The sequence below is a fragment of the Salmo trutta genome, chromosome 9 (genome assembly GCF_901001165.1).
Source record: "Salmo trutta chromosome 9, fSalTru1.1, whole genome shotgun sequence".
In the NCBI taxonomy this organism is placed as follows: Eukaryota; Metazoa; Chordata; class Actinopteri; order Salmoniformes; family Salmonidae; genus Salmo; species Salmo trutta.
This window is the reverse complement of record NC_042965.1, coordinates 1,269,608-1,341,696: the sequence shown is the minus strand read 5'-3', so window position 1 is coordinate 1,341,696 and position 72,089 is coordinate 1,269,608. Positions and strand designations below refer to the sequence as shown.

At 42.3% G+C, this 72,089-nt stretch overlaps 1 protein-coding gene across 1 annotated transcript; it reads left to right on the top strand.

Annotated features, from left to right (window-relative positions):
* The first annotated feature begins 23,308 nt into the window (after nt 1-23,308).
* On the top strand, nt 23,309-56,287 carry LOC115199714 (ras and EF-hand domain-containing protein homolog). The gene is made up of 17 exons (XM_029762060.1): nt 23,309-24,017; nt 31,942-32,088; nt 32,999-33,089; nt 35,299-35,394; nt 36,374-36,451; nt 40,161-40,276; nt 42,579-42,647; nt 42,999-43,077; nt 43,524-43,603; nt 47,929-48,250; nt 48,540-48,674; nt 49,091-49,241; nt 49,543-49,624; nt 49,951-50,065; nt 52,216-52,335; nt 52,526-52,602; nt 55,068-56,287. Exons 1-17 carry the CDS (start codon nt 23,686-23,688, stop codon nt 55,171-55,173), a joined length of 2,196 nt encoding a protein of 731 aa, XP_029617920.1. The 5' UTR covers nt 23,309-23,685; the 3' UTR covers nt 55,174-56,287.
* The last annotated feature ends 15,802 nt before the right edge of the window (nt 56,288-72,089 follow it).

The following is a 72,089-nucleotide window of genomic DNA, read 5'->3' as shown; positions in this document are numbered from 1 at the left end:
TGATTGGCTTGTTCTGTCCCTTTTAATGTTGCTGTAGCAATATAACTCCAAGTCCGACTGGGCTTGTGTCACTAATCACTACTGTTGGTACATCTAGTTTGAAGTATGCTAGACATGGTTCCCTAGTCAGGGCTCTTTTCATTTCTCTAGATGATTTATCTGTTTCGGATGTCCATTCCCACTCTTGTTATTTTCTGATCAGTTTCCGTAGTGGTTCTGAGAGGTTTGCGTAGTTTGATATGAATTTCATGAGAAATGCACATGTCCACAGGAATGATTGTAGTTCAACTTTTTGTGAGTCTGGTTTTATCCCTTCTGCCATGACAACATGTCCAAGGATTTCAATCTGCTTTAGTCCAAAGATGTATTTTTCCTTGTTAAGTGTCAGTCCTCTCTTGGAATCCTTGGAAGACTTTCCTCAGTCTCTGTTCCAGTTCACTAGACAACAACATTGTCCATGTAGCAAACTACACCTTGTAATCCACATAGCATAACGTCCATGGCTTTCTGGTAGGCCTCAGGTGCGATTGATAATCTGAAAGGAACTTTCTTGAATCTGTAGCATCCTCTGTGTGTGATGAATGTTGTTAGGTTTCTTGATTCTAGTTCAACTTGCCAAAATCCTTTTCTCGCGTCCAGTTTTGCAAACACTTTTGCTCCTTGCATTGCTTGCAGCATACTGTCTACTGTGGGAACTGGGTGTCGTTCTCGTATGACAGCTTTGTTCGGTTCTCATAAGTCAGCACAAACTCTGACTTCTTTCGTGTCTTTCTTTGGAATGAGGAGAATATTGGAAATCCATTCTGATGATTCATTCACTTCTTCGATGATATCATCATCTAACAACTTGTCTAGTTCTTGATTGACAGCTTCCAGCATTGGATAAGGAACACATCTCAGGCCTTGAGCTACAAGGGCTATTTGCTTATTCACTGTAACTTTGTGACTGTATCCATTGATATGTCCAAGTCCTTGGAAAAGGGACTCATATTCCTGTGCTACGTAGCTGCATTAATCTGCCTGGTGATTGCTCTACTGAATTGACATTATGTCATTATCTCTTGTGCTAAGTCAAAACATGTTTTCCTTTACTAGTGTTAGGTTATTGTTTTTCAGAGTAAATAACTCACGGACACTAGAGAAGCTTTAACCAAGTTTAATTCTTCCCAAAGGATCTGTACAGCTGTAATTCAGACAACCCAACATTTCTCCCATCACAGGCATATATATTCCCCTTAAGACACTCCTCCGTCTCTCCAATCCTTACATGTTATGGTTCCACAGAAAAACCTTTATTACTCCCTTCAGGGGATCTGACCTTACCTCCTGACCTCAACCCCTCCTTCACCTAGTCCACAGATGTCCATCTGTCTCCCCAATAGCAATCCTTTGACCTCCTCCCGTCCACCCAGCCCATTCCACAGCCACTCTGTCTTTCTACAGATCTCACTCCTTAATATACTATGTAGCTATTCTTACCGCGTCTGATCTATCATGTCTTTAATATCTCAATGTTCAAAATTTCCAACAGTAGCAATGCCTCTACATTTTCTCTGATCACAAAGATCTGGCCTTTTGTTTCTCTTTTATTCCACACTAGCTCTGCATCGAAGTAACCTACACACTGTGGTGGCGTAGTCTGAGCATAAGCATAACTTTTTCTTAGTCTCTTTAACTTCCATTCCTGTGTGGCAAACGTTCTCTTGAACAGGGCTTCTCCGATTAAATTTCTTCCACTGCTTGTATCAATGCTCATGTTCAGCTTTTGTCAATTGACTTTCACTGTTTCTTTCCCCTCATGACCGATTGAATACACAAACTTGTCAGATTCAGGTTTATTCACAGCTCTAACTGGTTTGTCAGTTTTAGCTTTGTCTCTGTCTTTGTTTGTCACCTTGCTTTTGATCTATTTCTTTTTTCTACAGACGCTGGCATATTTGTCTGTTTTCTTACAGACAAGCATTTAGCTGCATTAGCTCCACATTCATCTGCTTTGTGTGTTGTCAGTCCACATCTGAAACATTTTGTGCCACTATTGCATTCCTCTGTATGAGTGCTTTTGTTTCCATTTCGTGCTCTACCTCTCTGTTTATTAGCATTTGCACATCCTCCAATAAAATAAACGTGACTGTCTTTAGCCTTGCCAAAATTATTAGAAGGCACTTTTGATTCTGCCTGTGCTGCTTCAAATATTCTAGCAACGGTGAGAGCTCTTTGTAGTGCTAACCCTTCTTCCTGCAGCAATTTATATGCACATTTGTCTTTTGTATGCACATTTTTCCACTAGCTGATCCCTCAACATGTCTGTCTCCAGTACATCAAACTCACATGATTTAGCCAGTTCTCTTAATGCATTCACATAAGCATCAATAGTTTTGTCTTGAGCTTGTGCTCTTTGTCTGAACTTGTGCCTTTCCAACACCACATTTCTCTGTGGTGTAAAGTAGGCATCAAGCACAGCTACAGTCTGTGCAAATGTACCTTTTCCCTGGTAGATTGGCGAAGATTCGCTGCACTGGTGCTCCAATACAACGTAGCAATGTAGCTTGTCTTACCGCGTTCGTGGCTCCTCCGGTTCCACTGGCAATTTCAGAGAAGTAAGATTCCATCCATATTTTATATTCCATGTACAAGTCTGCTGCTCCGAGATTCAATGGAATTGGCGGGTCTAACAGAGCATAAGCCAGAACAGGCGGCTGCGGTACCGGCGCTGGTGGTGCTTGTTGTTCCATGCTAACCGTTTCTTTAGGGGGGGCGGGGGGGGGCATTTGAATGTGTTATCACAAGCCCGTCCTCCCCAATTAAGGTACCACCAACCTCCTGTGCTACACATAGCAAAACATTTTTGCAAAAGAAAACATTTTGCAGTGAAAACTGGCATTTCTTATTGAGTTCAGTTTAGTCCCTGCCTGTTTTGGCCCATTTGATTCCTAGTGAATATACCACTGGCCTGACCTCTAGAGATACTGTAGACAGACATATTTTCTCCTTTGGCTGCCAGCTCCCCACTCAGCAGGTGTAGTGTCTAAACGGAAGTCCCTACCTGAACATTCCTGCTGTAGACGTAGACCACCCTCAGCATAGCTCCCTCTGGGTGAGCAGAGAACAACTCCTACACTAGATTATTGATGCAAATTAAATTGTATGTGGAACCTGTGAGATGGATTGTCACGAATTGTGACTTGGTATGATTTGTTGGTGGCTACTTGTGATTTTAAGAATATATCTTAACGGTAATACTTTACATGAAGTTATATTTTATAAAGAGTTTATAAATGGTTTATAAGACATTTTTTGTAGAATAAATAGTAGTTAGTTTAGTTTATAGATACTTTATTAATCAGTAGTAAATAGATGACTCACAAGTTAAATAATCACTGATTCATAAACAATCAATAAACTAGTTCTAAACACTTTATGAAGTATAGAGTGTAAAGTTTCTAGCACAGTAATTCATTAACAAGTTAAATAAACCACTCTTGTTATAACTTTAAGTGAAAGTCACCAGTCAATTCAGAACCCAGTTTCTTAGATTGTAAAGTTATACAAGAATCATGCACAAAAAGTCATGCAGTGCAAAAAAGGTTGAAGAACTCAAATAATACATGTTATGTTTTTGGGAAAGCCTAAGATCTTGGTTTGAAATTAATTTCGACCCTCACAACCGAGTCATAAGACTCTTCCCGGATTAAGACAGAAAGAGATCCCTCTTGCGCCCTCCCACACACAAACACACTGTAACGTCTGCTTCCAACTCACACTCTCAAACACGTAAATCCCCTGAACGCAGCTCACTTTCCAGCTCACACTCTCAAACACATAGATCCCCTGAACGCAGCTCACTCTCCAGATCCGAATCACCTGAATTCTGATCACCTGTTCACACACCTGTATGTCATTATCACACACTATTTAGTTCAGTTATTTGCACCCCATCATTGTGAGGTATTGTTTGTTTTGTGACACACTTCTATTTGGAGTGCTGGTTTTCCTGTAATTTAATCCTCCCGTGTATGATAGTTTTTGCTTGCCTCACTAACGACGCCTTTGCCTATTCCCTGCCTGTACTTTAGGGTATTGGATTTCCTGTTATCAACCTATTGCCTGATCTCCAGGACGACGTTACTAGCCTTTTCCCTGCCTGTACTGTTGCCTTTTTGGACACCCTGTGTACGACCTTCTGCCTGCCCCTAGACCCAGCTACCTGCCTCCTCCTGTGATCCTTTACAAATAAACACCCGCTGCACCCTGCACTTGAAACCAGCTCTCTGTCTCCCATTGTGTTCATTACACACACACGCAGTTTTTTGTAAAAAATTAAGCAGAAATGATACAATGATGGTAAAGCTTTGATATTTTGTATCTCTATCACTCATGTCTAATGTAAAGAATTTTGTTTATCTTTAGGCACTGCGGTGAATACCAATACAAACAATATTCCTGTGCCGGCGGCTCTCAAAGTGCATTTTTATTCTTCAGAGTACCATATTTCATTTCTGACCATTATACAGTCAAACAGCGGAGCAATGGTTGTGTATGTCTGTATTGTGATAGTTGAGTGTGGTGCACTGACTGGTGCGCGCTTTGAATAATTAGTAGTGTCCACTCTCTCCCCCTAGCCTGTAGGGAGCAGTGTACAGTGGCTGTCTCTTCCTGATGAGGTATTGGTGTCCATACTGTCACTCCTGCCACACCGAGAACTGTCTACAGTGGTCCAGGTCTGCCTCCACCTGCTCCGACTGGTCAATGACCACACACTCTGTAAGTCTCTGAGGAAGTGTGTGTGCGTGCGTATGTGTGTCTTCCTCTGTCCTCAGCCACATGGTGTGTTCTCATGATCTAAGAGCTCCTGGTACCACTCTCTGGACAAAAAAAAGATAACCAGAGCTGCAACATCACATTCTCTTATACACACACACACACACACACACACACACACACACACACACACACACACACACACACACACACACACACACACACACACACACACACACACACACACACACACACACACACAGCATGCACTCACACACAAATACACGGATGTCAGAGGAGGTTGGTGGGAGGAGCTATAGATTGGTTGGTTGTTTACAGTAGCAACACAACTAACGTGTGCAACTATGGGGCAAAACAGACAGGGTTGGCTTAAATTGTTGATAACATGTAAACTACATTTCGCCTCCAATGTTTAAAGTTGCACAATGAGCACTTATTGTCTGTCAAATACATTGTTACAGTTGTTGGTTAGCTAGCTAGCACATTTTTAGACATATTAGCATAGACGTGACATCATTAAAAACACCTCAAATCAAAACATGGTATCAAGAACAAGCTCAAACGAGATGAAACAGTTTCTTGTCATTGTTACTAGCTATCTGGCCATCCAGAACCATAACAACAAACAGCCTTCTGCCCCTTTGAAGCACGTGCATTGTTTTCGTGACGTTATCAGCAAACCCGTCTATAGGAGGAAGGCTCATTGTAATGGCTGGAACAGAATAAATGGAACAATGTCAAACACATGGAAACCACATTTGACTTTGTTCCATTAATTCCATTACAATGAGCCCGTACTCCTATAGCTCCTCCCACCAGCCTCCTCTGACACCCACACAACTACAGTATACCCATCAGCTGAAATGAAAGTCCTTAATTCTTTCAAACTGTATTTCACCTTAGGGCAAGTTGTTATTGTGAAGAACAGCTCATCTCTAACTGACCAATTGCCAAGCACTGTGGGCAGGCATCATCCTCCAAGCCTGACTATTTTTATTTATTTATTTAACAAGGCAAGTCAGTTAAGAACAAATTCTTATTTACAATGACAGCCTAACGCAGCCAAACCCAGACGACACTGGGCCAATTGTGCGCCGCCCTACGGGACTCCCAATCACAGCCAGTTGTGATACAGCCTGGAATCAAACCAGGGTCTGTAGTGACACCTCTAGCACTGAGATGCAGTGCCTTAGATCGCTGTGCCACTCAGGAGGCACACTATCTACAGGTGTTGCGGACTGTCAATCACTTCAGGTGGGCTAGAGTAGGTTTTCAATGTCAAGCCTCTCTGGAGGTGGAGTTAACCCGTCATCCACTATACCAACTTATTGCACTCAAGATCAGTTACAGAAAGAGATCTATAAATGTAAATGTAATAATGTGAAGGAATTTTGTACATGTACATGCATGTACACCACCGGTCAAAGGTTTAGAACATCTACTCACTCAAGGGCTTTTTCTTTATTTTTACTATTTTCTACATTGTAGAATAATAGTGAAGACATCAAAACTATGAAATAACACACATGGACTCATGTATATTTTATATTTCAGATTCTTCAAATAGCCACCCTTTGCCTTGATGACAGCTTTGCACATTCTTTGCATTCTCTCAACCAGCTTCATGAGGTAGTCACCTGGAATGCATTTCAATTAAAAGGTGTGCCTTGCTAAAAGTGAATTTGTGGAATTTCTTTCCTTCTTAATGCGTTTGAGCCAATCAATTGTGTTGTGACAAGGTAGGGGGGTATACAGAAGATAGCCCTATTTGGTAAAAGACCAAGTCCATATTATGGCAAGAACAGCTAAAATAAGCAAAAAGAAATTACAGTCCATCATTACTTTAAGACATGAAGGTCAGTAAATACGGAAAAAGTCAAGAACATTGAAAGTTTCTTCAAGTGCAGTCGCAAAAACCATCAAGTGATATAATGAAACTATCTCTCATGAGGACTGCCACAGAAATGGAAGACCCAGAGTTACCTCTGCTGAAGAGGATAAGTTCATTAGAGTTACCAGCCTCAAAAATTGCAGCCCAAATAAATGCTTCACAGAGTTCAAGTAACAGACACATCTCAACATCAACTGTTCAGAGGAGACTGTGTGAATCAGGTCTTCATGGTCGAATTGCTGCAAAGATACCACTACTAAAGGACACCAATAAGAAGAGACTTGCTTGGGCTAAGAAACACGAGCAATGGACATTAGACCGGTGGAAATCCAAATTGGAGATGTTTGGTTCCAACCACTGTGTCTTTGTGGGACGAGGTGTGGGTGAATGGATGATCTCTGCACGTGTGGCTCCCACTGTAAAGCATGGAGGAGGAGGTGTTATGGTGCACACTTCACCAGCATGCCTACCTCAGCATTCTGCAGCAATACGCCATCCCATCTGGTTTGGGCTTAGTGGGACTATAATTTGTTTTTCAACAGGACAATGACCCAACACACCTCCAGGCTGTTTAAGGGCTATTTTACTAAGACGGAGAGTGATGGAGTGCTGCATCAGATGATCTGGCCTCCACAATCCCCCGACCTCAACCAAAGATGGTGCTCAGCATATGTGGGAACTCCTTCAAGACTGTTGGAAAAGAATTCAAGGTGAAGCTGGTTGAGAGAATGCAAAGCGTGTGCAAAGCCCTCATCAAGGTAAAGGGTGGCTGTTTGAAGAATCTCAAACATAAAATATATTTTGATTTGTTTACCACTTTTTTGGTTACTACATGATTCCATATGTGTTATTTAATAGTTTTGATGTCTTCACTATTATTCTACAATGTGGAAAATAGTCAAAATAAAGTTAACCCTTGAATGAGTAGGTGTTCTAAAATTTTTGACTGGTGGTGTACGTACATTTGCATATTTCAGAAATGCTAGCCGAGTCTACACTCTCAGAAACAAAGGCTTAGATTTGTTCCTAAAGGGCTACAACTGCTTGTCACTGGGGTGGTACCCTGTAAGGTCCTCCTTTGTACTTAGTTACAGGTACTGTACATAATTGTACCCCAGATAGTACGTTTTTCCATAGGTACAAAAGCATGCTTTTTGCCTTTATATTGTACCATGACAGTGACAAAGACATTTGTTAATTATAAGAGGCAAAAATGTACCTCTACCATAGACCACTTAAACTGGTACAACACATCCACTCACAAGTGGCCAAAAAATAACTAACTAACTATCTTAAAGCCATGCCTCCAATAAGCCATGTCTCCAATATAATTTCCCAGTGTACCTTGCCTTTTCGAGTGAATTGTAGAGTTACCACCTATGACTATATTTATTAGTGGAAGATACTGCACATGGTTGTTGAATTCATTCATTTTCAGTCTTGTGGCCTTTACCAAGTGAGTTTCTAAGCTTATATTATCATTATCATTCAAATTGAACTCTTTCTGACATTACGTATCTCATAAGGCCTTATTTTGTGGCCTAGTTTTTCCCTAATACATTGGCCTGAAACAGGCCACTTTAGACTTGAAAAATTCCGGTAACTAAACCAAAATTCCAGAATTTCAAAAAATCCTGGTTGAAGGGCAATTTCGTTGCAGATTTGAATTAGGGCCTCTAGCAGGTTATCTGTGTTGTTGGGTGGTTCTTGGCTTGTTCACAGGTCTTGGTGTGCCTCCCCACTGACTTCCTGGTGCCCCCTACTGACTTGGTGATGGAATGGGGGATGCTGGGAGGGGTGAAAGTGGTTCGAAGGGTCTGGGTGGGTCTGGACTGAGGCTGACTGGTTTTCTGCTGTGAGGGATCAGGGGCAGGAAGGGCTAAGGGTCGTGAATCTGGATCGATATAGAGCAGGGGGAGGACCCCCATAGCAAAGGGTCTGAATACTTATGTAAATAAGGTATTTTTTTGAAAAAACAAAATACAAACATTTTTTATTTAATCCAATTTTGAATAAGACTGTAACATAACAAAATGTGGAAAAAGGGAAGGGGTTTGAATACTTTCTGAATGCACTGTATATACATACATTTATAAATATTTATCTAATTAGTCAAACCATTAATCAACCATTAACAAATGCCTCATAAATAGTCTTATAAGTTGACAATAAATTATTTTACAACTGGTTTATAAGTACATTAGTCGTACATTATTAATAATTTACAAATTGTGAACATACTATGATCAAACACCTTATTAATGATCTTAAATCATTCATAAATAATTGTAAATAATGTTTATAAATGAGTGAAGGACTATCTAGAGTTTGCTTATTAACATTCAGAAATGTTTAAAGTTTTATATTCACGAGCACAAGTACAAAGAAATGCCTTTCATGCAAGTTATTTCCCAACAGTGCCGTAATCAATATCCATAGTACTATAAAACAAAGTAAAGTAGAACAAAAACACGTAAGAAATAGAAATAAGAAGAACATGAGAAAGTAAGTAAGCTATACACAGGGTCAGTTCCACAGTCTTAGAAAAAAAAAGGTGCAAGGGTTCTTCAGTTTGTCCGCATAGGGCAACCCTTTTTGGTGCTGGGTAGAACCCCCTGTATATGGTTCTGCCTAGAACCCTCTATGAAGGGTTAAACCCTTCATGGACCGTCAATGAAGGGTTCCACCAGCCTTATTAGCCTTTAAAATGTAATTATGTATGATAATACATTACATATGTCATATGGCCTTTCTTTGAGGGCCTAACCCTGGTTTACAGGCCACATCAACCCTTGCAGGCCTGAAAACCTTGGGTTTCAGGCCACTGTATTATTTATTTATTTCACCTTTATTTAACCAGGTAGGCTAGTTGAGAACAAGTTCTCATTTGCAACTGCGACCTGGCCAAAATAAAGCGTAGCAATTCGACACATACAACAACACAGAATTACACATGGAATAAACAAAACATACAGTCAATAATACAGTGGAACAAAAGAAAACAAAAAGTCTTTATACAGTGAGTGCAAATGAGGTAAGTTAAGGCAATAAATAGGCCATGGTGGCGAAGTAATTAGAATATGGCAATTAAACACTGGAATGGTAGATGTGCAGAAGATGAATGTGCAAGTAGAGATACTGGGGTGCAAAGGAGCATGATGAATAAATAAATACAGTATGGGGATGAGGTAGGTAGATAGATGGGCTATGTACAGGTGCAGTGATCTGTGAGCTGCTCTGACAGCTGGTGCTTAAAGCTAGTGAGGGAGAGAAGAGTCTCCAGCTTCAGAGATTTTTGCAGTTCGTTCCAGTCATTGGCAGCAGAGAACTGGAAGGAAAGGCGGCCAAAAGAGGAATTGGCTTTGGGGGTGACGAGTGAGATATACCTGCTGGAGTGCATGCTACGAGTGGGTGCTGCTATGGTGACCAGTGAGCAGAAATAAGGCGGGGCTTTACCTAGCAGAGACTTGTAGATGACCTGTAGCCAGTGGGTTTGGCGACGAGTATGAAGCGAGGGCCAACCAACGAGAGCATACAGGTCGCAATGGTGGGTAGTGTATGGGGCTTTGGTGACAAAACGGATGGCACTGTGATAGACTGCATCCAGTTTGTTGAGTAGAGTGTTGGAGGCTATTTTATAGATGACATCACCGAAGTCGAGGATTGGTAGGATGGTCAGTTTTACGAGGGTGTGTTTGGCAGCATAAGTGAAGGATGCTTTGTTGCAATATAGGAAGCCGATTCTCGATTCAATTTTGGATTGGAGATGCTTAATGTGAGTCTGGAAGGAGAGTTTACCATCTAACCAGACACCCAGGTATTTGTAGTTGTCCAAGTATTCTAAGTCAGAGCCGTCCAGAGTAATGATGCTGGACGGGCGAGCAGGTGCGGGCAGTGATCGATTGAATAGCATGCATTTAGTTTTACCTGCGTTTAAGAGCAGTTGGAGGCCACAGAAGGAGAGTTGTATGGCATTGAAGCTCATCTGGAGGTTAGTTAACACAGTGTCCAAAGAGGGGCCAGAAGTATACAGAATGATGTCGTCTGCGTAGAGGTGGATCAGAGAATCACCAGCAGCAAGAGCAACATCATTGATGTAAACAAAGAAGAGAGTCGCCCCGAGAATTGAACCTTGTGGGACACCCATAGAGACTACCAGAAGTCCGGACAACAGGCCCTCCGATTTGACACACTGAACTCTATCAGAGAAGTAGTTGGTAAAGCAGGCGAGGCAATCATTTGAGAAACCAAGGCTGTCGAGTCTGCCAATATAAGAATGTGGTGATTGACAGAGTCGAAAGCCTTGGCCAGGTCGATGAATACGGCTGCACAGTAATGTCTCTTATCGATGGTGGTTATGATGTCGTTTAGGACCCTGAGCATGGCTGAGGTGCACCCATGACCAGCTCTGAAACCAGATTGCATAGCAGAGAAGGTACGGTGGGATTCGAAATGGTCGGTAATCTGTTTGTTAACTACGGCTTTCGAAGACCTTAGAAAGACAGGGTAGGATAGATATACTGTAGGTCTGTAGCAGTTTGGGTCTAGAGTGTCACCCCCTTTGAAGAGGGGGATGCCCGCGGCAGCTTTCCAATCTTTGGGAATCTCAGACGATACGAAAGAGAGGTTGAACAGGCTAGTAATAGGGGTTGCAACAATTTCGGCAGATAATTTTAGAAAGAGAGGGTCCAGATTGTCTAGCCCGGCTGATTTGTATCGGTCCAGATTTTGCAGCTCTTTCAGAATCAGCTATCTGGATTTGGGTAAAGGAGAAATGGTGGGGGCTTTGGCGGGTTGCTGTGGAGGGTGCCGGTGTCACAAAAAATGTCGTACTCATCACGGAAAATGTCGTACTGGAGAGATGAGGACCAAGGCGCAGCGAGAATGTGAATACTCATGGTTTACATTTTTTTTTAAAAGGAGTAAAGTATCCACTGACAAAACAATAAAGGTGACAACAGCAACAGTTTTACAGGCTCTACAAACGCAGTGCAAAAACAACTACCCACAACCCCAAAGAAAAACACACACACCTATATAGGACTTCCAATCAAAGGCAACTCAACACACCTGCCTTCAATTGGAAGTCCCAATCACCAACAAACATTCACACACACAAAACTGCCACGTCCTGACCCCAAAACTAATACAATAGCTCCATCTGCTGGTCAGGACGTGACAGCCGGGCAGTTGACCGGGGTAGGGGTAGCCAGGTGGAAAGCATGGCCAGCCGTAGAGAAATGCTTATTGAAATTCTCAATTATAGTGGATTTATCAGTGGTAACAGTGTTTCCTAGCCTCAGAGCAGTGGGCAGCTGGGAGGAGGTGCTCTTATTCTCCATGGACTTTACAGTGTCCCAGAACTTTTTTGAGATAGTACTACAGGATGCAAATTTCTGTTTGAAAAAGATAGCCTTAGCTTTTCTAACTGCCTGTGTATATTTGTTCCTAACTTCCCTGAAAAGTTGCATATCACAGGGGCTATTCGATGCTAATGCAAAACGCCACAGGATGTTTTTGTGCTGGTCAAGGGCAGACAGGTCTGGAGTGAACCAAGGACTATATCTATTCCTAGTTCTAAATCTTTTGAGTGGGGCATGCTTATTTAAGATGGTGAGGAAGGCAGTTTTAAAGAATAGCCTGGCATCATCTACTGACGGGATGAGGTCAATGTCATTACAGGATACCCTGGCCAGGTCGATTAGAAAGGCCTGCTCGCAGAAGTGTTTTAGGGAGCGTTTGACAGTGATGAGGGGTGGTCGTTTGGTCGCAGACCCATTACGAATGCAGGCCATGAGGCAGTGATCGCTGAGATCTTGATTGAAAACAGCAGAGGTGTATTTGGAGGGTGAGTTAGTTAGGATGACATCTATGAGGGTGCCCGTGTTTACGGATTTGGGGTTGTACCTGGTAGGTTCATTGATCATTTGTGTGAGATTGAGGACATCAAGCTTAGATTGTAGGATGGCCGGGGTGTTAAGCATGTCCCAGTTTAGGTCACCTAGTAGCATGAGCTCAGAAGATAGATAGGAAGCAATCAATTCACATATGGTATCAAGGGCACAGCTGGGGCAGAGGGAGGTCTATAGCAAGCGCCAACAGTGAGAGACTTGTTTCTGGAAAGGTGAATTTTTAGAAATAGAAGCTCGAATTGTTTGGGTACAGACTTGGATAGTAATACAGAACTCTGCAGGCTATCTTTGCAGTAGATTGCAACACCGCCCCCTTTGGCAGATCTATCTTGGCGGAAAATGTTATAGTTAGCGATGGAGATTTCAGACATGGCTAAGACATCCGGGTTGGCAGAGTGTGCTAAAGCAGTGAGTAAAACAAACTTAGGGAGTAGGCTTCTAATGTTAACGTGCATGAAACCAAGGCCTTTACGGTTACAGAAGTCAACAAATGAGAGCACCTGGGGAGTGGGAGTGGAGCTTGGCACTGCAGGACCTGGATTAACCTCCACATCACCCAGAGGAACAGAGGAGAAGTAGGATAAGGGTACGGCTAAAGGCTATACGAACTGGCCGTCTAGCACATTTGGAACAGAGAGTAAAAGGAGCAGGTTTCTGGGCACGATAGCATAGATTCAAGGCATAGTGTACAGACAAAGGTAAGGTAGAATGTGAATACATTGGAGGTAAACCTAGGCATTGAGTAATGATGAGAGAGATATAGTCTCTAGAGACGTTTTAAACCAGGTGATGTCATCGCATATGTAAGAGGTGGAACAACATGGTTGGTTAAGGCATATTGAGCAGGGCTAGAAGCCCTACAGTGAAATAAGACAGTAATCACTAACCAGGACAGTAATGGACGAGACATATTGATATTAGAGAGAGGCATGCGTAGCCAAGTGAACATATGGGTCCAGTGATTGGTTGTGCTGACTGGGGACACGGCGATTCAGACAGTTAGCAGGCCGATGCTAACCAGCTAACAGTTAGTAGGCCGGGGCTAAACAAGCTAGCAGTTAGCAGACCGGGTTAGCAAGCAAGCAGTTGGCAGACCGGGGCTAGCAGTTAGCAGACCGGGGCAGGCAAGCTAGCAGACCGGGGCTAGCAAGTTAGCCTTTAGGGGACGTCACGATGGGGGTAAGTCTGTTTTTGCCTCTTCGTGCGGTGACGTCAATAGACCAGTCGTGGAATTAGTAGCTCTAGAAAGCTAGCAGGCGGTTAGCAGAATGGGCCTTCAGCGGACGTCGTGCCTGAGGGGCCTGTTGGAATTCTCGGGCAGATTATGTCGGTATTCCAGTCGTAGAGGGTCGGCGGGGTTCCGTGCCCCGTATCGGCAGTAGAAGGGGTCCAGATATTGTAGCCCAGGAGTGGGCTTTGGTGGTAGCACAGGAGCCCTGGCCGAGCTAGCTTTAGGCTAATTGGTGCTTGCTCCGGGATGGAAACGCCAGCCAGTAGTCACCCGGGATTGCGGTTAGCTAGTTGCGAAGATCCAGATGAAATGTTCAGAGTTTGCGATAGGAATCCGGGGATATGGGGAAAAAAATATATAAAATATTAATAGGTCCGTTATGCTCTGGTTTGAGTCACGTTGTTCGAACTGGCGAGAGCTTTCCGAGCTAAAGGTTAGCTGATGACCGCTAGCAATGGTTTGCTGACTGATAGCTGGTAGGTAGTTAGCTGGCTAGCTTCAGTTGAGGGATTCCAGATCTGAAGTAAATAGACATACTTAAAAAAAAACACTAAAAAAAACAGATCCACGCCACATTGGGTGAGGCGGGTTGCAGGAGAGTATTTAGAAGTTGAGGTTTAGAAAAATATTTTAAAAAGATATGCGAAGAAAAAGATGTAAAAATATATATACAAGGGACACAACAGGACAAAGACGTCTGACTGCTACGATGGCATAAAACTCTTAAAATAAACTTGTTGTATTGTGTTGAAGAATTTAATTTTAATGATAGTGTTTGGCTAGGATCTCACTTGAAATGAAAATTCATGAATGCAACAGCCATGTCTCTGTCACTAACAAATACAGTACAGTTTAGTTCAGTAGAATACATTAGAGCCAAGTAGGGCACAATAAAGTTTGTTAACTGTATTATAACACATCATTGTTGAATACTCGTTTCTGATTGGCTAGAAGGGTAATCTAGTATGGTCATAAAACTCACTTAGATAATACCTTTGATGATACAATAGAAGCAATAAATGGTTATAACATCTATAGAAAAGACAGAAATGCCCATAGGGGTGGTGCTGCGGTTCAAATGGTGCTGCGGTTTAAAAACCTCTACGCAGATGACACCATTATGTATACTTCTGGCCCTTCTTTGGACACTGTGTTAACTAACCTCCAGACGAGCTTCAATGCCATACAACTCTCCTTCCGTGGCCTCCAACTGCTTTTAAATGCAAGTAAAACTAAATGCATGCTATTCAACCGATCACTGCCCACACCTGCCCGCCTGTCCAGCATCACTACTCTGGACGGTTCTGACTTAGAATATGTGAACAACTACAAATACCTAAGTATCTGGCTAGACTGTAAACTCTCCTTCCAGACTCACAATAAGCATCTCCAATCCAAAATTAAATCTAGAATCGGCTTCCTATTTCGCAACAAAGCATCCTTCACTCATGCTGCCAAACAAACCCTTGTAAAACTGACCATCCTACCGATCCTCGACTTCGGCATCTATAAAATAGCCTCCAACACTCTACTTAAAAAATTGGATGCAGTCTATCACAGTGCCATCCGTTTTGTCACCAAAGCCCCATATATTACCCACCACTGCGACCTGTACGGTCTCGTTGGCTGGCCATCGCTTCATACTCGTCGCCAAACCCACTGGCTACAGGTCATCTACAAGTCTCTGCTAGGTAAAGCCCCGCCTTATTTCAGCTCTCTGGTCACCATAGCAGCACCCACTCGTAGCATGCGCTCCAGCAGGTATATCTCACTGGTCACCCCCAAAGCCAATTCCTCCTTTGGCCGCCTTTCCTTCCAGTTCTCTGCTGCCAATGACTGGAACGAACTGCAAAAATCTCTGAAGCTGAAGACTCTTCTCTCCCTCACTAGCTTTAAGCACCAGCTGTCAGAGCAGCTCACAGATCACTGCACCTGTACATAGCCCATCTGTAAACAGCCCATCCAACTACCTCATCCCCATACTGTATTTATTTATTTATCTTGCTCCTTTGCACCCCAGTATCTCTACTTGCACATTCATCTTCTGCACATCTACCATTCCAGTGTTTAATTGCTATATTGTAATTACTTCGCCACCATGGCCTATTTATTACCTTACCTCCCTTATCATACCTCATTTCCACTCACTTTATATCGATTTTTCCTTTTTCTACTGTATTATTGACTGTATGTTTGTTTATTCCATGTGTAAACTCTGTGTTGTTGTATGTGTCGAACTGCTGTGCTTTATCTTGGCCAGGTTGCAGTTGTAAATGAGAACTTGTTCTCATCTAGCCTACCTGGTTAAATAAAGGTGAAATAAAAAAATAATTAAACAATTAAGTCAGAGTCATATTCCTGTAAAGCTTAGAGAGGATCTCATGTCAAATGCTGTTGAAGTAATATAGCTACAGGATCACTTGCCTCACTTAAAGCCCATTCTTATGGGAAGCTGCTATAGAAAACCAAGTGCTAACAGTCAATAGCTGGATAATATGCGTGAAATTCTTGATAATGTATGTGATATCAACAGAGGTATATTTTCTGGGAGACCTAAATATTGACTGGCTTTCATCAAGCTGCCCACTTAAGAAAAAGTTTCAAACTGTAACCAGTGCCTGCACACCTGGTTCAGGTTATCAGTCAACCTACCAGGGTAGTTACAAACAGCACAGGAAAGAAATCATCCACATGTATTGATCACATCTTTACTAATTCTGCAGAAATCTGCTCTGAAGAAGAATCCACATCCATCAGATGTAGTGATCATAATATAGTAGCCACATCTAGGAACACCAAAGTTCCAAAGGCTGGGCCTAATATAGTGTATAAGAGGTCAAACAATACGTTTTGTAGTGATTCCTATGTTGAAGATATAAAGAATATTTGCTGGTCTGTGGTCTGTAATGAGGAACAACCAGTCAAGGCACTTGACACATTTATGAAATTGCTTATTCCAGTTACTAATAAGCATGCACCCATTAAGACAATGACAGTAAAAATGGTTAAATCCCTATTGATTGATGAGGAATTGAAACATTTTATGTTTGAGAGGGATGAGGCAAAAGGAATGGCAAATAAATCTGGCAGCACAGCCGATTGGCAAACATACTGTGAATTGAGATATCATGTGTCTAAATTGAACAAAAATAATAAGAAAATGTACTATGAAAGTAAGATAAATTATATAAAGATAGTAAAAAGCTTTGGTGCACCTTAAATTACATTTTGGGCAAAAAGGTGAACTCGGCTCCATCATTCATTGAATCAGGTGGCTCATTCGTCACAAAACCTACTGATATTACCAACTACTTTAATTATTTTTTCATTGGCAAGATTAGCAAATTTAGGCATTACATGTCAACAACAAATTCTGAACCTACACATCCATGCATAACTGACCAAATTATTAAAGGCAAGAATTGTCATTTTGAATTCCGTATAAGTGAGTGTGAAAGAGGTTAAATAATTATTGATATCTATCAACAATTACAAGACACCTAAGTCTGACAACTTGGATGGAAAATGTATGAGAATGATAGCGGACAATATTGCCACCTCCTCAATCTATGCTTACAGGAAATGGTGTGCCCTCAGGCCTGGAGGGAAACAAAAGTCATTCTGCAAAAAAATAATAGCAATGCACCCTTTACTGGCTCAAACAGTGTTCTTTATTGGAAGCCTTTCCAACATAATACAGGTAGTCAGGCATTCCCCAGGGCAGCTGTATAGGCACCTTACTTTTTTCACTCTTTACTAATGACCTGCCACTGGCTTTGAGTAAATCAAGTGTGTCTATGTATGTTGATGACTCAACACTATACATGTCAGCTACCACAGCAAGTTAAATCACTGTGACACTTAACAAAGTGCTGCAGTCAGTTTCAGAATGGGTGGCAAGAAATAAGTTATATTTCTTAAACTAACAACATTGTATTTGGGACAAATCATTCACTAAACCTTAAACCTCAACTAAATATTGTAATGAATAATGTGGAAATTGATCAAGTTGAGGAGACTAAACTGCTTGGTGTAACCCTTGTAAACTGTCATGGTCAAAACATATTGATGCAAAGGTAGCAAAGATGGGGATAGGTCTTTCCATAATAAAGCACTGCTCTGATTTCTTGATACCGCTATCAATGCAACAAGTCCTATAGGCACTAGTTTTGTTGCACCTGGACTACTATTCAGTCATATGGTCAAGTGACACTTTTTTTTTGGTGTGCCAGGACCATTCCAACATTTTCAGACCACTAAACAACTATTGATTTAGAAACACAGAGTTACTGCAAGTCGCAAAGAAAACAGGAGCTGCCTCCACTATTCCAGCACCATTTCATTTTCAGTATTTCAACATCATCAAATCACCTCTGCTTAGTCTAATACAGTGACAACTAAAAGATACCAAAAACAATTTAGTCCAATCATCGTAAGCTAAATATGATGTGGCTGCGGTTCGTGTGTGTGTGTGTGTGTTTGTGCAAGTAGAAAAATATGATGACTCACCCTACTTGTAGAAAAACTCCAATGCCATCCTTCTCTCTTTCATGCTGACGAAACGGTTTATCGCTCTGTTATACAGTACACACTTTTATTTTTTGTTGTCCTAGGCTACCTGGCTAAATGCTTGCTCGCTAGCCTAACTTCCATTCATGGGCAATGTTAGCTAGTTAGCATTAGCTTTCTACCTCTAGCTACATATTGAACTTCTATCCTCTCAAAAATGAACAGACCTATACTTGACACTTCTTTACTGTACACTACTATGCTCTACTGTATTGTACTGTACTCTACTCCACTGTACTATACTCTTGTTTACTGTACTTTAATGTACTGTACGCTGCTGTCCTCTACTGTGCTGTCCAAACTTGTGAAAAGATGTCCATGATTAGGCCAAATCAAGGCTGGCCTGGACCAGAAAAAATCTGAACCAATTATAGATGTCTATATTTGGGACAAATATAGGTCGGTCCGTACCGGACATCTGTGGACATTGAAATCAAGGCCGGTCGAGACCAAATCTGACGTCTATAATTGGACCAAATCAAGGCCGGTCCAGACGTCTATGATTGGTTCAGATTTGGTCTGGACAGGACCAAAACTCTATGTCCGTGGACGTTGAAATCAAGGCCAGTCTGGACCACACCAAAAAAATACCAAAAAAAGACAGCCCATCCGTCGGCCCGTGCTTAGTGGGCAGAGGCATGTGAACACACAAAGTGATCAGCGGATAGATTAAGAGGAACAATCAATAACCATTTGAAAAAAAAGCTGCTGCATCTCTACATCTGTGCCTACATAGAGAGAGATCAGAGACATTAACCCCACTGTTAGACTACCCACTGACTTAACACCCATACAGGGTGGGTGGGTGTACATGCATGTGTGCAATAAAAAAATGCTGGGTTGTTTGGTTGACAACCCAGCATTGTTGGGTTGCAGGTGTTGGGTCACTTAGTTGGGTTGTTTTCTTTAAAAAGAGCAAGGTTGGGTTGCTGATTCTGGGTTATTGAGATATGACCCAGCGGGTCAGATCAGAAGACTGGAGGTGTAGTTTATTAGGGGCGTGGCTTTCAGATAGTTATTTTTTTGCCACCCATGAGAGGAAATGTAATTCCTGTTAATCTAATCAGTAGTTATGCGTGATATAAATAAGTGGGAAGAGTCTCCAGCACAACAGTGTCTTAAGCAGTGGCGTGTATTCATGGGTGCCAAGGGAAGCCAAAACTTTTACCAAGAAAAAAATACAAAAACAATTCATCTTTCATCTCTGTGCTTTATAATTTTCCTTCAATTAGCAAGAGGCTGAATGTATCTCACCAGAGAAAGCATCCGAGAGATCGAAACAGCGCCCCTCTGTCTCTCTATGTGTAGGCCATCTATCTGATGCTGTCTGGTCCAAATGAGTATGATGTTGTTGCCGCCCGTAGCATTGAATGGAATGCAAGGGAATCCAGACAGCATTTGGCCTCCCTTGATAAAAAAAAATATTAAAAAATGAGTCAAGTGTTGAGCTAAACTGAGCGAGCTCAATTGTGAATGGTCCTGGTGCACCAAAAAAAAGTGTTAGCTTGGATTTAGGGTCAAATCACATTGAGAGCAAACGTCAATGACAGAAACAACTTGAATTGTTGCATCTCGTTGTGTTCTTGTCCTCCGGTGGCTAGCTAGCTAGCTAAAGTTGTCCCTTTCCTAAATTAGCCATGGATGGAGATAGGGATTTGGACTTCTGGTTTTACTTAATTGACCTCTGACCTGGCCAATGATTATAACAGCAATTCTGATCCAACCATTAATGAATACATTGTTGGCATACCGAGTGGCGCAGTGGTCTAAGGCACTGCATCGCAGTGCTTGAGGCGTCACTACAGACCCGGGATCAATCCCAGACTCTGTCATTGGCCAGCCGTGACCAGGAGACCTATGAGGCGGTGCACACCTGGCCCAGCGTCGTCCGGGTTAGGTTAGGGGAGGGTTTGGCCGGCCGGGATTTCCTTGTCCTATCGTGCTCTTGTGTCGGGTCGGGCGCCTGCAAGCTGACTTCGGTCGCTAGATGGAAGATGTTTCCTCTGACACATTGGTGCGGCTGGCTTCCGGGTTAAGCGAGCAGTTCGGCATGATAGGGTTGTTTTTCGGAGGAGGTATGGCTCTCCACCTTTGTCTCCCCCAAGTCCATAGTGGAAATGCAACGATGGGACAAGACTGTAACTGCCAATTGGATATCACATAAAAGTACAAAAACTAGCATACATTGTTGTGTTTCGTCAACATGAAAGAGGGGAGGATGGCATTCGAGTTTCTCTACAAGTAGAGTGAGTCAACATATTTTTCTACTTGCACGAACTCACAACCACACACACACACACACACACGCACTAAGAAATCCGAACCGCAGCCACATCATATTTAGCTCACAATTGATTGGACTAAATTGGTTTTGGTATATTTTAGTTGTCACTGTATTAGACTAAGCAGAGGTGATTTGAAGATGTTGAAATGTTGAATATGAAATGGTGCTGGAATAGTGGAGGCAGCTCCTGTTTTCTTTGCGACTTGCAGTAACTCTGTGCTTCTAAATCAATAGTTGTTTAGTGGTCTGAAAATGTTGGCAAAACATTAACTTGCTGGACCATGCTGTAGGTCATGTAACTAACTGTCTGTTACATGCAATTTGCTTCGTGGACTAAACCGGACAGAGCTTGCTATCCGGTTTTGTGATAAAACAAAGGTGTGGTTGAATTTATTCTGCCACTGTGTCTTCTTATTGTCTCTGGCTTTAGGCCTATATATCAGGGTCAAAAGGCATGTGAATTAACAGGTTATAGAGCAAAAAACACAACTATCACAACACATAGGTTGTAATATGGCTTTTTTTCATTTTTTTTTTTTTTTTTACCTCTACTGGTGTCAAGGTGATGTGATAGTCAGGCAAGCTTTATCAGTGGCGACCCATCAATCAGGACAGGACCCCACCTATTTTGAGACCCACATTTTTAGCAAAAACATTATAATAAAAAAATGAAAAATAAATATATATATATATATATATTTTGGGGGGGCTTGGCTGTTTTGCATGTTATTTTGGCATTAACATGTGTCACATATCAGTTTGCAAACAATGTAAAAAAAATATATCATTCAGTTAATAAAGCTGCATACACACATGGTCTCTTTTTAGTTTTCTTGAGTAAAGCAGCTCCAAAATACAGGTGTTTCAGCATAGCTCAGTGCTTTCTGTGGTGGTGGGGAGAGCCAGCAGAAAATAGGAGCATAGCGCCGTGATTTGCTCAGTGTTCTTTGGGTCCTGCCATAGAGTTATATTACAAGTGACCTTCCAAGAAGGCTCAAGGTCATTGGCCATTGGTAAAATTACGTCAAATCACGTTATGTACAGTAGCTTTGATTGAACTGATCATGTCAACATCTTACTTTCAAAGTCTTAGCTAGCAGTCATCATCATGAATCAAGTTGTCAATCTACTGGCAAATCATTTTTTATCCTTGTCATATGAAGAGAAATAATGAAGAGAAATGATTGATAAAACGTATCTGTGCTCATCCGCCATTGGACATAAAGATTACACAACAAGTTGGAAATCGCAAATTCAACAATGAGTCATTTGGAAGGAATCAGTGGCTAACTGCAAGCATTGCAAAGCAACCCCTAACGTTAGTCTGTTTGATGACAAAATTTGCCCACAAAGGACCACAGCACCACCTTTACAAGGTGAGTCCAAAAATGCCTTGTATGCTGCTGCATAAAAGATTAATATGCAAGGGAGATATGTATACTCTAGCTAAGAAAGCAATACTAAGTGTATGTTGTGTAGTAAGTAGCCCATGTGCCTCACCCTAATAATTTGGTCTATTTTCACCAATGCGGTATTGTAAACACATCGTTCGTGGCCCGGTGTGTGCTTGTTTGCAAACTTTTTTTGTACAGCTTTGACAGTGCTACTGATGGTAGTGGTGGCGCTTGGCTTGCACGTGCAAATTCAGCACACACAACATTCTATAATAGAATTGTGTTATTTGACGTGTTAAATTAAAATCTTATTTAACGCATCAAATAGTGTTATATGACGTATATCTTTTTTGACACGCAAAGACCCAAACAGCGTTCAATGTGCCTCACCCTAATCATTTGGTCTATTTTCACCTCTTAATTTCGCCTACTGTTCTAACTTGGTAGTGCACATGTAGCCTATAACCTGGTTTAGAGAAATGCAATCATTGAATATTGTAAGAGCTTTCATTGTCTGTTTTATATGCCCCCTTTATTTATCCTACGGTTCTGACTTGTTGTACAGGGAGTACACTGTAAGAACTGCCCATGTTCTCAATTCAGTCGCTGTACATTTCAAAAGTGCTGAACAAATAGTTATATTGACGACGTCCGTCGTCCTCGCTCTGTCTTAATCGAAATTACGGATTGCCTCTTATCCGCTTGTCGTCCCCTTATGCCATAGTTTGTACATCTCAATTGTCAGTAGAAACCACATTTGTTTAAGCAAGTCAACCATATCAGCTATGTTTTTTTTAAAGGCAGTAAATGAGGCTGAATGAACTGTTTCAGCGCTGAACGTTGTAGCAGTGGTAAGGTGTTGGGACTCTGCTGTTGGGACAGCTTTATGTAGGCCCTAACAATTTGTGGGCACCGTTTGTCACCGTTAAAGTGCAATCACACATCTTTTGTTTGTTTGCCCCACCAACATGTACATGCTAAAATCGCCACTGAGCTTTATCCAATTGGTCATCCATCTATTTATTTACTCAAATTATCATACACGTTTTTTTACATGCTGCTTGTTACTGAAAGTTTCCCATATTCTCTGGCAGCCAATCTCCATGGAAACGGCTTTTTTAACATTGTTTAGATGTGTTTAGTTAATTCAACGGATTACAGGTAATTCTGTACCTGGTTGGCCGGACGCCCGGACCTTGTTTGTTTTGTGCCTGTTCCTCTGGAAGTCGAGAGGCCGACACAAGAGTGTTCTGAAGTAGTAAAGGTGAGCCGCTTCAACAGCCGCTCGCACCCAGCCTCTCTCCACCCGTCCATCTGGCAAGAGACCCGGAAAGAAGACTTGACAAAACGACTCTATAGGACGACACATTAATACTGTTAGCCCAAGGCGGTCGAAGTCATCCAGGAGAGAATGGATAACAACTTCATTTTTTGTTTACCTTTTTTTGTAACTCGATAAGGTGTTTGACAGTGTAGAAAGACTTGGCTAAAACGTCAGACTTGAAGGAAGTTCGGAAGATCGTGGTGAAAGGAATTGAATTGGTCAAAAACGTTCGGTTATAATTGGTCATAGTGGTCTTTCCCCGGGTAGTTGTTTGGTGGGGCTTTCCACTCCAGACTAAACCATGTCGTTACCAGCCATGGGTACGGACCGGGAGAGTCTCTGCTCGCTCTTTCACGCTTGTGATGTGGATAATTCTGGACGGATTGAAAAAGACGAGTTTGTCCAAATCTGCTCAGAGCTCCTTGTCCCGCCGACGGAGAGAGAGCACATATTCTCTAAACTGGACACCGACAGAGACGGGACAATCAATCTAGCGGAGTTCATTAGAGGCTTCCACCGGATCTCTGAACAAGTGTACTGCGGGGACATGGAGAGCAAGAGCTGGGGAGTCTCCTCTCAGGCCTGGGAAGATTTCCAGACCCGACTAGGGGACCATGCCCGGTTCATACCCAGGTCAAGTATGGATCACACTACGAAACAATCGTACCGGCTAATTAATACACTTTTGATTTACATATTGTCCAAACGTCGTAGGAATGCATGCGTAAAACAGTTTCAATGTACATTTTAAGTGTAACCAGTAGGCTACAGGTTCTCCCCTTATAATAGATTCACTATATATATAAATATATATATATATATATTCAAATATATATATAAAATATTTGTGTACTATTGTAGTGTTTTAATTCAAACTGTTGGGCTATTCCGGGGTCAACATTTCTCCCACTTGTATTAGCCAGATGTGGTTTACACCTCTATGTGTATGTACGTGCATTCATGTGTGTTACTCAGGTCAGTCTAGCTTTTGGATGAAATATACCAAATATCTCTAAGAGCACCAATAGAAACCCTTGCTGCAACCTAACCCTGAAAGAATGAGCGAGAGAAAGAGAAAGGAAAGAAGGAAAGGAAAGTATCAGTATCCTATGACAGGTTTTGAAATGAGGTCTCATTGAGCAGTTGTCCTGGCAGCCCTCTAGGGCTGGCATGGGACTGAGCTGCGCCCTGACACGCTACCATGGAGGGGACATTGATTAACACAGTGATTCCATGTTCCCCATCATGTCTTAAATAGAACTCATTATTTTGGTTTGATCACCAGCTTCACCAGCTGTAGAAAGTCACCCATTGGAACTAACATCTTAGCTTGTTTCTTTGAAAAAGGACCACTCCTGGGGCACTCCATTAGTGATGGTTTTCCGGTGCTGTGGATCAAATGTTCTCATTATTGTGTGATACAACAGTCATGTCTGTACTCAGTAGGCCTACATCCACCCAGGGCTCAGATCCAGAGACCAAGGTCATCATACTATTTTCTATTCCCCTGCCCATAGAAGTGCCATGGGTGGAGTAGAGCAGGGATCAGTAATGGTACCACTCCTAAATAGTTCTAGTTTAAGAATATATTCGAAGCAGGTAACTAGATGTCTTATTACAGAACAGAGGAGTGAGGTTAGCTAAAGCAGAAACTCAGGCAACCAGGCTAGGGTAGAGCTGGAGGCCTTGGGATATAGCCAATACTCTACAGTCATAGACAAACAACCACCTTCTCCAATCCTCTCACTGTAACATATTATGTTTATTGGTTTTTGATAGTGTCATTATTAGTACTAACAAAAGTATTTTGCATTTCTTAACTTTAAACATTGCATTGAAGAAGGTGTTCCCTCTGTAAATCCTGGATTTTAAGACCCGGGCGTGTACTAGTGACACTGCCTGTTTTGACAGTGCTGTTGACTGTAGGACAGTGAGTCTATATGCTCAGGGATTATAATATGGTCACCTTGTTGAAGGCACACACACACACTTTAGATACCTCTACCCATCTGACCCAGTTGAATGAGCCATGAATGAGTTTCTTAATTAGGCATAGATTAACATGTAAAATAGCTCTACAAGAAACAACATTTAAATGTAAATGTAAGTACCTGAATAGATATCAGGTAAATACTCTAGCCTACATAAGTATACAGATTAGAGGTCGACCGATTAATCGTAATGACCGATTAATCGGAATGGCCGATTAATTGGGGCCGATTTCAAGTTTTCATAATAGCCGGTAATCGGCATTTTTGGACACCGATCATGGCCGATTACATTGCACTCCACGAGGAGACTGCGTGGCAGGCTGACTACCTGTTATGCGAGTGCAGCAAGGAGCCAAGGTAAGGTGTTAGATAGCATTAAACGTATTTTATAAAAAACAATCAATCTTCACATAATCACTAGTTAACTACACATGGTTAATGATATTACTAGTTTATCTAGCTTGTCCTGCGTTGCATATAATCAATGCGGTGCCTGTTGAATCACAGCCTACTTCGCCAAACGGGTGATTTAACAAGCGCATTCGTGAAAAAAGCACTGTCGTTGCACCAATGTGTACCTAATCATAAACATCAGCGCCTTTCTTAAAATCAATATACAAGTATATATTTTTAAACCTGCATATTTAGTTAATATTGCCTGCTAACATGATTTTCTTTTAACTAGGGAAATTGTGTCACTTATCTTGCGTTCTGTGCAACAGAGTCAGGGTATATGCAGCAGTTTGGGCCGCCTGGCTCGTTGCGAACTGTGTGAAGACTATTTCTTCCTAACAAAGACAGCCGACTTCACCAAACGGGGAATGATTTAACAAAAGCGCATTTGCGAAAAAACCACAATCGTTGCACGAATGTATCTAACCATAAGCATCAATGCCTTTCTTAAAATCAATACACAGAAGTATATTTTTTAAACCTGAATATTTAGTTAAAAGAAATTCATGTTAGCAGGCAATATTAAACTAGGGAAATTGTGTCACTTCTCTTGCGTTCATTGCACGCAGAGTCAGGGTATATGCAACAGTTTGGGCCGCCTGGCTCGTTGCGAACTAATTTGCCAGAATTTTACTGAATTATGACATAACATTGAAGGTTGTGCAATGTAACAGCAATGTTTAGACTTATGGATGCCACCCGTTAGATAAAATACGGAACGGTTCCGTATTTCACTGAAATAATAAACGTTTTGTTTTCTTAATGGTAGTTTCCGGATTTGACCATATTGTGTGTGTTATTATATTATAATTAAGTCTATGATTTGATAGAGCAGTCTGCCTGAGCGGTGGTAGGCAGCAGGAGCATCGTAAGCGTTCATTCAAACAGCACTTTACTGCGTTTGCCAGTAGCTCTTAGCAATGCTTCAAGCATTGCGCTGTTTTTGACTTCAAGCCTATCAACTCCCGAGATTAGGTTGGCAATACTAAAGTACCGATTAGAACATCCAATAGTCAAAGGTATATGAAATACAAATGGTATAGAGAGAAATAGTCCTATAATAACTACAACCTAAAACTTCTTACCTGGGAATATTGAAGACTCATGTTGAAAGGAACCACCAGCTTTCATATGTTCTCATGTTCTGAGCAAGGAACTTAAACATTAGCTTTTTTACATGGCACATATTGCACTTTTACTTTCTTCTCCAACAGTTTGTTTTTGCATTATTAAAACCAAATTGAACATGTTTCATTATTTATTTGAGACTAAATAGATTTTATTGATGTATTATATTAAGTTAAATAAAAGTGTTCATTGTTCATTCAGTACTGTTGTAATTGTCATTATTACAAATATATATATATAAAAATCGTCCGATCGGTATCGGCTTTTTTTGGTCTTCCATTAATCGGTATCGGCGTTGAAAAATCATAATCGGTTGACCTCTAATACAGATGAACAGGTGTCTTTCAACCCCCTAAGTGTAATACCTACCTTTTCTTCAGTTTAATAAATAGCCTAGATACCTGGACCCAGCCCATAATGAGTAAGCTACTATTTCAAAGTACAACACTTTCAACACTGTTGAAATGGAATGATATTGTTGCAGCAGCATAATGATAACATCAGAACTTTGCCAAAGTGTTGCATTGATGTTACTGTGCCATAAAAGTGTTATGATAGTAAAAAAAGATGGCGATGCAATGGATCCTGACCAATTTTGCTATTTTGTGTGTTTTTTTACGCTGATTAAATTAATTTTTTTAGATAATGTCTCCTCCATCATTCCCTATAAATGAAAACAGCTTCTGGACATCAAAACAGCGATCACTAACCTTGATTTGGGGGAACATTTCTTCTTCAATGAGTCAGCAGCTTTGGACGACGTTCTGCTTACTCTGTACCAAGCCGTAATCCCCAGGACCCAAAAGAGGATGTAGCGGCGAAAGAGATGCAGGCGAGCCATCATACAGGAAAAGTGTCAATACAGGACTAAGATCGAATCCTACTACTACGCTGGCTCTGACGCTTGATGGATGTGGCAGGGGTTGCAAACTTTCACGGATTACAAAGGGAATCCCAGCCACGATCTGCCCAGCGACGTGAGCCTACCAGACGAGCTAAATGCCTTCTATGCTCGCTTCAAGGCAAGCAACCCTGAACCATGCATGAGAGCACCAGCTGTTCTGGATGACTGTGTGATCTCACTCTCCATAGCCAATGTGAGTAAATCCTTTAAACAGGTTAACATTCGCAAGGCTGCGGGGCCAAACGGAATACCAGGACCCGTACTGAGAGCATGCGCCGACCAACTGTCTTCACTGACGTTTTTAACCTATCCCTGACCTGGTAATATCAACTTGTGTCAAGCAGACCACTATCATCCCCGTGCCCTAGAACGCCTGCCTTCATAGCTATGAAATGCTTGGAAAGGCTGGCTCACATCAACACCATTCCAGACACCCTGGACCCACTCCAATTCGCATACCGCCCCATCAGATCAACAGATGATGCAATCTCTATTGCACTCCACACTGCCCACACTCACCTGGACAAAAGGAATACCTATTTAAGAATGCCGTTCATTGACTACAGTTCAGCATTCAACACCATAGTCTGCTCCAAGCTAATCACCAAGCTCAGAGACCCTGGGACTGAATATCTCCCTCTGCAACTGGATACTGGACTTCCTGACGGGCCTCCCCAGGCAGTGAGGGTAGGCAACAACACACCCGCCACACTGACCATCAACACATGGGCCCTTCAAGGGTGTGTGCTTAGTCCTCTACTGCTGTACTCCCTGTAAATCCATGACTTCCTGGCCACGCACGACTCCAACACCATCATCAAGTTTTGCTGATGACACGATGGTGGTCGGACTGATCACAGACAATGATGAGGCTATAGGGAGGAGGTCAGAGACCTGGCAGTGTGGTGCCAGGACAACAACCTCTTCCTCAACGTCAGCAAGACAAAGAAGCTGTTTGTGGACTACAGGAAATGGAGGGCCAGCACGTCCCCATCCACATCGATGGGGCTGTAGTGGAGCAGGTCGAGAGCTTCAAGTTCCTCTGTGTCCACATCACTAAGGAATTAATGTGGTCTACACCCACACAGTTGTGAAGAAGGCACAACAGCGTCTCTTTATCCCTCAGAAGGCTGAAAAGATTTGGCATGGACTCTCAGATCCTCCAAAAGCTCTAATGCTGCACCATTGAGAGCCTCTTGACTGGCTGCATCACCGCTTCGTACGGCAACTGCAAGGCATCTGACTGCAAGGCGCTAGAGAGGGTGGTGAGTACGGCCCAGTACATCACTGGGGCTGAGCTCCCTGCCATCCAGGACCTCTATACCAGGCGGTGTCAGAGGAAAGCTAATAAAATGGTCAAAGACTCCAGCCACCCAAGCCAGAGACTGTTCTCTCTGCTACAACACGGCAAGCAGTACCAGTGCACCAAGTCTGGAACCAACAGGACCCTGAACAGCTTCTACCCCCAAGCCATAAGACATCTAAACATGGCAGCTAAATAGCTAATCAAATTAGCTACCCGGACTACCTGCATTGACCCTTTTTTTGCACTAACTCTCTTGCACTGACTCAATGTACACACACTTGATTCTACCCACACACTCACAAATACTTACACTGACACCCCAACAAACATATACACACACACACACATTACATACGCCCACAAACGCATAACATGCGCAGACATGCATACTGACGCCACACACATACTTTCACACTCACCACATATACTGCTGCTACTGTCTATTATTTATCCTGTTGCCTAGTCACTTTACCCCTAACAACAGAATATGTACAGTACCAGTCAAAAGTTTAGACACACCTACTTATTCTACATTGTAGAATTATAGTGAATACATGAAAACTATAAAATAACTCATATGAAATCATGTAGTAACAAAAAATGTGTTAAAGAAATCAAAATATATTTTATATTTGAGATTCTTCAATGTAGCCACCCTTTGCCTCTCAACCAACTTCATGAAGTAGTCACCTGGAATGCATTTCAATTAAGAGGTGTGCCTTGTTAAAAGTTAATTTGTGGAATTTCTTTCTTTCTTAATGTGTTTGAGCCAATCACTTGTGTTGTGACAATGTAAGGTAAAATACCAAGTCCATATTATGTCAAGAACAGCTCAAATAAGCAAAGAGAAAGGACAGTCCATCATTACTTTAAGACATGAAGGTCAGTCAATCAGAACATTTCAAGAACTTTTAAAGTTTCTTCAAGTGCAGTCGCAAAAACCATCAAGCACTATGGTGAAACTGGCTCTCATGAGGACCGGCACAGCAAAGGAAGACCCCGAGTTACCTCTGCCTCAAAGGATAAGTTCTTTAGAGTTACCAACCTCAGAAATTACAGCCCAAATAAATGCTTCACATGATTCAAGTAACAGACACATCTCAATATCAACTGTTCAGAGGAGACTGCGTGAATCAGGTCTTCATGGTCGAATTGCTGCAAAGAAACCACTACTAAAAGACACCAATAAGAAGAAGACTTGCTTGGGCCAAGAAACACGAGCAATGGGCATTAGACCAGTGGAAATCTGTCCTTTGGTCTGATGAGTCCAAATTTGAGATTTTTGGTTCCGTCCACTGTGTCTTTGTGAGACTCAGAGTAGGTGAATGGATGATCTCCGCATGTGTGGTTCCCACCGTGAAGCATGGAGAAGGTGTGATGGTGTGGAGGTGCTTTGCTGGTGACATTGTCTGTGATTTATTTTGATTTCAAGGCACACTCAACCAGCATGGCTACCACAGCATTCTTAGTAGGACTATCATTTGTTTTTCAACAGGACAATGACCCAACACACCTCCAGGCTGTGTAAGGGCTATTTGATCAAGAATGAGAGTGATGGAGTGCTGCATCAGATGACCTGGCCTCCACAATCACCTGACTACAACCCAATTGAGATGGTTTGGGATGAGTTGGACCGCAAAGTGAAGAAAAAGCAGCCAACAAGTTCTCAGCATATGTGGGAACTCCTTCATGACTGTTGGAAAAGCATTCCAGGTGAAGCTGGTTGAGAAAATGCCAAGAGTGTGAAAGGCTACTAGGCAAAGGGTGGCTTCATGGAAGAATCTCAAATGTAAAATATATTTTGATTTATTTAACATGATTCCATATGTGTTACTTCATAGTTTTGATGTCTTCACTATTATTCTACAATGTAGAAAATAGTCAATATAAAGACAAATTATTGAATGAGTAGGTGTGTCAACTTTGGACTGGTACTGGACATAGCTACCTCAATTATCTCGTACACCTGCACATTGACTCGCTACTGGTACTCCCTGTATATAGCCATGTTATTATGACTCAATATTGTTATTCGTTATTCACTGTATTTATTCCTTGTGTCACTATTTCTGTTTTTTTATCTACTACCTGCGTTGACTCTTTTTTGAAGGGTCTCTTTTTAAACTATCTTGCACTGATTCAATGCACACACACTGGTCTCTACCCCCCACACACATACTTACACTGACACCCTAACACACACACACACACACACACACACACACACACACACACACACTGCATATATCCACACACACATAACATGCGCACATATGCATATTGATGCCACACATACATTCTCACACACACTCCATAGGCCAAACACCACATATGCTACTGCTTCACATACGCTGCTGCTACAGATCAGTCTATTATCTATTCTGTCTATTATTTGCTTTACCCCTACCTATATGTACATAGCTACCTCAATTACCTCGTACTCCTGCACATCGATATTGGTACTCCCTGTATATAGCCTGTATATGTTATTTTTACTCTTTATTGTTATTTGTTATTTGCTGTGTATTTATTCCATGTCATTTAAAAAAAATATATATATTGTAGCTGTTCCAAGTGTGTTTTAGATGAAAGGCCTTATGCTGTTGTAAGTAACTTGTATTAACATTCCCCTGTCTTCCTGTCTCCCTGTCTATCTCCCTGTCTGTCTCCCTGTCTGTCTCCCTGTCTGTCTCCCTGTCTGTCTCCCTGTCTGTCTGCCTGTCTGCCTGCCTGCCTGCCTGCCTGCCTGCCTGCCTACCTGTGTTGTGTCTGTAGGAATGAGCAGGCAGCCACGCTGTACCAGAACATCAGTATGACAGAGCCCAGGATGGTGCCTCAGTATGAGAGAGTCATTATGAGCTTCACCAGAGAGATCAAGCAGCACAATGCTGAGATGGAGAACCTGGCCCTGGCTGTGAAACGGTACTAACACACACACACACACACACACACACACACACACACACACACACACACACACGCGCGATGTGCACACACGCTCACACACACACACACTCACCGACAACCTCAGTTTACTTAAAACCCACATACTGTACATACACTGTACACATGCAGACATTCTATCATACTGTACATGTCCTCAAATACAAATGGGAAGTTTGATATTTTAAGTAGAAATTGCGCACCAATACTGAATTTTATAAAGCCTGTTATATTAAATGAAGTGCTCTTTAATCTAGACCACATGGATAATTCAATAAATCAAATTTTTATATGAATAAAGGCATGCTAAAGTGTCATAATTCTGCATTTTGACATGTCCCTCTATCAACCCCGTGTTATTATAGGAAGATTTTTTTAACCCACTTAATGGCCAAATTTCCATCGTTGTAAAGTCCTAGTTATTTTGTTGCTTTGACAAAGTCATTTCTGAAGATTATTATTTAACTGAGCAGGTCGAGCATAACACGTCAACCTTGTTACCCATAGATAGACAGGCTAGAAATACATTTATAAAAATAATGATACAATAATGCATTCAATTGCCACTTCCTGTTGCACACAACAAGCTTCCATTCCCCCTGTCACAAGGGGATTTATGGCTGATTTAAGTAGAAATAATCAACTCAGTCACAATCAACCCTGTTACTTTATTTGGCACTTAATAGGCATTTAATATAGTATTTTTATTTATTGAACCTTTTTCGGTGGGGGGAAAAAATAAATAATGAAGTTAGGTGAAATCCAACGTTTATTTGACCAAGTTATACTTCTCAAAAGGCACCGAAATGGTGGAACGACCCAAATACACACACACACCAACACAGATTTAATAAATTCAGTTACAGTATTATGTTTTCTTTCTGCTCAGAGCCCATGACCAAGCCGCCATGCAGCTCAGTGAGATGGAGGAGGAGATGGATCAACGCATCCATGCAGCTGAGAACAACACACAGCAACAGGTGACACACACACACACACACACTTGCATGATTGTCAATTCTAACTTTAGAAATGATGTCCATGTTGTCATGCGGTCTGGGCAGGTTGTGTTCCTACAGGGTTTAGCCACTGATAAGAAGGGAGGAGCTCATCTCTTCACTCATGCCAAATAGAGAGGACTTGTGATCAGATTACTCATTAAACCTCAAACACTCCTCAGCTGTGTTGACGTCTGATATGTCAAGCTGTTATCATATCTAGATTTGTTATACTGAATTTATTTATAATAATTTGTTAAAAGTAACTCCAGTGGGATGTTGACGGAAAACGTCCAGTTTCCATACTTCCATGGAACACTCCTATTCCTGGAATCTCTCATTCCTCTACTCCGGGAACAGTCTTATCTCCCCCTGTGTGTGTGTGTAGTTATGTACATTATGTAAGTGTGCTACATCAGCTCTGTTTGTTGTGCAGCTGCTGTATGCTTAGTCTAAAAATAGCACCCACACCTAGACTCACCCACACCTAGACTCCTCCTCCTGTTTGTTGTGATGCTGAGTTTGCCGAATGTCAGATGTACGTAAACACATGGACAAATCCCAGTGTTGTGTGTTGTGGAAAGGTTGTTGTTTAATTGTTTCAAGCTAACGTTAGCGAACATAAGATGGACATTCAGTGGGCTCTAAAGTGCCAGCAGGTCACTCGCATTTGCTTGTGAAATAAATTAAGTGCAAATATGTAAAGTAACTGGTCGCATTTGTGCGAGTGGGATATACATTTTATTATGCGTCTCATTAGTTGTATTTTCCATGTAACATTACAAGGATCACGCAACCTGATAACTGTAATAATGATCCATATCACAAAAAGCATTACAAAAGTATAATAAAAAATAAATAAAAACATATTGGCATTAAATGGAGTCGGGAGTTTAGAAGACTGCACGATGAAGAATGAATGAGTGTCCTGTATTAGCTATAGAGGCAATGCTTCTAAAATGCCTTTGCACTAGATTTGAGATTTTATTCATTTTGAAAATCTGAAATGATGTATGTGCTGCGAAGAAATCCAATAGGCACTTTTACATAGGCTGAAACACCGGACTCTTCTAGCGAACAGCGTACAGATTCCCTTTGCGGTAGCCTACTTAAGCTTTGTGTAGCCAGTTTGCGGTCTGTGTCAATGCGATCATTTGTTTTTGTTTTTATGCTATTATGGATAACATGCTAATTTGATACTGATGCTCCCCTTCAAACATTTGTTCTTCTTATCATATCAGAGTAAAAAAAACATGTTTTATCGTGGATTAGACGTTTGTACATTCTGTACCTAAACAAATAACTTGTTATTATTTGTTTAATAAAAAAAAATTAAACTCAAAGAATAAAGGCCCTTTGTGTGACTTTTACCATATGTGTAAATGGAATGCTGTCAAGAAAGAAACTATACCAACCTTTTATAGACTTGATTTGGTACAATTCTACAATTGCGATCAGACTCACAAACTGCGTGTGCACAAGCATGCGGGGAAAAGAAAACCCCAATTTGGTGGTCCGCACGCGTCTGGTACTCTAAAAAGTTGGACAGGGTTGGCAGGTCTGCTCATGTTCCTTGATACACCCTGGCCCCCTCCACCTGTCACCCAAACTGCCCTAAAATAGCAGCTCAAACAGCTCAAACTCTTATCAGTGGAACATAGAGGAGTGATATAAAAGAAGTACAAACAAACACAAGCATACACATGCACATACACACACAGAAAAACACACAACCACATTCACACACACACACAGAAACACACGCACACGCATGCGCATACGCTGTGCCATTTGATTTGGACAGTAGTTGGTCTTTTGACAGTAGCTGTATCTGTATATTTGTAACCGATGTGAAATGGCTAGTTAGTTAGCGGTGGTGCGCGCTAATAGCGTTTCAATCAGTGACGTCACTCGCTCTGAGACCTGAAGTGGTTGTTCCCCTTGCAAGGGCCGCGGCTTTTGTGGCGCGATGGGTAACGATGCTTCGTGGGTGTCAGTTGTTGATGTGTGCAAGGGTCCATGGTTCGAGCCCAGGTTGGGGCAAAGAGAGGGACGGAACCTACACTGTTACATATTGACAGTGTGTGAACATTCGATGATGACGTAAGACTTTATAATTGTGTCTTGTATCCTTGTGGAGGCCATACGAGATGGCATGATGCTACATCATGTTCTATTCTGTTATCTGTAGGAGGCCAAGAAGACTGAGGCAGCTCTGAGTGAGCTGAAGAGACACTATGAGTCTGAGGTGTGTGAACTGCAGCACAAGCTCCAGAAGATGCAGCTGGTGAGTTTACCATTCGACTATTCATCACTTATACTGTTCCACCTAGTACACGCTAAAGATATCCTTTATATTTTAGGTGGTGTGAAATAAATATAAACTTTTCCAATAAAGTCTGAAACTTGATACACAGTTTGGGGCCAAGTTTCATGCTGTTAATCAAATCAAATCAAATGTATTTATATAGCCCTTCTTACATCAGCTGATATCTCAAAGTGCTGTACAGAAACCCAGCCTAAAACCCCAAACAGCAAGCAATGCAGGTGTAGAAGCACGGTGGCTAGGAAAAACTCCCTAGAAAGGCCAAAACCTAGGAAGAAACCTAGAGAGGAACCAGGCTATGAGGGGTGGCCAGTCCTCTTCTGGCTGTGCCGGGTGGAGATTATAACAGCACATGGCCAAGATGTTCAAATGTTCATAAATTACCAGCATGGTCAAATAATAATAATCATAGTAGTTGTCGAGGGTGCAACAAGTCAGTAACACAAGAGTAAGTGTCAGTTGGCTTTTTCATAGACGATCTTTGAGAGTATCTCTACCGCTCCTGCTGTCTCTAGAGAGTTGAAAACAGCAGGTCTGGGACAGGTAGCACGTCCGGTGAACAGGTCAGGGTTCCAGCAGGTCTGGGACAGGTAGCACGTCCGGTGAACAGGTCAGGGTTCCATAGCCGCAGGCAGAACAGTTGGAACTGGAGCAGCAGCACGGCCAGGTGGACTGGGGACAGCAAGGAGTCATCAATGAAAAAGTGAACAATTAACCTATAATGTGGCACCTATTGCCTGGACTACTAGTCTAGCCAATCACTCCTGTTCACCCACTCAGCGTGTTGGTTCATTGGTTTATGAACATGTGAGACATCCAATCAGATTAACTCAATCACAATTGAATGAAATCCATCTATGCTACTATCTGTGCCATTGAAGATTGTGATTCACTGACAGCAGGCAGCGATGTGTGTTAAAGGTGTCTACTCCCTCCTCAGATTGAAGACCAGTACAAGAACATCAACATGAAAGACGAGTCTTCAACCCTGAAGAGAAAGATCAACGAACTGACTCTGGTGAGATGGGTCTTCCTGCTAGTCCTATATCACTCTGTACACATCCTTTAACTCTCTTCCATTTCCTGATCAAGACAATTGAGCTGAATCATTCTGGCTCTGACCATGCTGTCGCCTGTCGCTAAACCCTTCTCTCACTTCTTTCTCTTTCTCTTTACCTCTCTCTCTCTCTCTTTACCTTTTCTTCTATCTTTCTTTACCTTTACCTCTCTCTCTCTCTTTACATTTACCTCTCTCTCTCTCTCTCTCTCTTTACCTCTCTCTCTCACTTTTCCTTTACCTCTCTCTCTCTTTCTTTACCTTTACCTCTCTCTCTTTCTTTACCTTTACTTCCCTCTCTCAATCGCTTTCTTTACCTTTACCTCCCTCCCTCGCTTTACCTTTACCTTTACCTCTCTCTCTCTCTTTCTTTTACCTCCCTCTCTCTCTTTCTTTACCTCTCTCTCTGTCTCTCTCTCTCTCTTTACCTCTCTCTTTCTTTACCTTTACTTCCCTCTCGCACTCTCTTTCTTTACCTTTACCTCCCTCTCTTTCACTTTACCTTTACCTCTCTCTCTCTTTCTTTACCTCCCTCTCTCTACCTCTCTCTGTCTCTCTCTCTCTTTACCTCTCTCTCTCTCTCTTTACCTTTACCTCTCTCTCTCTCTCTCTCTTTATTTACCTTTACCCCTCTCTCCCTCTTTCTTATCTCTCTCTTTCTTTACCTTTACCTCTCTCTCTCTCTCTTTCTTTACCTTTACCTTTACCTCTCTCTCTTTCTTTACCTTTACCCCTCTCTCCCTTTCTTATCTCTCTCTTTCTTTACCTTTACCTCTCTCTCTCTCTGTCTTTACCTTTACCTCTCTCTCTCTCTCTGTCTTTACCTTTACCTTTACCTCTCTCTCTTTCTTTACCTCTTTCTCTTTCTTTACCTTTACCTCTCTCTCTTTCTTTACATCTCTCTCTTTACCTTTACCTCTCTCTCTCTTTACCTCTCTCTCTCTACCTCTCCACCTCTCTCTCTCTCTACCGCTCTCTCTACCTCTCTCTCTCTTTACAATTCAATTCAATTCGCTTTATTGGCATGACGTAACAATGTACATATTGCCAAAGCTTATTTTGGATATTTATAATATAAAAATATAAAAAAATGAGAATCAAAATTGTCAACGGGACAACAGTAACAACAATAACCAAGGGTCAGAATAACCATACATTCAACAATAACAATAGCCATACAGTAGAGTACATGTGCAGGTTTATTGGTCTGTCAGACACTGTCCCTCAACTTATGGCAGGCAGCAATTTAGTGCGCTGCCAACACACAGCTCTCTGCATCCTCCCCCAACAGGACGGGTAGCCTATCCTCATCAGAGAGGTCTTTGAAACCTTGAATAAGGGTTTCAAATTTGGGGAAATGACACTCTCTAATTGTTTTATATTTTTTACATTTTGTCAGGAAATGCAGCTCCGTCTCAGGTTCTGCTGGGGTGCAGTGGTTGCACAGCCTTTCCTCTACAGGGAGCCAGGTTTTCCTGTGTCTACCCTTCTCAATCGCAAGGCTGTGCTCACTGAGCCTGTACTTTGTCAAGGTTTTTCTAAGGTTTTGATCAGTAACCATGGTCAAATATTTAGCCATGGTGTACTGTCGATTTAGGGCCAGATAGCACTGCATTTTGCTTTGTGCTTGTGCTTGTGTTTCCCAATAAGCAATGTAGTTTTGTTTTGACTGCGTTGTAATTTGGTTTATTCTGATTGATTGGATGTTCTGGTCCTGAGGCTTCAGTGTGTTAGTAGAACAGGTTTGTGAACTCAGCCCCAGGACCAGCTGGATGAGGGGACTCTTTTCTTTGCTCAGCTCTTGGCATTGCAGGGCTTGGCAATGATATGAGAGGGGGTCACTATATTTTAGATGTTTCCAAAACTGAATTGCTCTTTTTTGAGTTTTTATTATTAGTGGATATTGGCCTAATTCTGCCCTGCATGCATTGTTTGTAGTTTTCCTCTGGACACGTAGGAGAATCTTACAGAACTCTGCATGCAGGGTTTCAATGGGGTGTTTGTCCCATTTGATGAAATCTTGTTTTGCAAGTGGACCCCACACCTTGCTGCCATAAAGGGCAATTGGTTCAATGACATATTCAATTAGTTTTAGCCAAATTTGAATAGGTATTTCAATTTGAATTAGCTTTTTAATGACGTAGAATGCCCTGCGTGCTTTCTCTCTCAGTTCATTCACTGCCTCATTAAGGTGTCCAGTTGAGCTTATTTTTAAACCTAAGTAATTGTAGTGTGTACAGTACTCTATATATTTTGTACCAATTGAGAACTTTGGTCTAATTCCCTGAGATCTGGATCTTCTCTGGAAAATCATTATTTTAGCCTTTTTGGGGTTTACTGCCGGGGCCCAGGTCTGGCAGTACTGCTCTAGCAGGTCCAGGCTCTGCTGTAGGCCATGTGCTGTGGGTGACAGCAGGCATAGGTCATCTGCGAAGAGTAGGCATTTAACTTCTGAATTGTGGAGACTAACACCAGGGGCTGAGGATTTTTCTAGAATAGTGGCCAATTCATTAATGTAAATATTGAAGAGTGCAGGGCTCAGAATTCTGTTATTTTCTTACCAATTTTAATGCTGCACGTATTGCCAGTATACATTGATTTAATTATGTCATGTGTTTTACCCCCTACTCCACTTTCAATAACTTTGTAGAACAGTCCTGTATGCCAAATAGAATCAAATGCTTTTTGGAAGTCGATAAAGCAAGCATATATTTTGGTCTTATTTTGGTGGACATGTTTATCTATCAGGGTGTGTAAGGTGTAAATATGATCAGTTGTGCGATGTTTTGGTATAAATCCAATTTGGCTTTTACTCAAGACATTGTGCTTATTAAGGAAGTTTAGAACTCTTACATTGATGATACTACAGAAAACCTTCCCCAGGTTACTGTTCACACAAATGCCTCTGTAATTGTTAGGGTCAAATTTGTCTCTGGTCTTAAAGATTGGGGTTATGAGTCCATGATTCCAGATGTCAAGGAAATAGCCTACACTCAGGATCAAATTAAACAGTTTTAATATAGCCAATTAAAACTTTGCACTAGTAAGTTTGAGCATCTCATTTCCTAATCTTTAAGACCGGAGACAAATTTGACCCTAACAATTACAGAGGCATCAGGTACGCATGCTTTTTTAAATTTGAGAGCCTGAAGTTTCATATAGAGCTCCTGGTCAGTAATTGGGGAGTCCAATGGATTTTGATTGTCCTTTATAGCTTTTTCTAATCCATTCAACTTCTCATGAATTTGGCGTTGTTCTGCGTTTGTGTCAATTTGAACGGTGTTGTAGAGTGTTTTGAAATGGGTTGTCCATATGTCACCATTTTGTATCGCTAATTCCTATCGTTTAGATTTTTTTTGTTTTTTCCAATTTTGCCAGAAGTTGTTTGTGTTTATGGACTCCTCAATTAGTGTCAGCTGCTTGCTGTTGTACTGTGCTTTTTTGGTTCTGAGTGTACGTCCTTTACCTCTCTCCCTTTACCTCTCTCTCTCTCTCTCTCTCTATCCCTTTACCTCTCTCTCTCTCTCTCTCTCTCTCTCTCTCTCTTTACCTCTCTCCCTCTCCCTTTACCTCTCTCTCTCTCTCTCCCTTTACCTCTCTCTCTCTCTCTCTCTCTCTCTCTATCTCTCTCTCTCTCTCACTCCCTCTCTCTCACTCCCTCTCTCCCCAGGAAAACCAGCGGTTGAAGCAGGAGTTGATGCAGTCTCAAACTAACATAGCCTTCCTTCAGAGTGAACTGGCCTCTCTGAAGAGTGATCTGACAGACCACAGCATCAACTCTGAGCGGTGAGAAACACACACACACACACACACACACACACACACACACACACACACACACACACACACACACACACAGTTACTGTATCATGGGTGTTGGACACCCATTGTGTATGAGGCACAATAGTCTGTCCAATCTCTTGTAAAATGCCTTACAAATGTCTTCATGTATTACACAATCAGTGTTGAACTGTTAGTAAATCATACACATACATTACTGTTCAAAAGTTTGGGGTCACTTAGAAATGTCCTTGTTTTTGAAAGAAAAGCACATTTTGTGTCCATTAAAATAACATCAAATTGATCAGAAATACAGTGTAGACATTGTTAATGTTGTAAATGACTATTGTAGCTGGAAACGGCGTACAGAGGCCCATTATCAGCAACCATCACTCCTGTGTTCCAATGTCACATTGTGTTAGCTAATCCAAGTTTATCATTTTAAAAGGCTAATTGATCATTAGAAAACCCTTTTGCAATTATGTTAGGACAGCTGAAAACTGTTGTGCTCATTAAAGAAGCAATACAACTGGGCTTCTTTAGACTTGTTGAGTATCTGGAGCGTCAGCATTTGTGGGTTTGATTACAGGCTTAAAATGGCCAGAAACAAATAACTTTCTTCTGAAACTCATCAGTCTATTCTTGTTCTGAGAAATGACGGCTATTCCATGCAAGAAATTGCCAAGAAACTGAAGATCTCGTACAACGCTGTGTACTACTCCCTTCACAGAACAGCACAAACTGGCTCTAACCAGAATAGAAAGAGGAGTGGGAGGCCCCAGAGCACAACTGAGCAAGAGGACAAGTACATTAGAGTGTCTAGTTTGAGAAACAGACGCCTCACAAGTCCTCAACTGGCAGCTTCATTAAATAGTACCCGCAAAACATCAGTCTCAATGTCAACAGTGAAGAGGCGACTCCGGGATGCTGGCCTTCTAGGCAGAGTTCCTCTGTCCAGTGTCTGTGTTCTTTTGCCCATCTTAATCTCATCTTTTTATTGGCCAGTCTGAGCTATGTCTTTTTCTTTGCAACACTGTCTAGAAGGACAGCATCCCGGAGTCGCCTCTTCACTGTTGACATTGAGACTGATGCTGATAATGGGCCTCTGTACTCCTATGTAGATATTCCATAAATAATCTGCCGTTTCCAGCTACAATAGTAATTTACAACATTAACAATGTCTACACTGTGTTTTTGATAAATTTGATGTTATTTTAACGGACAAAAAATTTGCTTTTCTTTAAAAAACAAGGACATTTCTAAGTGACCCCAAACTTTTGAACGGTTGTGTATGTCATGCTGTAACGTAATCTAGTGATGTCATTAGGGCTCCCGAGTGGCGTAGAGGTCTAAGGCACTGCATCTCATTGCTAGATGCGTCACTACAGACCCTGGTTTGATTCCAGGCTGTGTCATAACCGGCAGTGATTAGGAGTCCCATAGGGCGGTGCACAATTGGCTCAGCATCGTCCGGGTTAGGGTTTGGCCGGGGTAGGCCATCATTGTAAATAAGAATTTGTTCTTAACTGACTTGCCTAGTTAAATAAAATAAAAGTGATAATCTAATATCTACTAGATGTATTACTATTTATGAAAAGATCAATCTGATTTTTCTACAGTGGCATAGTGAGAATCCCAATGTACACTGAGACACACAACACACAGACACAAAGCCAAAACACACACGTGAGCACACATACGCACACCGAGCCTGTGACACCTCATCCCAGCCTGAGCTGTGGGTTCGCCTTGAGCCATCCAGTCACTCAATCAGTCAGGCAGTAGAGGCCCCAGCCCCAGGCCAGTGTGACTGTGTGACTGCCTCCCTGCCTGTGTGCTTGGCTGCTCCCTCACCTGGGGTGGTAACATGTTTCCAGGGTTGTAACAGGATATCCTAGTGTGACCTCACACTCAGTCTCACAATCTGGTTACCTGGCAACCAGTCTCACACTTCGCCTTTGAACTTGTTCCAGTCAAACTAAGTTTGTGTTGTGAATGTGCCGATTCTTTGAGACTGTTGAAGTGTCTGCTTTTGTCTGCATTATTAGAATGTACATTCTCCTGTTTTTGGAGAATTCATGTATGTGTTTTGAGAGTGTGTGTAGTATGTGTTATTGTAGTTTATGTAGTATGTGTTATTGTAGTATGTGTTATTGTAGTTTATGTAGTATGTGTTATTGTAGTTTATGTAGTATATGTTTTTAAGGGGGGATTTGTAGTATGTGTTATTATAGTTTATGTAGTATGTGTTATGAGTGTTTATGAAAGTGTATGTATTAGTTGTGAATGACTGTGTTTGTATGTGCAGGGATGAGGCGATGATGAGAGAGTTCTCTGATGAGAGGGAGAACCTGGAGCGACAGATAGAGATCCTACAGTAAGTCTGGCCAATCATAGTGCTTGTCTGACACATAAACAGGAACGCTGACAAATGTTCACCTGACCCACAAACAGGAATACTTCAAGACTCACAACTTGATGTTACACCGAGTTGCCTGTAAACTGAGGAACATGAAGTTGTAAGCCTTGGGAGTTTTGTGAGTCTTAAGGAGTTTCTGTTTTTGAAAACCTCAAAAGTCATTTTCCTGAGAAGACCTGCCAACGGCTCTTTTGATCACCTCTTCCCGTTCTTATCCTCTTCTCTCTCCTCTGTTTCTCTCCCTCTCCCCTCTCTCCTCCTCTGTTTCTCTCCCTCTCCCCTCTCTCCCTCCTCTGTTCCCCTCTATAGAACAGCCAACAGGAAGCTCCATGACAGTAACGACGGGCTGCGCAGTTCCCTGGAGAACACCCTCAGCAAGAGCATTAAGGTGAGGTAGACAATCACATAGCCATGGTAACACCAGCACGCTCTCTCTCTTGCTCTCTCCCTGCCTCTTATCTTTGTTCTTCTGTCCCTCTTTCAATCACCTCCCTATCCCACACCCCTTTTATCCTCCTCTTCCCATCACTCCCTCTCTCTCTTCCTCTCTGATCTCTCTGCTTTTAACGTCAGGGTTGAATCTATAATGCCAGTCCTAAGGGCTTGTCTGTTGGAGGAATCAACTGAACCATGTTTGAGGCAATGACAGACAACAACAAAAACAACAGCATATTTCAGTCTTGACCCCTAACTCACTCTCCTCATAACTTCCACTCTGTCTCACATAACAATAATTCCTATACTCACACATAGGGTTCAGTACATACAGCTCAGTGCACACACATACACAGTGACCCAGACAGTTGTGACAGTGATGTTGTGGTTGTGTTTCAGCGTGGTAGCAGTGCTTCCCCAGCCAGCACCATTAGCAGGAGGAGCAAGAGTATCTGTTACTCATCTCCATACCGCGACAGGTAACATTTACATTTTAGTCATTTAGCAGATGCTCTTATCCAGAGCGACTTACAGTAGTGAGTGCATACATTTCATAAAAAAAATTCCGTACTGGTCCCCTGTGGGAATTAAACCCACAACCCTGGCATTGCAAACACCATGCTCTACCAACTGAGCCACACAGGCTGGACTAGCAACAGCCTGCTGGTGTGTTTGTGCAGACAGAATCCAGTACATACACTCTAATACAGGTACACACTGCACACGTACATGTGTATGCTCAAACTCAAGTTTATGTACAATTATTCTCAGGTGGAAGATTAGCACTGGACATGTGCGTGTTTGAATTGTATACGCATAGCCATCCATACTGGACACAAAACAGCACAGTCTATGTCTAGCTTGGTTGTTGGAGCTAGCTTAGTGGGACAGTGGTTCCTCCTGTAAAAGTTGCGTCATACTGCAGCACAACTTGCGGGCTGCTGCAGAATTCTCTGGCACGTTATTTAATTGTCAGCCATTTTCTCTGTTAACGCAAGTCAGTGCTAGTTTGACCACCAGAGGGCATCTTTGAGAAGCATTTGATAGTCTTCCATATTGGCATTACCAGAGAATTTAAAACCTTTTTTGTAATAACATAGCATATGGGATTGATTTTAAGAAATTTGGCTTAATTCATTTGATTAATATTATGGTGTTTCTATTCTGAGAAAAACAGAACCCTCAGGGTTTCTGTTAGGATGGCGCTGTACAACGTGACGGTCGGGAGTAAATCAGTGATATTTAAATCAGTGATATTTATTCCGATAGTAATTCGTTATGGATCCATAACAAAATAAAAATCTGCATTTTGAAAGAGTATTTTATCATTATTTTATTAACGATAGCATAAAGATGCTGATGAAGAAATACAGTACTGTACAGTATATGCGTTTACATTTGGATAATAAAGCATTTAAATCATTTTGAAGATATAAGCCACCTGCATTTGTTTATTAGGCTACTGTGCAGTCTGACAAGTAAACATAGCCTACAATACATACTGAAGTAAACATTGTAAAGTGCCTAATTCCTTACATAAGTGAGAGCAGGCCATGTCCAGACTTTCTCGGTGACCTCAAGTACTCATAAACTCTGTCTTTAATGCTTTTTCGGGTTGCATCAGTCATGGACAGAAACTTCTGAGACACAGTATTAATGATGAACACCCGTAGCTTCACTGGTAAGCCACAATTGTCTCGGGATCCATCCCAGTTTGTATTCTGTGCCCACTCGTGGTATCTCTCTTCGGTTACACATCCTTGGAATAGCAGAACAGCATAACGGTTCGGCCTTCCCTTGCTGTGCCTGGTGAGCAGTTGGTCAGGTTCTGTTGTCAGAAGAGGAATGGAAATGTCAGGGTGAATCGACGACCTAACGAATCCGCCACGTATGCTGACTCTGCCTGTCGGAGGTGGAGTTCCAGAGCTCACAGGTGTGCCTGGCATGAATTGTGACTCCATCTCGTTCCTCGTCTTTTTCTACGCGTCATTCTCCACCTGACTCTCCGCCAATGCCGCCTGACTCTCCACAAATGCCGCTCATTTCAGCAAGGTTTTATCTGTGGTCGTGGAGCTGGGTGGAAGTGTCACTAAAATGTAGTTTAAATAAACATCCGCATTTGAATGTCTTTTTTCTCTTTATTTTATTAACCAAAGCATAAAGATGTTGATGAAGAAATACTGTACTGCTGTTTTGAGTTAGAAATGTAACACTTTAGAGTACTTAAGCATCGAATTCATTGCAAGTTGAGGGATTTTCACAACAGTAGCCAGGCTATAAAAAGTATATTGTCCTGCTAATAGGAAACATTTGCATGATGGGCTACACCTGCTACAGTGCTACAGTACACTTGTGAAAAACAAGTGTTAGAAAACCTGTTTTCAAAATGCCTCCAGTTGTCCATCATTACTGTAAATAAAAACACAGCATCTTGTTTACATTCTTTATTGTAACCACTATGTCACAATGTCACTGGACAGGGATTTACAAATGTGCGCTTTTCATTATTAGTTACTTTGTTTTAGTTCGAACGTGCAGACTTTTTTTCTTTAAATGATTGTTTCATGTAGGATGCTACATTTTTGACCAGTTACCACTGGTCAAAAATTGTAAGTAGGCCTAATAAAAAAATCCTACTTCTATTAGTCTGTTAAGCCTCATAGCCTACCTCAGCCAGTTAAGTTATTTTATATTGGTCTAGGCTCCGAAGAAATAGACTCCAATTAATTAATGTTGTTTGTAAAGTCAAATTAAAATGAAGATTATTGTTGAAATGAATTGCTCAACTGCTGTAGGTTTTCTCCATCTGTTGGTGTGCAACACTTGCATAACAAGTTAGCTATATTGTCAGCAGAAGCCACTGTTCACATCCTATTGATTGCGCTGCAGTTGCCGCCAGTAGTTTTTTAAATTGAACCTTTGTTTAACTAGGCAAGTCAGGTAAAAACAAATTCTTATTTACAATCACGGCCTACACCGGATGACGCTGGGCCAATTGTGCGCCACCCTATGGCACTCCCAATCACGGTCGGATGTGATACAGCCTGTATTCGAACCAGGGACTGTAGTAATGCCTCTTGCAATGTGCCACTCGGGAGCCATGAACCATGACCAATATATATAACCGTGTGTAGGTACAGTTGAAGTCGGAAGTTTACATTCACCTTAGCCAAATACGTTTAAACTCAGTTTTTCACAATTCCTGACATTAAATCCTAGTAAAAATTCCCTGTCTTAGGTCAGTTAGGATCACCACTTTATTTTAAGAATGTGAAATGTCAGAATAATAGTAGAGAGAATGATTTATTTCAGCTTTTATTTCTTTCATCACATTCCCAGTGGGTCAGAAGTTTACATACACTCAATTAGTAGTATTTGGTAGCATTGCCTTTAAATAGTTTAACTTGGGTCAAACGTTTCGGGTAGCCTTCCATAAGCTTCCCACAATAAGTTGGGTGAATTTTGGCCCATTCCGCCTGACAGAGCTGGAAGACCCATTTGCGAGCAAGCTTTAACTTCCTGACTGATGTCTTGAGATGTTGCTTCAATATATCCACGTAATTTTCCTTCCTTCTTCGGCTTGCAAGCCTCCCCCTTTTCCTCCAAACATAACGATGGTCATTATAGCCAAGCAGTTCTATTTTTCTTTCATCAGACGAGAGGACATTTCTCCAAAAAGTACGATCTTTGTCCCCATGTGCAGTTGCAAACCGTAGTCTGGCTTTTTTTATGGCGGTTTTGGAGAAGTGGCTTCTTCCTTGCTGAGCGGCCGTTCAGGTTATGTCGATATAGGACTTGTTTTACTGTGGATATAGATACTTTTGTACCTGTTTCCTCCAGCATCTTCACAAGATCCTTTGCTGTTGTTCTGGGATTGATTTGCACTTTTCGCACCAAAGTACGTTCACTCTAGTATACAGAACGCGTCTCCTTCCTGTGCGGTATGACGGCTGCGTGGTCCCATGGTGTTTATACTTGCGTACTATTGTTTGTACAGATGAACGTGGTACCTTCAGGTGTTTGGAAATTGCTCCCAAGGATGAACCAGACTTGTGGAGTTTTTTTTTCTGACGTCTTAGCTGATTTCTTTTGATTTTCCCATGATGTCAAGCAAAGAGGCACTGCGTTTGAAGGTAGGCCTTGAAATACATCCACAGGTACACCTCCAATTGACTCAAATGATGTCAATTATTTGAAGCCTCTAAAGCCATGACATCCTTTTCTGGAATTTTCCAAGCTGTTTAAAGGCACAGTCAACTTAGTGTATGTAAACGTCTGACCCACTGGAATTGTGATTAAGTGGATTAATCTGTCTGTAAACAATTGTTGGAAAAATGACTTGTGTCATGCACAAAGTAGATGTCCTAACCGACTTGCCAAAACTATAGTTTGTTAACAAGAAATTTGTGGAGTCGTTCAAAAATGAGTTTTAATGACTCCAACGTTAGTGTATGTAAACTTCGGACTTCAACTGTAGATACGTGTGTAGGTACATTTGAAGTCGAAAGTTTACATACACTTACCAGCGACGGGTGGCATAATGTCAAATTTGTCATTGGAACCACTCGATATGATTGGTCATATAAAAACCTTGGGACCCAGATGCATAATGAGTGCTCTAACTCCCCCCTTGCGGTGGTCTGGAGCAATGAAGCCGTGATTTTGGGTACCTTTTAAGTCCCGCGGTGTAAGCTCGCAACTTTTAAAGGAGGAACCACTGTAGCGAGGAAAGGTTTCTGTTTCGAGTAGACTGTGTGGATGTTGTGACTGACAGGGATGCCTCTGTCTGTCTATACTGTCCCAGGTTCTACCAGGCGGGTGTGGATGGTGTGGATGCGGACGGAGACCTGCTGGGCCTTTGTGGAGGTGAAGGTGGTAGGAGTTCTCTGTGGTGTCGGCGGCCCAGTCTGGACACCCTAGCCCTGGCTCTGTGTGACCCGGCCATGCAGGGCAAACGCAGCTGCGAGGTAGACAGCCTGCCCGAGAGCTGCCTAGACAGCGGCATGTCCACGCTGCGTGGCTCCAACAACGGATATGACTCTGAGCAGGAGGTGAAAGGGCACGAGGAGGAACAGAGGGGGGCCAGGAACATAGACAGCCTGGCGGGGGACCACTCTGACAACGACGTAAGACACATAAACATACAGTACTACACATATACACACACTACACCATACACACACACATAGACTATGCCATAGTACACACATACATGTACGCACTATATGCACACACACAGACACATGCTTATTACACACACAGACACACAAACACACACACACACTTTACAGTAATGCACAACACACACACACAAAGACATTATACACATCGTCATCCACTTGTACTACGTACACTTATTGTTACTGATAACGCTCATTATGTATTGATGTTAATGCGATAGTGTTAATGTGTCAGGTTGCAGAGATGCGGGATGAGATGGTGTTTGGATCAGACAGTGATTCTGTCCTGGACTGGAAACCTTTGGAGTCAGTCAGCCGGACCAGTTCTGGAGCGTCCACACGCAAAGCCCTCTCTGCCATCACCAATGAGGTACAGGACAGAAGGCAGTGGTGTGAGAAGAGAGGAGAGTGTAAATCCTGGATTGTAGAACTAAATTAAAAGCTCATTTTGGAGCTTTAAACCATTTTAAAAAGAAACAGACACTTGGCGGAATTACTTGGTTAGCAGGCAGACGTAGTAGAAAACACTTGAGTGTAAATGGTTGACTTAGTTCAGGAGAAACTGTTGATTGTTGACTATGCATGACAAGTGCATCATTCCAGTATTATGACATGGTCCGGTACAATACAGTCAAGGTGTGCCTTTAACCTCTTTCACTTTCTTTCTTTCTCTCTCGCTCCCTCTCGCGCTCTCTCTTCCTCTCACGCGCTCTCTTGCTCTCTCTCTGTGTCTCCCTTCCCCCTCTCTCTCTCTCTCTCTCTCTCTCTCTCTCTCTGTGTGTATAGGGTAAAGAGAAGGAGTCAGCTGACCTGGGCTATATGACATCAGAGAAGGCCTACAGGGTGGTGTTGGCGGGCGATGCAGCGGTGGGCAAGTCTAGCTTCCTGCTCCGCCTCTGCAAGAACGAGTTCCGAGGAAACACCAGCGCCACCCTGGGTGGGTGTGTCAGCGCACCTGTGTTAGCTCTCACCTGCTTACAGTGTCATTCTATCCACACATTACTTTTGACTGTAAATGGTGAACAAGGAGTTAGTCTAGTTGGACCGCTCGGGCTCGGTTAAGCACGCTTTCACACTACTCTCCCCAACACAGCTTGGCTTGTTAATTCTCCAGGGCTCTATCCCATGGTGCTGATGTTGTATGCATTCCTGGGACAGATATAGAATATATATTTAGATGGTAATGGGATTGTCTTTTGGAGTAGTGTGTTTGAACATCCTTTTGTGTTGATCCTCAGGGGTGGACTTTCAGATGAAGACTCTAGTAGTGGATGGAGAGCCCACCCTACTACAGTTGTGGGACACAGCAGGCCAGGAGAGGTGTGTGTTTGTGTGTGTATGTGTGTGGACACATTTGACTATATTTGAGTACCAAAAGTCCTCAAGAGAATAGTAAACCAACAAATATTCAGAGAAGTGAGGACATTTTGCCGGTCCTCACTTGTAGAAAGGCTAGTTTAGGGGTTAGGTTTAGTGTTAGGGTAGATTTAGGGTTAGAGTCAGGGTCAGGGGTTAGTGGTCCAGGCCAGGAGAGCTGTGCGTGTGTCTTTGCATGCTTGCGTGTGTGTGTTAGTGAACATGTCTATTTCAGCCTATCTATGTAGTGGTGCTGTGTTAACCTCTATCCCTGTGTGTGTGTGTCCTAGGTTCCGCAGCATAGCGAAGTCCTACTTCAGACGAGCCGACGGGGTCCTCCTGCTGTATGATGTCACCTGTGAAAAGAGCTTTCTCAACGTGAGAGAATGGGTGGACATGATTGAGGTAGTAATAATTTATATAATACATTTTTATATCCAATTGATATGACAATTTTCCAAGATGCTCAAAGCACTTCACATTTTTTATTTTAGGCATGTCAGTTAAAAACAAAATCTTATTTACAATGTCGGTCTACCGGGGAACAGGGATTAACTGCCTTGGTCAGGGGCAGAATGACAGATTTTTACCTCGTCAGCTCGGGGATTCGATCCAGCAACCTTTCGGTTATTGGGCCAACGCTCTGACCACAAGGCTACCTGCCGCCCCACACAGTAAGGTTAAAACTCACCTCATCCACCACCAATGTGTAGCACACATCTGGGTGATGCCACGGGATGTAAACATGTTGGGAGGAGAATGACTGAGAAAGTCGGTTCGGGTGACTTTTAAAATGACATCCTACTCCAAAATGAATGAGTATAAACATTTAAAATATATGGCAAATAGAAATCAAACTGGATGGACATCAGAAGTAGAGGAAGGCCAGGACTAAAAACAAACAAAATATAACTATTGTAAAATAGATTGTGTCTGTAAAATGTGTATACTATGTATAAGCTGGAAGTAGAAGCCTAAGTGTTATTGTTTATTAGTTTACTCCAATTAAGGGGAGGGGTGATAGGGTTTGCGGGGAATAATAAAGGAAGGTACATTTTTAAAAAAAGTGTGTATGTGTATATATGTATGTACATATGTACATATGAGGGTATGTGTATGTATTTATGTATATATATATATATATATATGTATATATAGATATATATATATTTAACCCAAAAATATATGGGGGATTGGAAATGATGCAGACAATTACATTGATGGAAGCAACAATCTATCCGCAATATTAAAGCTGATCCACCCTCTAAAAAAAAATTACATTTAAAATGTAATTTCCACCTACAGAAATGAACCCAATATAACAATAGTCCATATTATCAGGCAGGTGTGCTATTTGGCAATCATTATTATCACCTGGTGTAGCCCACCTGATGCAGCATAGTGGCTATAAATAATTAGGCTGAGGGTTGTCGATGTACCCCATTGGGCTAATCATTAACCAGATCACAAACTCTAAAGTCTAAACATTAGGCTATCTTGTTGTTAATTATAGCAACATCCCACTGGGCAAAAACTGGTTGAAGCAACGTTGTGTCCATGTCATTTCAATAAAAAAAATCGATGACGTTGAATCAACGTGAAAACGTCATTGGATTTGCAAAAAGTCATCAAAGTAAGGGAATTTTTACCTAAATCCAAAGACAAGGAGAAATGTTTTTGATTTCACATTGAATTCATGTTAGTTGACAACTCAACCAAATGTAACTCAAAACTACACGTGCCTGGTGGAATACTGAAGACTTCAATGTCCCCACAAAAGTTTTTCCACAGGCACAACCAAGGATCATATACCTTGAATATAATGTAATCTTTCCCGTTACACCTGACCCGTGTTACACGTAGCCCCGTTCTGCCCTATGCATTCAACTCCATTGGTGCCCGCACGCGCATAAACCATGCAATTTTTTTCACACAGAATGCGACAGGCTGAATGATTGAATAGGTAAACTACTAACTACTGATTTTGCTGTTGCTTAGCTTACTCGTGTTGTTGGCTGTGTAAAATTAAATGTGGACAACAATTTTTCATTCGATAATTCAAATAGGCAGACAATTACATTGATGGAAGCAACAATCTATCCGCAATATTAAAGCTGATCCACCCTCTAAAAAAAACACCCGGCGAGACCCGGCCCAATTTAACCCCTGTGTACGCAAGTGTGTTGGACTGATTCATAGTGGGTGTGTAAAGACTAAAGGGATATGTTTTATCCACTGCTTTGAAACCTTTTCATTGTAGCCTAGTAGATCTTGAATCATTTGACAGTATTTCTAACAGGTGATAAAGCTATACGTGTTATTGCTGTGTTGCATCATTGCAGTGTTGAGTTGTGTGATACGTGTGCATCCCAAATGGCACCCTATAGTGCACCACTTTTGACCAGAGCCATATGGGCCCTGGTCAAAAGTAGTGCACAATAATAGGAATAGGGTGCCATTTGGGACGCAATCAGTTTTGAGTTTTGGATAGCAGTGTTGTTGTGTTTGTTTGTGTTGTTGGCCTGTGTTTTAACCTGCTGTCCATCTGTGTTCAGGACGTGTCCCAGGATGACATTCCCATCATGCTAGTTGGAAATAAGTGTGACCTGAGAGAGCAAGCGCTACAGGACAGTGTCACCTGTGTCCCCACCAGCTTCGGAGAGAAGCTGGCCATGGTGAGACCACTCAACCCCAACGTCTTACTTAAACCTTTACATTAGTTACATTTACATTTGTCATTTAGCAGATTATCTTATCCAGAGGGATTTACAGTCACGTCTAGTTGTACCCTAGAATATAGCCTGGTCAGGTCAATGTATGGAACTTTGGCCTGATTTGAGAGTTGTGTTGCTTGTTTCCTACCAGACGTATAACGCCCTCTTCTGTGAGACTAGTGCTAAAGACGGATCTAATGTCATAGAGGCCGTGCTGCATCTGGCCAGGTAAGAAATAGAGGTCGACCGATTAATCGGAATGGCCGATTAATTAGGGCCGATTTCAAGTTTTCATAACAATCGGTAATCGGTATTTTTGCCAACCGATTTGCCGATTTATTTATTTAATTTATTTTTTTCCATTTTTTTTTTTTTTTTTTTAAATATTTCTTAGCTAGGCAAGTCAGTTAAGAACACCTTATTTTCAATGACGGCCTAGGAACTGTGGGTTAACTGCCTTGTTCAGGGGCAGAACGACAGATTTTTACCTTGTCAGCTTGGGGATTCAATCTTGCTACCTTACGGTTAACTAGTCCAACGCTCTAACCACCTGCTTTACATTGCACTCCACGAGGAGCCTGCCTGTATGCAGTAAGAAGCCAAGGTAAGTTGCTAGCTAGCATTAAACTTATCTTATAAAAAACAATCAATCAATCAATCATAATCACTAGTTAACTACACATGGTTGATGATATTACTAGTTTATCTAGCCTGTCCTGCATTGCATATAATCGATGCGGTGCGCATTCGCGAAAAAGGACTGTCGTTGCTCCAACGTGTACCTGACATCAATGTCTTTCTTAAAATCAATACACAAGTATTTTATTTTTAAACCTGCATATTTAGTTAATATTGCCTGCTAACATGAATTTCTTTTAACTAGGGGAAATGTGTCACCTCTGCAACAGAGTCAGGGTATATGCAACAGTTTGGGCCGCCTGGCTCGTTGCGAACTAATTTGCCAGAATTTTACGTAATTATGACAACATTGAAGGTTGTGCAATGTAACAGGAATATTTAGACTTAGGGATGCCACCCGTTAGATAAAATACGTAACGGTTCCGTATTTCACTGAAAAAAATTAAAGTTTTGTTTTCGAGATGATAGTTTCCGTATTCGAACATATTAATGACCTAAGGCTCGTATTTCTGTGTGTTTATCATATTATAATTAAGTCTATGATTTGATATTTGATAGAGCAGTCTGACGGAGCGGTGGTAGGCACCAGCAGGCTCGTAAGCATTCATTCAAACAGCACTTTCGTGCGTTTTGCCAGCAGCTCTTCGCAATTCTTCAAGCATTGCGCTGTTTATTACTTCAAGCCTATCAACTCCCAAGATTAGGCTGGTGTAACCGATGTGAAATGGCTAGCTAATTAGCTAATAGCGTTTCAAACATCACTCGCTCTGAGTCTTGGAGTAGTTGTTCCCCTTGCTCTGCATGGGTAACGCTGCTTCGAGGGTGGCTGTTGTCGATGTGTTCCTGGTTTGAGCCCAGGTAGGAGCGAGGAGAGGAACGGAAGCGATACTGTTACACTGGCAATACTAAAGTGCCTATAAGAACATCCAATAGTCAAAGGTATATGAAATACAAATCGTATTGAGAGAAATAGTCCTATAATTCCTATAATAACTACAACCTAAAACTTCTTACCTGGGAATATTGAAGACTCATGTTAAAAGGAACCACCAGCTTTCATATGTTCTCATGTTCTGAGCAAGGAATTTAAGCGTTAGCTTTTTTACATGGCACATATTGCAGATTTACTTTCTCTTCCAACACTTTGTTTTTGCATTATTTAAACCATATTGAACATGTTTCATTATTTATTTGAGGCTAAATTGATAGTATTTATGTATTATATTAAGTTAAAATAAGTGTTCATTCAGTATTGTTGTAATTGTCATTATTACAAATGAATAAAAAATTGTCCGATTAATCGGCAGCAGTTTTTTTGGCCCTCCAATAATCGGTTTCGGTATCGGCGTTGAAAAATCATAATCGGTCGACCTCTAGTAAGAAATACCGGATCCTAGACATCTCTGTTTTCTCTCTCTGCTAAGTGATCTTTACCTGTAAATGTGTATCCAACTCTGACTGTTGGATACTTTTTCATATTTTTTTACAGGTCCAAAATGTAGAACAACATGTAAAGTTTTGCTGGCCTCTAGTGTGCAAGAGTGTTCTGTACTCTAATTAAGCAATAAGGCACGGGGGGTGTGGTATATGGCCAGTATACCACGGCTAAGGGCTGTTCTTACGTATGACGCATCGGAGTGCCTGGACACAGCCCTTAGCCGTGGTATATTGGCCATATACCACAAACCCCCGAGGTGCCTTATTGATATTATAAACTGGTTACCAATGTAATTAGAGCATTAAAATCTATGTTTTGTCATACCCATGGTATAACGGTCTGATATACCACAGCTGTCAACCAATCAGCATTCAGGGCTCGAACCACCCAGTTTATTATGCCCATAAGAAATAAGCACCTCGGGGGTTTGTGGGTTCCGAGTTGCGTCGTGCCTAACAACAGCCTTTAGCCATGGTATATTGGCCATATACCACACCTCTCAGACCTTATTGCTTAATTATACTAATGCCAATACAGTGGAGGTATGCCTTTAACTCTCTCTATTCTTCTTCTCTTTTGTTCTCGTTCTCCTCCTCCTCCCCCCTCCCCCCATTAGAGAGGTGACCAAGCAGGTTCATAGGGATGAGAACCAGGAGTCTGTGACTAACCTATACAGAAGTCCCAACAAGAAGATGCCCACTGTCACCTGCTGCACAGGATAAGAAACCACACAGGAACACTACTAGAGTAACCAAAACTCAGCACCACAGCAACAGAACACCACAATACTAGAACACTGTCAGCAAAGACAGAACAAGAGAAAAATGAGACTTCAGAAGAACAGAACACAGGAGAATCCAGTCAGAACACTTGAGTACCATAGCACTAGAATATCAGAACTGCTGATTTTCTCATATGAGATCAACTGTGCTTGTTTTAAGCTGTGTGTGCATGCGAGCACGATTATGCAATTATATGTTTGTATGAGTACATGTGTGCTTGTGTAATGCATGTGTATTTTGCTTTACTATTGAGTCCTTTGACCTCATTCACATCATGGTTAATAGTGAAGTCTAATCTCCTATGCTGTTGATTGTCTTCTTATGAAGCCTCTGTGTCGAAGCCATGGTCATTTGTATTTCAGATAGCTATTGTATATATCAATGTACAGGTAGTGTCTGAAAGTACCATGTACTGGCAAATGATATTCTCAACAAGTCACTAGAAAGCTTGGGATAGCAGCAATTTACATTTTTAAGTTAACTATGACATATGTGATGAGGAGAGACAAATGCACGTGATAGGTGGCGAACAGGAGGGTGGGGAAATGTTATTTTTACAATGGAAGAATTATCTTATTAGCAAGCTTTTTATTGCTAAGGGATAAGGCGGAGGGAGGAGCTACAGTTTAGTAGACATAAAAATTGAATTTCATTCTAGTTCTGTGATAGTAGACACAGTAGTGTCAAACATCCTCCATGTACAACATTTGTGATAAAGAGTAACAACTGCATGTCAAGGAAGGAGTGTCATGATTGTCAGTTGAATTCTGATTGTAGGAGCCTAGAGCAACATCTGGAGAGAATGATGTGATTGGATGACCGTGGGAGGAGCAAAATGTCAAATGTATGAATGTGGTGTGTGCTTGTAGGCACGTTTTATTTCTATGTGTTTATTGTAAAATATTGTTATTAATATATTATGTAATGTTAGACTTGCCATTTGGACCTCTCCTGGGTCACTAATGATGTCACTGTGAGCCTACACCTGTCTGTCTGAGCCCTCTGTGTGGTCATACTCAAAGCGCTTTACTATTAAACTGTAGCATGAACAAAACCCAATGTGATATGACTTCCCTTATCCAGGCAGAGTCTGAACATAATATTTCATGCTGAATATATATATATTTCATATTGAGGGCATGGAATATAAAATAAGTTATAATATAATTTATCTGGAGAGTAATCTGCTAATACCAAGGCAAATAGCAGCCATGTACCCTACTCTCTTGCTCAGTCGCACACACGCATACACAAATACACACCACAAATGTCCACAGAGAGTCACTGACTGGGGAAAAGAAATTCAACAATCAGATAACTTCTTAAATTTGATTTGTTAGGACACCCGTGTCACCCATGTTCCCTGAGCATTTTTACGAGGAGCTGCAGCATGTGCCAGCATTTATTCAGGCCATTTGTGTCTGGAAGTCCGGCACAGAGGCCAGCCTCACCTCCCATTAGTTTACATTTTCATGAGTATGATGAGGCGAGCCTAGTCATCTGTCAAACAACATGTGGGGTGGGGCAGGCAGGCAGGCATGGGATAATTAAATAATCACAAATGTGTAGCAGGCAAGGTTATTGTTTGGAATGGATTCATTAATTTGACGTGGGCGGAACAGAAGCGTGTCCTAAGTGGAAATCAACAAGGTATTTTTTTATATTCACAGAGCTGAGTCCCACGACGTCACCGTTGGATGGGTTTCAGCCCTGGGTTTGAACCCTGGCACTTGTTTACATGTCCAAGGATTTATAAGACACTGGTAATAACTTTATAACAACCTCTGTCTTGGATGGTGTTGTTCTCCCTGTGACGGAGTGCTTAGAGTGGGTTGAAGGAGGGTGATGATGGCCTTCACGACTCTGGATCTCTCACACTGAAGAACTGTTATCAACCCCCCTTCAGCGCTCAGCAGGGCTTCTGAAGAGATTGTCCTTGTATGAATCTCTAATACACATAACACTCAACCATACCATATAGAACAAGCACACAAAAATTCCAAACTCACATGTGCACACACATACACCATTCACAGTCTGACAGGTAGTATTTAGGCTACTCACACGTCTTTAATGAACATTGTCTAGCACTACTACATCAACATAGGATCAAAACCCCTTAAACCTATAATATTACCATAAACACATCAGCAATCCAACTAAATCAGAGCTCCGTCTTTGGGGCTGGGTTGCTGGGGGTCATGAGGTTGCCATCTGGAGAGGTCAGAGGTCGTTGGAGAGGCCATCAGACTGTGTGGAACTCTGGGGCAGCAGACTGTGTGGAACTCCACACCTCTAACTATTCTCCCCCAAGGCTGTCCTGCCTGGGGTATCAATCACATTATGGCAATGTTATCATCATAGATTATTAAACCATGTCACATAATCTGTGGGACATACTGTTTTTAGACGTTTTTTAAAATCTATTATTAACTGGAGATACGCAAACGTAAACCTAGGCCTGTTTTAAGTTAATTTATCTCACATTATGACCTAGGTGAATAATAGTGAAAACTCTTTGTCCATCTGACATAACTCTTTGATTTCAAATGTCACATTATATTTCATGTCATGTCTGGAGGGGTAAGAATGCCCAGCTGTACAGGTCACGGGATTCATATGAGTAATGACCCAGAGGAAGGCTCTGTGCTGGTACAAATTATGTTCAATAATACTATATGTGACTCACAACCTGGATTCTGGCTCTTTATGTAGCAACATTTTAATATCATTTTTTTTTTACATTGGATAAAAGTAGACTCAGAGCTACAAAATGGTATATCATACACTGCATTTGAGGAAACAATGGGGAATTAATAATGTTTTGAAAGTTGATAAACTCATGTAAACTCATTTTTGAGAAAACCGTCTTTCAATGTTTTAGTACTACTATTTACATTTACATTTAAGTCATTTAGCAGACGCTCTTATCCAGAGCGACTTACAAATTGGTGCATTCACCTATAATATCCAGTAGAACAAACACTTTACAATAGTGCATCTAAATCCTTTAAAGGGGGGGGGGGGTTAGAAGGATTACTTTATCCTATCCCAGGTATTCCTTAAAGAGGTGGGGTTTCAGGTGTCTCCGGAAGGTGGTGATTGACTCCGCTGTCCTGGCATCGTGAGGGAGATTGTTCCACCATTGGGGTGCCAGAGCGGCGAACAGTTTTGACTGGGCTGAGCGGGAACTGTGCTTCCTCAGAGGTAGGGAGGCGAGCAGGCCAGAGGTGGATGAACGCAGTGCCCTTGTTTGGGTGTAGGGCCTGATCAGATCCTGAAGGTACGGAGGTGCCGTTCCCCTCACAGCTCCGTAGGCAAGCACCATGGTCTTGTAGCGGATGCGAGCTTCAACTGGAAGCCAGTGGAGAGAGCGGAGGAGCGGGGTGACGTGAGAGAACTTGGGAAGGTTGAACACCAGACGGGCTGCGGCGTTCTGGATGAGTTGTAGGGGTTTGATGGCACAGGCAGGGAGCCCAGCCAACAGCGAGTTGCAGTAATCCAGACGGGAGATGACAAGTGCCTGGATTAGGACCTGCGCCGCTTCCTGTGTGAGGCAGGGTCGTACTCTGCGAATGTTGTAGAGCATGAACCTACAGGATCGGGTCACCGCCTTGATGTTAGTGGAGAACGACAGGGTGTTGTCCAGGATCACGCCAAGGTTCTTAGCACTCTGGGAGGAGGACACAAGGGAGTTGTCAACCGTGATGGCGAGATCATGGAACGGGCAGTCCTTCCCCGGGAGGAAGAGCAGCTCCGTCTTGCCGAGGTTCAGCTTGAGGTGGTGATCCGTCATCCACACTGATATGTCTGCCAGACATGCAGAGATGCGATTCGCCACCTGGTTGTCAGAAGGGGGAAAGGAGAGCCCTTCGTCTACACCCATTCAGCATTGTTCACACCTTCTTAATAGGCTGACCACACCGCTCGTGTCGCGTACGTGAGCGTTGCAAAATATATTTAGAAATCTACGTTATTCAATTATTGCACTCACACTGTTCGCGCGCCCTAACGAGCGTCTGCGTTGCCAAGGGCTAAAATAGAAGTCAGTTCTATTTCTGACACAGATCGCGCTGCAAGTCCTGCCTCTCCCATCTCCTCATTGGTTTATAGAAGCAGGTACCCACGTGCCATCTCCTCATTGGTTATACCCACATGGGTGATTGAAAGACGAACTGTTGCCGGTTGTCGTGGTAAAACTATGAAAGATTCGATGACAATCACCATATAAGTTAAACGATGAAAAAGCCTGGAAGGAGGAGAGATGACTAGAAACGATTCGGTTGACCGTTTTTATGTGTGGATTAATTGTCGGAGTAGAGGACCTTGTGCATTTCAGGTAAAATAACAACTCAATGTTTATATCCCAGGACAAATTAGCTAGCAACAGCAAGCTAGCTAAATAGGACAAATTAGCTAGCAAGTGCAAGCTAACTAGCTAAATTGCCATAAATGTTTAATGCTTTTCGACTTGTCCCCAAATTAATGTAATTGGTTCAGAGTTTGTTTTGATATTTTAACCTGCATGTTGTGATTGCGTTTGGTATGGGGGGGACAAAATATATTTATACACGATAGCGCACGATGGTGCATGCGCACGGCCGGTTTGGGTTCCGTGTTAGCCCCACCCATCTCTTTAAGGGTTGATCCGTGCGTTCTGTACTAACTTACCAGCTACTTCCAGACATCTAGAGAGAACAGCTCACTGAACATTACTCACCCTAGCAGAGCTGATTAGGCTGTTATGTTATCCAGAGCATTGGTGACTGCAACTGTGCTGTCAGATTGTCCATTTGTCCATTGTCCATAAACACGTTTCGTGTTCAGAGCACACAGTGGACGCTCTGGCCAATAAGTAGGGTTGTTCCGAAAGCTCTGACCTCACAACAACAGTCAAGCACCCAAGCTAACTGGCTAACATTGGCTAGCTACTTCCAGACACATAATGAGAGAACACCCCACTCTGACCATTTTACTCCCCCTAGCAGAGCTGGTTAGGCTTTTTTCATGTTATCCAGAGCGTTGGTGACTATAACTGTGCTGCTGGCAACAATTGAATTACGCTTTGTTACTGACATTTACTGACACCGGACATATACAACAGGTGTTGAGCGTTTAAAAATTAATCAGTTATTATGCGACCTGGCACACTAAGACAAGAGTCTTTTGCTAAGAAATGCAGCTAGATAGCTAGCTAGGTAAACAATGAATCCCAACATATGACATAACGTTAGTTAGGGAGCCAGCCAGCTAATGTTAGCTATCTAGCTAACAGTACACTAACTTGAAACAGCTCATGACGTTACTACCCTACATGAATCTGCAGGTAGCTAACCAACCAGGTTCTATGGCTATAACTAGTTAAGCAAATGTGTCTGAGATACGAAGAATAACATCATACACATAAAGTTAGCTAGCGACCCAGCCAGCTAGGGTTGCCAACTGTCCCGTATTAGCTGGGATGTCCCTTATATTCAGGGTTGCCAACTGTCTCGAATTAGCCGGGATGTTCCTTATATTGGGCTAAATTGGTTTGTCCCATACAGGACCTCCCTTGTCCCGTAAATTCATCCAATCACAGTATAGCGTAAGTCATTTCTGTTGTTGTTCGGTCGGTTTGGCATATCAAGGAAATATTGATAAACCTAGGGTAACCATACATCCTCTTTTTCCCGGACATGTCCTCTTTTTGGGCCTAAAAAAATGCGTCCACCCAAAATGTCCGGGATTCGGCTTTTGCTTTCTACAGTCGCCATTCATTGTGTGCGTTTTTGGGGTTTTGCATTGCTTTGACCTTTCTCTTTAGGTCCCGCCTTCTCACACGCCACCATTGGTGGGTCATGTAGGCCTACGCAAACATTGGTCAAACTGCATCTCAACCATTACCCTCACCATGGCAACAGCCAAGAGACAGAGCAGCAGCTTGCTTGTCAACAGTGGCACATGGCTCCAGAACAGCATAAAAATGCCCAAACGCAAATGTAAATTCACAGACGATTTACAGAGAAAATTCCCGTGTTTTCGTCTTGGTCGGGATCCGTGTGAAGCAGAATGCATGACCTGCAAAGCTGGTACGTAAGGTGCTAGCGACCTAGAAGCCCACATAAGCTCCGCAAAACACAAAATTGCAGCTAAAGGAGAGAGTTCGTCAGATAAATGAACTGACTATTTTGTGAGAGCAGGTAAAACAGAAGATGCTATTACTGCTGCGGAGGGAGTTTTTGCATTCCACAACACGAAGAGATGAGTTCAGTGAAATTTACCTCTGGCACATGCACTCACTCAGGTGTGTGTTTCATTCACACATTCAGGAGATGGAAAGGGAGAGTAATTCAATTGTGGAAGTGAAGAACCTTTTGAACAAGGTCCACACCATGCTTCTTGAACGCAAGACCAATAACTTCATGTCCCTTAAAGTTAAGGGACTATTAGCACAAAAGCACAAGGATGGACTTGGTAAGAATTGTGACCATTTCAGTGCTCAAGTACAGGGTCTGTACAGTTCATGCCTGGAGTATCTGGAGAAATGGATGGCACCCATGGAGGAGTTCTCCTCTTTCATGTGGATGGATCTGAGTGAGACACCTGACTGGAATGACATAGAAGCCTGTATAAAACACCTGGGAGAAAAGGGAGTGCCAATTAGTGATGCAAAGTGCTTTGACCAGGTCACCAACCTGAAGAAATTCACCGAAAGGTGTAACAGTGATGGAGAGTTCAGTAATCTACAAGCACACAAGAAGTGGACCAAATATTTTGAAAGGTCCAAAAGCATAGATTTTCATTCAGAGCTACTGAAGATTGCACAGTTTTTCTTTGCTATTCCTTCTCACAATGCAAATGTAGAGAGAGTTTTTTCACTGATGCAAAGCCAGTGGACAAAGGAAAGGAATCACTTGTCTGTTGAGTCACTGAAGGGGCTTCTGTGTATACAATACAACTTTACATTTTCATTTACATTTACGTCATTTAACAGACTCTCTTATCCAGAGCGACTTACAAATTGGTGCATTCACCTTATGATATCCAGTGGAACAACCACTTTACAATAGTACATCTATATATTTTTTTAGGGGGGGGTAGGGGGGGGTTAGAAGGATTACTTAATCCTATCCCAGGTATTCCTTAAAGAGACTCCGCTGTCCTGGCGTCCTGAGGGAGCTTGTTCCACCATTGGGGTGCCAGAGCAGCGAACAGTTTTGACTGGGCTGAGTGGGAACTGTGCTTCCGCAGAGGTAGGGAGGCGAGCAGGCCAGAGGTGGATGAACGCAGTGCCCTTCTTTGGGTGTAGGGACTGATCAGAGCCTGAAGGTAAGGAGGTGCCGTTCCCCTCACAGCTCCGTAGGCAGGCACCATGGTCTTGTAGCAGATGCGAGCTTCAACTGGAAGCCAGTGGAGTGTGCGGAGGAGCGGGGTGACGTGAGAGAACTTGGGAAGGTTGAACACCAGACGGGCTGCGGCGTTCTGGATGAGTTGTAGGGGTTTAATGGCACAGGCAGGGAGCCCCGCCAACAGCGAGTTGCAGTAATCCAGACGGGAGATGACAAGTGCCTGGATTAGGACCTGCGCCGCTTCCTGTGTGAGGCAGGGTCGTACTCTGCGAATGTTGTAGAGCATGAACCTACAGGATTGGGTCACCGCCTTGATGTTAGCGGAGAACGACAGGGTGTTGTCCAGGGTCACGCCAAGGCTCTTAGCAATCTGGGAGGAGGACACAATGGAGTCAACCGTGATGTCGAGATCATGGAATGGGCAGTCCTTCCCCGGGAGGAAGAGCAGCTCCGTCTTGCCGAGGTTCAGCTTGAGGTGGTGATCCGTCATCCACACTGATATGTCTGCCAGACATGCAGAGATGCGATTCGCCACCTGGTTATCAGAAGGAGAAGATTAATTGTGTGTCGTCTGCGTAGCAATGATAGGAGAGACCATGTGAGGATATGACAGAGCCAAGTGACTTGGTGTATAGCGAGAATAGGAGAGGGCCTAGAACTGAGCCCTGGGGGACACCAGTGGTGAGAGCGCGTGGTGAGGAGACGGATTCTCGCCACGCCACCTAGTAGGAGCGACCTGTCAGGTAGGACGCAATCCAAGAGTGAGCCGCGCCGGAGATGCCCAACTCGGAGAGGGTGGAGAGGAGGATCTGATGGTTCACAGTATCAAAGGCAGGTCTAGAAGGATGAGAGCAGAGGAGAGAGAGTTAACTTTAGCAGTGCGGAGAGCCTCCGTGACACAGAGAAGAGCAGTCTCAGTTGAATGACCAGTCTTGAAACCTGACTGATTTGGATCAAGAAGGTCATTCTGAGAGAGATAGCAAGAGAGCTGGCCAAGGACAACACGCTCAAGAGTTTTGGAGAGAAAAGAAAGAAGGGATACTGGTCTGTAGTTGTTGACATCTGAGGGATCGAGTATAGGTTTTTTGAGAAGGGGTGCAACTCTCGCTCTCTTGAAGACAGAAGGGACGTAGCCAGCGGTCAAGGATGAGTTGATGAGTGAGGTGAGGTAAGGGAGAAGGTCTCCGGAAATGGTCTGGAGAAGAGAGGAGGGGATAGGGTCAAGCGGGCAGGTTGTTGGGCGGCCGGCCGTCACAAGTCTCAATATTTCATCTGGAGAGAGAGGGGAGAAAGAAGTCAAAGCATAGGGTAGGGCAATGTGAGCAGGACCAGCGGTGTCGTTTGACTTAACAAACGAGGATCGGATGTCGTCAACCTTCATTTCAAAATGGTTGACAAAGTCATTCGCAGAGAGGGAGGGGGGAGGGGGAGGAGGATTCAGGAGGGAGGAGAAGGTGGCAAAGAGCTTCCTAGGGTTAGAGGCAGATGCTTGGACTTTAGAGTGGTAGAAAGTGGCTTTAGCAGCAAAAACAGAGGAAGAAAATGTGGAGAGGAGGGAGTGAAAAGATGCCAGGTCCGCAGGGAAGCTAGTTTTCCTCCATTTCCGCTCGGCTGCCCGGAGCCCTGTTCTGTGAGCTCGCAATGAGTCGTCAAGCCACGGAGCAGGAGGGGAGGACCGAGCCAGCCGGGAGGATAGGGGACATAGAGAGTCAAAGGATGCAGAAAGGGAGGAGAGGAGGGTTGAGGAGGCAGAATCAGGAGATTGGTTGGAGAAGGATTGAGCAGAGGGAAGAGATGATAGGATGGAAGAGGAGAGAGTAGCAGGAGAGAGAGAGCGAAGGTTGCGACGGCGCAATACCATCTGAGTAGGGGCAGAGTGAGTAGTGTTGGAGGAGAACGAGAGGGAAAAGGATACAAGGCAGTGGTCGGAGACTTGGAGGGGAGTTGCAGTGAGATTAGTAGAAGAACAGCATCTAGTAAAGATGAGGTCAAGCGTATTGCCTGCCTTGTGAGTAGGGGGGGACGGTGAGAGGGTGAGGTCAAAAGAGGAGAGGAGTGGAAAGAAGGAGGCAGAGAGAAATGAGTCAAGTCAAGGTAGACGTAGGGAGGTTAAAGTCACCCAGAATTGTGAGGGGTGAGCCATCCTCAGGAAAGGAACTTATCAAGGCGTCAAGCTCATTGATGAACTCTCCAAGGGAACCTGGAGGGCGATAAATGATAAGGATGTTAAGCTTGAATGGGCTAGTGACTGTGACAGCATGGAATTCAAAGGAGGAGATAGACAGATGGGTCAGGGGAGAAAGAGAGAATGTCCACTTGGGAGAGATGAGGATTCCAGTGCCACCACCCCGCTGACCAGATGCTCTCGGGGTATGCGAGAACACGAGGTCAGACGAGGAGAGAGCAGTAGAAGTAGCAGTGTTTTCTGTGGTAATCCATGTTTCCGTCAGCGCCAAGAAGTCGAGGGACTGGAGGGTAGCATAGGCTGAGATGAACTCTGCCTTGTTGGCCGCAGACCGGCAGTTCCAGAGGCTGCCGGAGACCTGGAATTCCACGTGGGTCGTGCGCACTGGGACCACCAGGTTAGAGTGGCAGCGGCCATGCGGTGTGAAACGTTTATGTGGCCTGTGCAGAGAGGAGAGAACAGGGATAGACAGACACATAGTTGACAGACTACAGGAGAGGCTACGCTAATGCAAAGGAGATTGGAATGAAAATTAACTAAACAACTGGGGAAGCGAGAGAGCAGGGCCTCCCTCACTAACCATTCACTGAAACACTGAAATATAACTTTTCCAACTTCCACTTTAGAAATGATAATTGATGTGAACTACAGTGGTTCAATGTTTCCAGGAATAGGCTCAAACTTAGTTTATTCAGCTAGATAACTTAGTACAGTATTCTTCCGTGAAACCCACCCAGTGCACCGTGTCCTATGACGCCGTAGCTAACTAGCATGCTAGCATCCAATAACACATGGTTAGCACCAATACTTGGTTACAACAAACTACCAATGGATCATTCGTGTCCGTGTCTAGTTCCTTTCATAACGCAGAAGTAATTAAACGTTGGCTAGCTAACACAAAGTCAGTCCTGCTAGCTACACAAGTGGACTACACAACTCGAAAGTTCAGAAAGTTAAGCTTACGTTGCAAAAATCTTATTGACTAAAAATGATACAGTACTGCTAGCTGGTAGAGTTGGCTAGCCAGCAGTGGCTGCGTTTACATGTCTTGCAAAGACTTTCATGCCTACTTGATTGGTAATCAAGGACTGTTGGGAAAGATTCGATCTTCGGGAAAGTATACCAGAGAGCATCAGGAGGACTTTTGACTGAAATAGTGGATTTTTTTTTACTGTTTTTTTAATTTTATCCTATGGCCATGAAAAGAAAGGTGTTAAAAGCTAAACTATTTTTTTTTGTTATTATTCTATTGTTGAGGGCCAACAGTTGAATGGAAAGGATGTATTACTTTATGTATTAAAGTTCAATAACATAGTTGCATGGTTGTGAACGCATTTGTATTTACCGCCCACTGTGTCCGTCTGCCTCCCGCTCCCCTGTCCTCTTTTTTGAAAACTAAAATATGGTCACCCTAGATAAACCTGCAAAAAAAAAGACTGTGCAGCTACAACAAACAATGTGAAGCACAAAAGACGTGGGTTAAGCCCGTCAGTGGTGACTCGACGAAAGCTTTCTGTACTTTATGCAGTTGGGAATTCTCAATTGGCCATGGAGGGGAGAATGACCTAACTCAGCATGCATCCACAGAAATGCACAAGAAGGCCACGCTAGCTAAAGCTGCTAGCAATATCGGTGCATTCTTCGTGACGTCTAATGCGGAAAATGACAAAATCGCTGCAAGTGAAGCCTCGTATGTGTACCATACAGTTAAACACGGACTCAGCTACAATGGCACCGACTGTCTTGTTAAGCTCAAAGGTGCTTTGTTTCATGACTCAAATGTTGTGAAGAAGATGCACTTGGGAAGAACGAAAGCTGAGATGATTGCAATTCATGTTTTAGGATCAAATACTGTGCGGGATATTTTGGATGATCTGTCCCCGACCAAAGGTGAGCCCGAGTATTTCTCAGTTGCCAGTGATGCCTCAAACAAGGGAAATAGAAAAATGTTTCCAGTGTGCGTGAGATATTTCTCTGTCTGATGGAGTGCAGTGCAAGTTACTTGCCTTTTATGAAGACAATGATGAATCTGCAAATGGCATACATCAAGCTCTGATGAACTGTCTGGAAAGTATGAACTGGATATTAGACACCACAACCTATGCAGCAGATAATGCCAATGTCAACTTTGGAAAACACCTCTCCGTTTACCAGTTATTGAGCAGTGCCAACAATCGCATTCTGAAAGCTAATTATGAGCTCACATAGCTCATAATGCCTGCAAGCACGCCTGCAATCAGCTGTCAGTGGATATTGAGCAAATTGTTTTAAAGATCTACAGCCACTTCTCAGTATCTGCTTCCCGAAGAGAGGAACTGTGTGTATGTTTTGCCTTTGTTGACATTGAATGGAGTGAAACTCTGCAACATGTTTGCACATGATGGCTCTCTCTTCATCCAGCTGTCGATCGTCTCCTGCAAAGCTGGCCAGCTCTTACTTTGTACTTCAGGTCCCTTGGGAGACATGTCCTGTGGCACTGAAGAGTATTTTTGAGTATGAAGAGAAAACGGACGCTGCTGAGATTTATCTGTGCTTTTTCCACAATGTGGGGTGTGTTTTTGACCAACTGGTAAAAAAGCTGGAGGAAACAACATTCTGCATCACAGATGTTTACGAAGAGGTCCAAAATTTTAAAATGAAGATTCTTCAGCGGAAACAGAACAGCTTTTTTGGATACCAGACCAAGCAGCTGATGGACAAACAGTTGTGAGCACAAAGGTCCAAGCAGCAACAGGACTTTGTGAAGTTCTATGACACTGTCATTACATACATTGACAAGTGGTTTGATTTCTCACAAGAAAATGTAATGGTGAAACTGAAACCGATCAGCCTCTATGAGGAGCTCTCCTTCACTGACCTGGAGCAGGTGGTGGTTGCCCTCAAAATGACAGAGACAGTCAGTATGGACCAACTCTATGAAGAGTTTTGTGCTAGCCGGGAGGAAATACAGAAAGCCAGACAGGATACCACAAAATCTACCAGTGAGAAGTGGGTGGCAGTTTTCCAAAACCTAGGGAAAGCCAGCTTGATCAACATGTTCAGGATTGTCTCATTTGTCCCCAGTGTGCCAGGCTCAAATGTCTTTGTGTAGAGGATTTTCCTCTATGATGACCATTAAATGGTCAGACTCAAGAAACAGATGCAGCACAGAGGCTCTGTGACAGAGCTGATCAAAAATGAACTTCAAATATCTGTGAACTGTGACTTGTTGTGTAAGGACTTCTCTCTGGCTATGCAAAAAGACAAAGGACTGCTTGAATCAGTCAAGAGCAGCAAAAAATATCCATGGAAAAAGTAGACTTGGTGAGTGACTCATGCCCCTCTTTTCCTCTTTTGCATTTGAAATGTTTTTTTGTTTTTTTGCTGTAAAGATCCAAATTGTAATTTCTTTGATCATTTATTTTGAGTTTTTCACATAAGTTTACATAATGATACAGATTTAGTAAAGTTATAGACTAAATAGAGTATAAAAATGTTTTGCCTTTCCAGTTGACTAAGAATATGATATACACTGTATATTCATTCACACAACACGATACCCACACCGCCGTGGCACCGAGCACTGGCATGCCACCTTTTGTCCCTTATTTGGTAGTGAGAAAGTTGGCAACCCTACAGCCAGCTAACGTTAGCTAGCTAACAGTACACTTTAACTTGACATTATGTTTATGCAGTTTTACTACAAAAAACGTGTTTGACACAATTACCTAGACATACTGACCAGCTCCAATAGACAGACGCGTGCTATATGGCAGATAAATCCAAACTAATCTCTCGGCATGTCCAGCCCACTCATTATCCCAGCCAATCATGGCTAGGGGAAGGTTGTTCTTTTTTTATGTGGCTGAACCAACTAGGCTCATGAATTTAACAATTGTATTCGTTGTCAGGAATCCCGCTTCCTGAGTCTGTTTCTGCCTGAGATTACTGTTTTTGTTTGAGTGTTGTGTTGTGTTGTGTTGTGTTAGGTTCCTGAATGCACCTGTCTGGTTGCCAGGCAACGAGGTTAGGCGGGAGATCTATTTATTACCCGCACCGGCATCTCATCAACCTTCTGCACACCTGGTCCTGATCATCACCTCTTCTTAAGCCCTGAGCTGACATCCATTCCCTGCCGGATCGTTAGCAACGAACAGTATGTTGTGCCAGCGTATCAGCCTCATGTTTCCTGAGATAGATTTGTTGTTTTGTGCTTGTTACTGGTTACTCACTCCCGTTTACTTTGTCTTCAGTCATTCTCCCGGAACATTCAACTCCCTTGCCTGGCCGTCGGTGGATACAGTGACTTCATTGGATCAACCCATTTACTCTCATCAACTCACCTCCCCTGCCGTTCCGTCTCCTGGATCACTCAAATTACACATCAAGACTACCAATAAATACTCACCTTCATTTTACTCACCTTGTCCTGGTCTGCTTCTGGGTTCTGTCTTAGAGAATCGTGACATTCGTATTTACAAATGGCATACAAGTCTGATATTAAGGCACATGAAAGTTCACATGTTCGAGAAGGCATTTCTGCCCCCAAATTCTTTTTACGTTCAAACAGCTCTCCTGCGACACACGCCTGGTTTTCTGAATCTGGTCACATGTGGTAATTTTCCATTAAGAAAAATTGTGATTTTCTTCGGCTCTTTGAAAGTAATTTTGTGGCAGTGGATAGGATAGCCTGAACATGAAAGCTGTTTTGGTGTCTCTAGCTTGAAAGGTTCCCAAGTTACTGTTGGTTAGTTATTTTATGCATAGTTATGCAAATGTCTATAGTTATAGTTTATAAAGATTCTAAAGAATTTGAAGTTAGGATAGCCTGAATGTTTTAAAGTGGGTCTTGTTACCTTTGTATTTCTATGGTTCTCAATGTCAACAGTGAAGAGGCGACTCCGGGATGCTGGCCTTCTAGGCAGAGTTGCAAAGAAAAAGCCATATCTCAGACTGGCCAATAAAAAGAACACAGACACTGGACAGAGGAACTAGCAGGCGTAGCTGGCCTAGCATCCCAGAGTCACCTCTTCACTGTTGACGTTGAGACTGGCGTTTTGCAGGTACTATTTAATGAAGCTGTCAGTTGAGGACTTGTAAGGCATCTGTTTCTCAAACTAGACTCTCTAATGTACTTGTCCTCTTGCTCAGTTGTGCACCGGGGCCTCCCTCTCCTCTTTCTATTATGGTTAGAGCCAGTTTGCACTTTCTGTGAAGGGAATAGTACACAGCGTTGTACGAGCGCTTCAGTTTCTTGGCAATTTCTTGCATGAAATAGCCTTTCTCAGAACAAGAATATACTGACGATTTTCAGAAGAAAGGACTTTGTTTTTGGCCGTTTTGAGCCTGTAATTGAACCCACAAATGTTGATGCTCCAGATACTCAATAGTCGAAAGAAGGTCAGTTTTATTTAATCAGCACAACAGTTTTCAGCTGTGCTAACAAAACTGCAAAAGGTTTTTCTAATGATCAATTAGCCTTTTAAAATGATGAACTTGGATTAGATAACACAATGTGCCATTGGAACACATGAGTGATGGTTGCTGATAATGGGCCTCTGTAAGCCTATATAGATATTCCATAAAAAATCTGCTGTTTCCTGCTACAATAGTCATTTACAACATTAACAATGTCTACACTGTATTTCTGATCAATGTGATGTTATTTTAATGGACAAAAAATGTGCTTCTCATTCAAAAACAAGGACATTTCTAAGTGACCCCAAACGTTTGAATTTTTTTATACCAAAAGGGGCTCTACAATTCTAAATCAAATAGCTAAATGATCCATAGTATGACCATAGTATGACCCACAGGGGCTAGACCCACAGGGGCTAGCTAGTTTTTAGCACAAACAGGTGTAACTTTTGATTGGTAGAAGATAATTCTGTTCTGATTGCAGATTTGAATAGGGGAGAAGTAGACCAAGATGTCATACCCTCTAACTTGTTGGGAAAGTGATCTAAGTAGCTGATTTGTGTCAAAAGTTGGATTGTTGCATTCATAGTGAATGGAATGTTGGAAGTCACGATGTCACAATGGTAGCTTTAGAAATTCCATGGAAGTGGATGAAGTTTAATAAGTTTAATAAAAGTTTTACTATTTAAAGCAAAGTAGTTACATATAGTCAAAGCTACATTTAGTAAAATAATGGGTCTGATTACTTTGATAGACAACTACACTGAGTGAGCAAAACACTAAGGACTCCTTCCTAATATTGAGTTGCACACATACACAATCCATGTCTCAGTTGTCTCAAGGCTTAAAACTCCTTCTTTAACCTGTCTCCCCCCTTCATCTACACTGATTAAAGGGATCATAGTTTTTTTTACCTGGACACCAAGGAAATAGCAGGTGTCCTTAATGTTTTGTACACTCAGTGTACAGTGTATCAACCTTATTACTTTGGATTGTGGGGCAGTTAGATCACAAAAATGTCTTAACTACATTTGTTGCATGTGATAACAAAGAAAAAAACATTTAGACAAAGGGATCTTCTGTCAAAAGATGGGAATAAAAGGCAGGATCATGTGGACAACACTCTTGGGAAAGCAAAGCAACTCAATAATTCATACTGTGGGTTTCACAATTTACTTTCAGTGTAAATTAAGTTGGATTTTAGTTGAATAATTATGCAACGTTTTAGGCTATTATTTGGGAAGAGAAACATGATGGTGATAACAGCTCTTTAAAATTATTTTTGTGGTAGTTGAAGAACTATGTAGAATAGATTTGTATGTAGACCTACTGATAGCTAGCTGTAGTTCAATCTAATAAATAAACTCTTTAGGCTAACAGTGATCACTGAAAAGTACATTTCCTGAAGAAAATGTGCTGTGCTTGCTAGCTTATTTTAAAGCATGTATAGTTTGAAATAAGCTATAGTAGTGGTAGTGTCTGCAGTAGTAATGGTGGTGACTGGTTATATTTGAAAAAGTAGGTAGATGAAAAGATTGATTGATTGGTTGATACGATAGGATAACCTGGACATGTGAAAGTTGGTTTGGTGTCTCTAGCTTGAATGGTTCAAGAGTTGCAATTATTATTGGTGGGTATTATATGCTAATTTATGCACATTTAAGTAGGTGTAATTTATAGTGCAGACCAGAGCTAGCTATGCCCCGGACCAGAGCTGGACCAAACTAGTGCAGACCAGAGCAGTAGTTATGGTCAGTAGTTATGGTCAGTAGTTGTGTTACAGGTTATTTGGGCCCTACAGTATGGATGTGGTCAGTAGTTGTGGTCAGTAGTTGTTTGGCCAGTAGTTGTGGTCAGTAGTTGTGTTCTTGTGGTCAATAGTTGATTTGCAAGCCCCACTAATAATTAATACACGATTTAAAGTGTGGCTGCTGTCACAAGCC

Coding starts and splice junctions, on each gene's coding strand:
- LOC115199714 (XM_029762060.1), top strand. CDS start 23,686: ATGTCGTTACCAGCCATGGGTACGGACCGGGAGAGTCTCTGCTCGCTC. Junction 48,251..48,539: donor GGGACCACTCTGACAACGAC/GTAAGACACATA, acceptor TTAATGTGTCAG/GTTGCAGAGATGCGGGATGA. Junction 52,603..55,067: donor GCCGTGCTGCATCTGGCCAG/GTAAGAAATAGA, acceptor TCCCCCCATTAG/AGAGGTGACCAAGCAGGTTC.